At 38.2% G+C, this 72,089-nt stretch overlaps 1 pseudogene; it reads left to right on the forward strand.

Annotated features, from left to right (window-relative positions):
* Nucleotides 1-36,957: 36,957 nt before the first annotated feature.
* LOC137216405 (5-azacytidine-induced protein 2 pseudogene) lies at nt 36,958-38,342 on the forward strand (annotated as a pseudogene).
* The last annotated feature ends 33,747 nt before the right edge of the window (nt 38,343-72,089 follow it).

The following is a 72,089-nucleotide window of genomic DNA, read 5'->3' on the forward strand; positions in this document are numbered from 1 at the left end:
ACCATCAACCCTGGGTCATTTGGGGATAGTTTAATAAATACATTTCCAAAGGAGTAGACAGAGTATAGGAAAACCACAAAGGGTGTGGAATACCCCAGAGCTAGTAACTACCGAATGCTGGTACCACCCCTAAGCCTTAAGGTGTAAGGGAAGGGAACTGTTATTGGGACTTGGAGGCAGAGAAGGCAGTGTGGAGAGGAGAAAAGGGTGCTAGAAGCTGTAGCTTTTGATGGAGGAAAGCAGTCAAGATTAGGTGACCAGGCAGAGAGGGAGCCGGGGACTAAATCCTTTCACCTCCCTCCCCTCCTTCCTCTCTCCTGCCGGTACACCCTAGCGGCCAAACTGAACCCAAAACTTGAGGGAAGCGCAGCCCACTGACACAGTTCATCTGGGGCAGACTTGTGGGTCACAGCAGGGTGGAGAAAGCGGAAGAGTAGGTTCCGCTTATGACACATGGAAGATGCCCAGTGCCATAATCATGCTAATTCTTTTTTTTTTAACATCCTTATTGGAGTATAATTGCTTTACATTGTTGTGTTAGTTTCCGCTGTATAACAAAGTGAATCAGCTATACATATACATATATCCCCATATCCCTTCCCTCTTGCGTCTCCCTCCCACCATCCCTATCCCACCCCTCTAGGTGGTCACAAAGCACCCAGCTGGTCTCCCTGTGCTATGAGGCTGCTTCCCGCTAGCTATCTATTTTACATTTGGTAGTGTATACATGTCCATGCCACTCTGTCACTTCGTCCCAGCTGACCCTTCTCCCTCCCTGTGTCCTCAAGTCCATCCTCTACGTCTGTGTCTTTATTCCTGTCCTGCTCCTAGGTTCTTCAGAACCTATTTTTTTTTTTTTAGATTCCATATACATGTGTTAGCATACGGTATTTGTTTTTCTCTTTCGGACTTACTTCACTCTGTATGACAGACTCTAGGTCCATCCACGTCACTATAAATAACTCAATTTCGTTTCTTTTTATGGCTGAGTAATATTCCATTGTATATATGTGCCACATCTTGTTTATCCATTTGTCTGTCGATGGTCACTTAGGTTGCTTCCATGCCCTGGCTATTGTAAACAGTGCTGCAATGAACACTGTGGTACATGACTCTTTTTGAATTATGGTTTTCTCAGGGTATATGCCCAGTAGTGGGATTGCTGGGTCGTACGGTAGTTCTATTTGTAGTTTTTTAAGAAACCTCATACGGTTCTCCATAGTGGCTGTGTCCATTTACATTCCCACCAACAGTGCAAGAGGGTTCCCTTTTCTCCACACCCTCTCCAGCATTTATTGTTTGTAGACTTTTTGATGATGGCCACTCTGACAGGTGTGAGGTGATACCTCATCGTAGTTTTGATTTGCAAATCATGTTAATTCTTGAACTTAAAAATCTGGCAGTTTCATAAAGTTATATCTGATTTTTTAGCAATAAGCGTATTTACTTTTTTGGAAAGAAAATCTTTCATATGAGGCTAATATCTATTGAAATGGGTAATGTTTCTGTGAGCTCTGTATCTATAGACTTGTGTTAACTTTATGATTTCTACTGGGGTCAATAAGTCTCTTAAAGAGAGAAATTAGGTTTCTTGGGGAAAAAGACTACTTTAAACCACAGCCAGCCATCTCACATACCTGTCCTTGGCCACAAGAGGGATGAGGCTCAAGATGTGGTTGGTCTTACTCCAGTCCATCTCCAAAAATATAGAGACTCCATAAGTATATCTTATTGACAGGTGGATCAGTTACATCATCTATATGGATGAAGACCTATGAAACAGGCAAAATGGTAAATGTAAAATGTGATCTTTGAAAACTCTGATGTGCTTCTAACATCATATATACCAAAGGACTCCTATTCTTTACTCTGTTGCTTCTTGTTCACAAAGACACCCCTCATAGCTTCTCATACACATTCTTTTGAACTGAAAAGGCACGACTGTCATTTCAAAATGCAGCCTCCCCTTCTCCTTTAGCAGGTTTTGGCACCAACTCAGTTCCTATTAGGGACAGCCTTGATTGATTCCCTCCATCTCTTCTGCTAACAAAGATTATCTAGGGGGCTCCTAATCTGAGTTCACTGACAGCCTTCCTTCCTGTCATGGTCCCCTTCTTGCAACTGCACCAGTAAGGAGCAAGATGGTGTCACTGGTTTTTACTGCTGAACTTCCTTTGGATCCCTGGGGTTCAGCTTACAAATTCAATAAGAAAATTTGCTCTCACCCACTCACTCTAACTCTTACTAGTCTCCAGACCTACTCCACTGTTTTCTAAACTTTTTGGAACCAATTAAAAAGATTACTCAGTTTCCCTTTTTTCATATCTCTCATACAATAATGGAACAGGGAACCTATAAACTTCTATTAAGAGTGCATACATCCCTCCCCTGCTCCCACTGAAAACTATTTCCCATGTTTCTCTTTATCTGGTGGATTATTGTTGTCGTTTTACACCAGGCTGCTGGGTGTTTAATGTTAAGTGCTTCATTAATAATGCTTTGTACCTTAGAAAAATTTGAAACAGATAAATCTTGACAGTGAACAGAACTTATTTATTTTATTCTTTGTGCTTAACATCACAGAGAACAGTTTAAAAACACTTTTGTTTCTACTTCAAGATACAGAAAAGCAGTACTTTACAAACCACAGCCACAGAGACAGAATTAATTAGTGGAAGTATAAAAAGGGTTTTACAATTTAAAAATAAATGTTTGCTGCTAAAAGTAATAAAAGGATGAAAATCACTACACTGAGAGAAGAGAAAAAAAGAAAAAAAACCATACATTTTCCTGGAAGGATAGGGCAAACTCATGGGTGTGCTAACAACAGAATTTGTACAGAAAATAATTAAAATAGAAAATGTTTAGTTTTGCTTTATTTCAAACGAATTTGTGAGTCTCATTTTGGCAATATTTGCCAGTAATTCAGTTTCCATTAGAAAACAACCTTGACTGTTTTCTATTCAGTATGGTCCTCTGCAACATTATTATCCTAACTAATTGATATACAAGTGAAAATACTGAGTCTCTTCTAATATTTCCAACAGCCCTCCCTTTTCAAACCTTCCCTTTCCTCAATACATACAGAGCACCAGATGCAACCTTGAATCTGGTAGGGAACTTAAATGGCATTAGATCAACCTTATTCCAAATTAAAAAGAAAAATTATTTCGGCAACATTTCTGAAAGATGGCCAAACAGTGTCTGCCTGAATACTTTCAGTGAGGGAAGCTCATTCTTTACTAGGTGTTCCATTTCATTTGTGTCCAATTGTTAGGCCTTGTAGTGAACAAAACTCTACCTCCCTGTAACTTTCTAGCTACCGGTTCTAGGAAACAGCTGGAACGTCACAGGTTGTTTTCTAATTCCACATGACATAACTCTTCAGACTTTGAAGAGTAGTATCATGTTTCTCCAAGTTTCTTTGTTTTAGGATGCATACCTGTCCTTCTCTCAACTTTTCTTCATATAAAATGATTTCCAGAGCATTCACCATCTCGGCTGCTTTCCTTGAGATACATTCTAATATGTGAAAGTCCTTTAGACAGATCATCTAGAAATACATGAAAGGTTTGGGTTATGTTCTCACCAGTACTATTAGGCTTCATGATGATGATACTATATAACTATCCATGTAGGCTAAAAATTGCATTTTTATGTTTTTTACTGGACATATTATATTTTGAGCATCAGTTGAACTCAGGATTATTTAAAACCTAACATGCTTTTCAAATGACTTGCGGCCAAATGTGGTGTTTCATTCTAAACTTTAAAAGTAAATTTTTGGCATCGAAATGCGGGACTTACTAATTACTTTTTAAAAAATATTATGTTTGGACTTTCCTGGTGGTGCAGTGGTTAAGAATCCGCCTGCCAACGCAGGGGACATGGGTTCGAGCCCTGGTCCGGGAAGATCCCACATGCTGCGAAGCAACAAAGCCCGTGCGCCACAACTACTGAGCCTGCACTCTAGAGCCCATGAGACACAACTACTGAGCCCACGTGCCACAACTACTGAAGCCCGTGCACCTAGAGCCCATGCTCTGCAACAAGAGAAGCCATCACAATGAGAAGCCCGCGCACCGCAACGAAGAGTAGCCCCGCTCGCTGCAACTAGAGAAGGCCCGCATGCAACAATGAAAACCCAACACAGCCAAAAATAAATAAATAAAATAAATAAATAAATAAAAATATTATGTTTGTTCAAACCCAGTATTTTGGATTTTTATTACATCATCCAATGTATTAGTTCAAACATCGTGGCATCTGGAAATCTGAAAAGCATGCCTTTGATGGCCCCTTAATGTGGAAAGCACATCACTAGAGATCTTACTCTGGTAGAGATCAATATATTAGTCATGTGTCAAGAGTAATTTGGAAGATTTTAAATGTCTATAACTGATAACAAAAAATATAATAGACAAATCTCAGTGTTCAATTATTCAGCTGATATTCTGAGTGCCCGTGATGTGTCAGGAACAGTACCAGATATGGAAGATTATCGGAGTAACGGATCACAATTTGTTCACATTCTCTGTATCTGTACCTTTGTGTATTCTGAATCTGGGCGTGGCTATATGATTTCCTTCCACCAATGGTATAACAGAAAATGTGACATAAGCAGAAGCTTTAAAAACATCTATGGATTAGAGCTTGCTCTCCTTGCTGGTCCTAGAAACCGTGAACCTTCAGCATGTGAATAAACCCACACTAGGCTGCTGGAGATACATGGCACTTTAACCCTTGCCACTCCAGCTAGCAGTCCAGCACCAACTGCCAGGCATGTGGGTAAGGCCATGCTAGAGCAACTGGCCCCTAGCAAACCTGCCATCTGACTCTAACTGTGTGTGTGAGCCCAGAGGAGCCCAGCCCAGATTTTCAAATCATATAATCATAAGCTAATAAGTGATGGTTGCTCTAACCTACTAAATTTGGGAGAGGCTTTTTACACAGCAAAAACCGCAGTGCAAAGTATATCAGACACAGTCCCTGGCCTCATGAAGAAGAATTTCTAGTAAGATTCTTATGGGATGCGGTAAATTTTTCAACTTGTCATTACTACTCATATCCATTCCCTTGTCCATGTGACTTTTCAGTTATTCCCATTAGATGCGGAGCCTTCTTTCTGGGCTTGCCCATGTAATTCGCCTTGGCCTATGAAATGTGAGGGGAAGTGACAGTGCCTTAGAGGCATCTGTATTTCCACCCGCCCTCTAGTGCTTTTGTCCCATGAGAAGAAGGGGAAGGACACATGAAGTTCACCTGAACCCAATCTGCAGTGCGGCACCAAGGCCATCTGAGGCAAACCCTGATCGGCTAGCCCTCAGCCAAACTGCAGAGGTGTGTGCAAGGAGAAATCACTATTGTTTTATGCCACTTTGTTATGCTGAATTTTGGTGGCAATATCTAACTGATAGAGTGGAGCTATTTAAAGATATTGCTAAGTCAACCGTAGCATTTCAAGAAACGAAGTCACATAGTATAGTAAATTACCAGTTGAATTTTATCTGCTGATAAATTTTTATACTATGACAAATGAAAATAATAGATATTCAACTACTACTCAGACAGTTAGAAATCACAGGTCACAGCAACACCTGGAAACTGAGTAGCAGCAGCAGCAACAAGCTTTTAATTTTGCAGTTGCCTTATTTCTAGGACTAAAGGCCATTTGGTTTTACGCTTGGAAACCACTATCACTGTTACTCGAGATTGTTCCTAGGTACCCTCAGTACCAGTTGACTTGTCCTTTTTCCCCTTTATTATGCCAAGGTGGAGGGTGATGATTAAAGTATTAACAGTAGATGTAAACAAGATTTCCGTTAGAGATATTTGCCCTTCGTAGGGGGTTTCTCAAACATCAAAAGACTTCAGTACTCAAAGGAGTTATGCTACAAGAATGGTCTGGCATAGACTGTGTTTTATATTTAGGGATGGACCACTTTCTTTCTATTCAAGTCACAAAAACACAGATTGCTCCAATCCAGCCTGTACTTAATACTTGCCCTGCTGGTACACAAGAAAGAGAGTGTTTTTGTTTTGAATTTCGGATTTACCAAGTTCTGATATTTTTTTTGTAAATCATAATAAAAACAAATTCCTAGATGTTGCAGCAATGTAAAATTGCTGTAAAGGTTTTTCATTTGCTTACTCTTCAGTTTCTGTACTTAATCTTGTGAACAGGTCACAAACAATTCACAGCCTGGGACCACCTGGGAGCCACATTCTGAGTAGCGCTGCGAAGAGAGATTGTGGGCAAGAGGGGATGGTAGAGATGGTTTCTGTTGAATTATTTCCTTGGCAATACCATAGCCATCTTGCTGTCTCAGACAAGCAGAAAGTGGTAAGCATGAAGGTATCACTGCTTAGAGGATATCACTATTCTGTGTAATAATATTCAGTAATGAGAAATAATGAAATGATACAATTAAAATCATCTTCTGGCAACCAATATGATGATCATTTTTTTAGTATGCTAATACATAAGAAGAATGAATTAACTCATCAAATAGAAATTGAGTATCTACTATGTGCAAGACCCTGTCCTAAGAGCTAGGGATAAATCACTGTATAAAACAGATGAGCCTTGGCCCTTACAAAGCTTATGTTGTAACAGGAAGTCTCCAAAATGTAGAATCAGTTTTGAATGAACCCTGCATTTTTGTCCTACTGCTGTTAGCACACATTTTTGATAAACCTCATTGGCTTTATCACAACTAATTCTTGGTTTCTTCCTTTCGCAACAATTTTTAAACTGCTGGGATCATTTCTATTTATTTCCTGACCTGAGGGTATAATTTTGGAGTAGTGGTCATTTGCCCTTTTCCAAGCAAATTTTAAAAAAATTAAAGTTGCATTGTGAAGTTGTCTCTGATCAATTCTTTCATTTGTATTAACATGACCACGTCCCCGCGCCCCTGTGGAAAAACGAGGTACAGGAAGAGGAAAAGAACTACTGATTTGCAGAAGTACGTGCTTGAAAATGAAAATTACAAAACAGGAAGTTCAGCTTACCATTTTCAACATGCAAACATTTACCACAATAATTATTTTTAAGTATCAATCTACATCATGGATCCTGGAGAATAAATTGATGAAGTAAATTATCCTGAGAGCTACTAATGGATAAATAAATTGCAATGGAAATGTAAAGGACCTGCTTCAACCATCGGCAGCATGGCAAACACCTGCTAATCCCAGATTTGTCATTTGCAAACAAGTTGACATGCTGGGTATTAAGGCTGTGTGACTTGGAGCAAGTTACTTAAGGGCTCTGGTTCTAAGTTTCCTTATCTGTAAAATGGAAATAAAAAAGTACCTTTCACATGGGTTGCTATGAGGATTACATGATATTCTATGTAAAGTGCTTAGCACAGTGTCTGGTACATATTAAGTGCTCAGTAAGTATTAGTGATTATGGAGGTGATTGAGGACCCTCCATAGGACCCTATTTTGTGGACCTAAGTTTTTATATTTGATTTCTGAACATTTTTAGAAACAGCTGTAATAGATAAGTTCCTCTGCTGGTTGTCCAGGTACCCAGTGAACCAGTGTGACAATTTTTACATTCCTAAGGGAATGTCTATTTGGGTTTCTTAATATAATTATTTCAACATAATAGCATTAAAAAAATCCTGATTTCAGCATTCTACCAAATATCAGTAACAATCTTTTTAGAAGTTAACAAAATAAAGAGTGGGTTAAAAGCCTGTACACAGTGGAAGATCAGCTAAGTTCCAAGAAGCAGATTCTAAAGGTCATGAGTTATTGGTCAGAGAAAGTAGACTACTTTGCTTATTTCAAGAGCAGAATGTTCTCTGAAGACATTTCCTCCTAACCTGTTCAGCTATTTCCTGCCCCTTCACTGCCACAATCTGCTACTTCAAACACGGCTTAGCAGGGTCACCCATGTACCCAAACCTGTCATCTGAAAAGCTCACATCCTAGAAGAGACTGTTCCTTCTTGGCACTGACTAAAATAACTTGATGAGATTCTCCCTCTCTTCCAAAATGTCACACAGTCAATCTTTATTTCAGTACAGCTTAGAACTCTAAAAGCCCCACCTTCTGGAACACTGCTCTGAACACAGAGCTATGCTTACTTTAATAAAAATGTGCTAGCTACCACTAGCTATACATTTAGAAATAAGGCTGTTACATCATTCCCAGAAACAAATATATCCTGGAGGAAAACATAGTATGTAGAGTATCATAGTTATTTGATGTCAAGCATTATCAATTTTTAAAAAAATAAATGCACAAGCTCTTTTTTTCTAACAGTAGGAACTCTTACTGTTTCCTTTTTTCCCTTGAATTTTAATTCCATTTCTATGACACGATTTTGTTCTATATTCCTCCACTGCAAAAATATATATATAAATCAAAATTAATTTTTTAAAATTCCCATGATCATTAATCTTTGGGTTTAAAAAAATTCTTTATTGGATTATCTGTCAGTTATTATTAGAACACAGTTAACCAAAACACTAGCAATATACTATACAATTTGATAAATAATGATTAAACATTAAAAGTAATATTTACTACAAGTGCATCTCTTGATAAAATGGCTAGGGTTTTTTCCCTAATTCATTTATATTTCTGGATGAACGCTAATTAATTCCACAAAGAGACAGAATTCAACATCAAGTCTACTCCCATTGTTTGCTCTTCTAGGTCTAAGTACTGACAAACCTTCATATAAATAAATACATGGGAATAGAAAGAATTTTGTTAAAGGTATAGCACTCAATTCTTTCAACTCCTTCTGAGTTACAGGCCAAATATAAAGTAGTCATATATCATCAAAAATAAATTTTAATGATCTATCAGCTGACAACTCAGTTAGGTACTCCCATTTTGTTAAAAGCAAAAAAACTGGAAACCATCTGTCATGGTAAAGGATTTTACCTAGTGTTTAGACTCATTTATTTTCCCAAGAGCAATGCTAATAATTCTAATCTTTTTTTGCACCCCACGTATTTTAACACTCTGAGGGATAGGTATTATAGTAATATTTAGAATGTTGGAGAAATAAAGTGACAGAATTGCAATTCTGCAAAGGCAGACTGAAAAAAGGTCAGTATCATCAGATTTAGGTAAGGGTGCATATGGAAGTTAAGATCTGGAAATTGATTTTCTTAAAGTTCTTGGTGCCCATATACCCCTTGGAAAGGCTTCATGTATTCCCAGTATAACCCAAACCCAGTATGAAGACTGTTACGCAGACAAAATGGCCGTGACAAGGCCTCCCCCCCGCCCCCCGCTTTTTACTACACTTGTAATGTTTGAACTCATGCTCACTGTAAAAAATTCAGATGATATAGAAGTATGCAGAGTAAAAAGTAAAAATTCCCCTTCATGTTCCCTCATCCTTAATTCCCAGGGATAAACACTTTTCAGTAATTTTCTATGTAACCTTACAGACATTTTTGGTCATTTTCCTACATACACAGGCGAGTGTTGCATCTAACCGGGAGATCTTGCGCTGGTTCTCTTCAGTAGCCTCTAAGGATAAGTGAAAAGATTTCCCTTCCACTCCACTACACCCCTGTAGGAGTCCATCTTTGGTTGATTGGCCTAGAAACAGACCTTGAGATGAAGATTCATGTGCAAGTGATTTATTAAGGAACTGTTCCGGGGGAAACTGATAAGCTACTGAGGGCAACAGGGCAGAGAACGGTAAGAAACTAAGCATAAAACATAATCTTTTTTGTTTTTGTAAACTGTGCATCTTGGAGCTATTTCCATCCTACTACGTATGTATCTATCTCACTCTTTTAAATAATTATACACCTTTCCAGTATTCCATGATACAGATGTGCCATCACTTATTTAATCTTTACTGATGTTCCTAAATAGTGAGATTCCAAATTTTCACGTTTGAAAACAATTCACAAAACATATATATTTCTTTGGGCACACATATGATTATTCTGTAGGCAATATTATTAGGAATGGAATTTGCTGGGTCCCGTTTATTTAAAATCTTGTTAAGTGCTACCAAACTGCCCTTTTAAAAGGCTGTAACAACATCACTCCACCAACATGTAAGAAAATGCTCATTTTCTTCACTGCCTTTGCAAACTCTAAAGTTATTAGTATTTACAATATTTTAGGGAAAGTGATACTATAACAACAGTCAAAATTACTTGTAAGATTATGCTTTTTTTGGTATACTTATTGGCATTTATATTTCTTTAATAAGCCATTGTTTATGTCCTTTGCTGATTTTATAAATTACGTTTGTCGTTTTCTTACAGTTTTTAGGAGTTTTAAAATATTATGGACAATTCTTTGCCACTTCAAAAATATCTGAATATATTTCCCCTATCTTTTGCTTATCTTCCAATTTTGCTCATGCTCTCTTTTGTGATATGGAAGTTTATTATTATTACTTTTATTTTTTTGCGGTACGCGGGCTTCTCACTGTTGTGGCCTCTCCCGCTGCGGAGCACAGGCTCTGGATGCGCAGGCTCAGCGGCCACGGCTCACGGGTCCAGCCGCTCCACGGCATGTGGGATCTTCCCGGATCGGGGCACAAACCCGTGTCCCCTGCATCAGCAGGTGGACTCTCAACCACTGCGCCACCAGGGAAGCCCAAAAAGTTTTCCATTTTTATGTGGCAAATTTCATCAACCCTTTTTTTTGGTGGTTTCTGTGCTCATTGTATTATAGGTTTAGGAAAGTCTTGTATTTCTAGGTGGCTAATTTAAGTCTTTTCTAAAAACAAGAATGGTTGTTGAATTTTATCACATTTTTGATTCCTATTAAAGATGATCATATGCCTTTCCTCCTTCTTTCTTTTAATGTATTCCATTTCATTCTTACATTTCCTAATGTTGAATCATTTTTGTTCTTGGAGTAAATTTTGCAGATTCTAAATGTATTATTCTTTTAATACATTGATTTGATGTTTTATTTATGTGTTTGCATCAATACTGGTATGAGTTCTCTCTCTCTCCCTCTGTATGTGTGTGTGCATTATGGCATGGGTATCTTGTCTGAATTAGATACTGGCCTTATACTAAGCTCTTAGAATGAGTTGGGAAGCCTTCCATGCACTAAACATTAATATATTACTTTGTTGAAGACATTCTTAACCTTTTCCTGAAAGCCATGTTGGTTATTATTTAGCTCAGTTATACTAATCTAGTTTAGAGTGCTTCTCAGTCTACAGTCGATTAAAACTCCGAATTAGAGCATGAAGTATTGTGAATAAAGATTTCTGAGTGAGGGCAAGAGAAGAGATGAATAGATGTAGAAACATTGGTAACGATAAGAAATGACCCTCCAAAGTCATAATTTCTTGGGATTGCTAGAGGTATCCAAAAACAGACAAAATCATCAGTGAATCATAGCCTTGGGCCATCAGGTGTATGAGTTAGGTACACCACCCACTGCAATAATACCTAAGAGCAGTTTCTTCAATTGCATATTAATATTTTCATAATTATGGATCTGAATCACAAGAGAACATTTACATTATGTTCACTATGAAGAGAAGCACACTTGGGCTTCCCTGGTGGCGCAGTGGTTGAGAATCTGCCTGCCAATGCAGGGGACAGGGGTTCGAGCCCTGGTCTGGGAGGATCCCACATGCTGCGGAGCAACTAGGCCCGTGAGCCACAACTACTGAGCCTGCGCATCTGGAGCTTGTGCTCCGCAACAAGAGAGGCTGTGATAGTGAGAGGCCCGCGCACCAAGATGAAGAGTGGACCCCGCTTGCCACAACTAGAGAAAGCCCTCACACAGAAACGAAGACCCAACACAGCAAAAATAAATAAATTAATAAAACTCCTACCCCCAACATCTTCTTAAAAAAAAAAAAGCAGCACACTTAAAAATTTACTTCAAAGTGTTTAAAATTTAACAAAAGGTGTGGTGTTTGCAGAAGCATGTTCATCTACCCAGGTTTTAAATTTTAAATTTAAATGCTATCTACATCAGCAGCTCTCTCTCAAGCTTAGCTGCACATCAGAATTTACTTCAGCAAATAGCCTTGCCTAGGTCCTACCCTCTGACATTCTTATCCAATGGGTGGTGGACAAGAGCAGGGCATCAGTGTGTTTTAAAATCTTCCCAGGTGACTCTAATATGAAGACAAGACTGGAAAAACACTGTCATTTAAATAGATGAGTGGTTCTCAACCAGGGGTAATTTTGCTCCTCCAGGGGACAGTGGCAATGTTTGGAGACATTTTTGATTCTCACAGCTAGGGGGAGAGGGCTTCTGTTACTTAGTGGGTAGAGACCAGGGATGCCACTAAACATACTACAATGTACAGACAGTCCCCAACGATAAAGAAACATGTGGTCCAAAATGTCAATAGTGGCCAGGTGGAAATACTCTAGTATATTCCTAGCTCACTCTTACTTTCCATGTGCCACCAATCACCAATCTTGCTGATTCCACTGACTAATCACTGCTCCAATCAGACCATTGTTTTTCTACCCCCACTGCCACCATCTTATTTCAGGTCAGCATCCCCTCATACTCTGATACCATGCGGGTCTCATCTCCTCCAGTCTTGCTGTCCTACATTACATTCTCAACCTCACGGGCAAAGTGATCGTTTTAAGACAATCTTATCATAAGCCCTTACTGAAACACTCAGTGGCTTGGGGTTGCCCTCAACATGAAGCCCTAGTCCCTAACAGGGCACACAGAGCTGTACTGAGCTTGCTTCAGCTCACCTTTCTGAACCTCATCTCTCACCAGTTGTTTTTTTTTTTTTCAAATGCTAAACTCAAGACACAACTAAATGGATTTGAATCCTTCAAGGTCTTCTTCCACTCCTGAACAGACTCTTTCTGCTACTTGGAAAGTCACTATTTTCTTTAGCCTGGCTAGTCCTTTTCTCTCTTTTGGGTTTGGGTTTAGAGGCTATCTCCTGTGGGGAATCCTGACTGAACCCCCATTCTAGGTTGAGTGGCCTTCCTGAATCCTTCCACAGAAGGTGGTTTTAACTTCTGTCAGAAAAGCAGTTGAGCTCCCTTACTAGAATCAACATTCCATGAGGGCAGAAATGGTTGACATTTTGATCACGGCTGTATCTTTAGAGCCTTATACAATTCCTGGTTCACAGTAAGTTTTCAGTGTTTAAGTGTTAAATGTTTAATTGTTTGTGTAATGAAGGAGTGAATTATATATAATATTTGATTTCCTAACATTCTGAAAGAATGAAATATTACTCTACTCACATTATCTTTTTAAATTACAAGACTCTGCTTTCTTATAGGAGCATGACGCTACTCATTTGTATTAAAATAAAATACAATTTCTTCCTGAAAACAATTTCTAAATTTCCACTTAAGGTAAACATTTTTAAGGTAAAAGAAAAGCCGGGCTTCCCTGGTGGCGCAGTGGTTGAGAGTCCGCCTGCTGATGCAGGGGACATGGGTTTGTGCCCCAGTCTGGGAAGATCCCACATGCCGCGGAGCAGCTGGGCCCGTGAGCTATGGCCGCTGAGCTAGGAATTAACAAAAAAGTGTTAACTGTGAGCCTACTCTGAACAAGCTCTTCACTATGTTATATATTTCAAAAGAATATGTGAAATATATTTTTTGTCTGTAATAAAGTTATTTCACAACACTTGGCATGTAATAAGTGATCATTAAAGGTTTGCTAAAGACCGGTCAGAATGAGTAAACTATGACTTTGAAACAAATAAATTTTCATGTGCAAGTTTTGAATTTAAATACTTATTTTGATAAATGCTTCATATGTGAATTCTTCTGGTGTTGTCACATTTTGTAAACGAAGATAAACATGCTCTCAACAGCATTCTTCGTCTCAAGTTACTTATGAGATATTAGAATCCAGTGAAACATAAGTGGCAATACAGACTCAGATTTTAACTGACACAGTTAACTCTGAAACTTTGGGCTTCTTGAAGGGCAACCTTGACTACACAGTAATTTGGAAAGCTACTATAATATAGACTATAGTTTTCCCCTAAACTTATCTAGCTACAGAGTATACTTTTTTTTTTTTTTTTTTTTTTGTGGTACGCGGGCCTCTCACTGATGTGGCCTCTCCCATTGCGGAGCACAGGCTCTGGACGCGCAGGCACAGCGGCCATGGCTCACGGGCCCAGCCGCGCCGCGGCATGTGGGTTCCTCCCGGACCGGGGCACGAACCCGTGTCCCCTGCATCGGCAGGCGGACTCTCAACCACTGCGCCACCAGGGAAGCCCCCAGAGTATACATTTTAACATGACTTAAAGTATGTTTACACACATATAATTACATGCATAAGATCACAAAGTAAATTTTCTATTAGCTGTTGACATGCAAAGTTCTATTTGTATATATATATTTTGCGATTTTTCTAGAAGTGATTAATTAGTGCTCCAGCTATAAAGCTTCTATTTTCCTTGTCAGTGACAATCTCAAGGCCTCTGAGCTGCCTCTCACTTGACCTTGGTTGAAAAGCACAGAGAACAGCAACCTTGAAACTGGCATCAACAAGATTCATTCTACAGAAACCAGATGCAGCACAACAGAGAAAAACCACACATTTAATTTTAAGGTTTTACAGCAATTGCTCTGAATATTTCTTCTTCTTAAAGACTTTTAAGTGCAAATGTCTCCTTCATTTCACAAAGGGAAACAGTGTCATTCTGCCCCTTAACACTGGCCAAAGGCATCATTTGGAGACCCCTCTGCATTCTTCCCTTTGACGGACACATGGCAGCAGGGTCCACACAACCCTGGGAGAATAACACACCTGGATGTGACATTTAGCTGTGAAGCTTTCATTGAGCCGATCCTGACTATTAAAGCATGCTGAAAAGCATTTCATTAACATTTGAACAAGAAGGTTATGCAGCTGTAATAGAATCGTGCAGTTCAAATGCACATGCATATATTATTTTCTGCTTGAAGGGAGTTGTTTTCCATTGTCTTACACCAGTGTTCATTTGAGGGTGCAGTGCCATGGCTGTCCTTTGCCCACAGAATTAAATGCCTCATTGTTTCTCCCTTCTGCGGTGAGAATACCCATTTTAACCACGGAAGCTGCCTGGTGGACTGGGAGTGATGAAGACTGAGTTGGGAACTTGCTTCTGGTTGTTAACCTGTTTTATTTCCTACATCGTTATTACCTAACTAACCTCCTAAAATCAAATCACACTTTATTAAATTGTCATCTGATTATCATTTTAAGATATGCTATCAGAATCTTAAAAATGAAACTAAAAGGTCTTATCAAACACATGAATATATAAACCATCCACCCTCTCATATATTCTCATTGTTTCCCTACAGGTAAACAAAATTATTCATATTTAGATATCCACATCAGGAAAACTTATATTAAAAACATGGATAACCTATGTGCAAAGGGGTTTAAATTGCTGCATATTAGGTTCAAAAATGAAAGAAAGTACAGAGAATCCTTGTTTTTCCTTCGTGCAATGGTATACTGGTAAATGCTTACCAATTGGCTCCCTGGAAAAGAAAAAAAAAAGCCCCTATTTGTAGTGTTTGCAGAATTCTGTGGTATAGATACTCCCACCATGGCCTATCCCAAGCTGCTGGTGAGGTGCTTCTGAAGGCTGAGCAGCTGTGTGGGCTCTCCCAAGCAGGTGCTAGCAGCTCCAGCGCTCCACTGTCTGAATGTCTTGCATCTGTCTCTTCCCTTCCACTCCAACACACAGTTCACACCTTTATTACTGCTTGCTTACCACATTATAATATTACAATGTCATCACCTGGGGCTTCCCTGGTGGCGCAGTGGTTGAGAATCCACCTGCCAAGGCAGGGGACATGGGTTCGAGCCCTGGTCCCGGAAGATCCCACATGCCGCAGAGCAACTAAGCCCGTGCGCCACAACTACTGAGCCTGTGCTCTAGAGCCCATGAGCCACAACTACTGAAGCCTGTGTACCTAGAGCCCACGCTCTGCAACAGAAGCCACCGCAATGAGAAGCTTGCACGTTGCAATGAAGAGTAGCCCCCGCTCACCGCAGCTAGAGAAAGCCTGGGCGCAGCAATGAAGACCCAAAGCGGCCAAAAATAAATAAATAAAATAAATAAAAATTTATATATAAAAAAAAGAATGTCATCATCTGTCTGCCCCCTCCATTTCTCAGTGCTCACTCACTGCTTTTATCAACTGATTAATAAAAATCACTGAAGCTCTATGAGCAATTCCCAGGGATAAGCCCTTTGGATACACAGAAACGTAATTCATGGTCACTGCCCTCACACTGGTTACAAGCTAGCTAGAGAGACAAACACATGCATTCTGAAAATTCAAAGTTGCATGAGACAAGTATCTAAGGAGTGGTTTCAATACAAATTGCTCTAGGATTTCAGAGGAAGGAAGTATGAGGTTGGTATGTTAATAGTTAAAAAAAAAAAAAAAGATGTGGATTAGCTTTTCAAGGTAGAGGTCCAGTGAGTATTTCTGTTTGTCCGCCTCTGACCCACTTCCTGCTTTTGAAGACTCTTCTGCCTTACGAATGGGAATCAGGGCCTATCTCCCAACATAAACACTGAAAACGCTAAATACATGATTTCCCAGCATTCTCTGCAGCTAGGATACAGACAGGTGAGCTCTGCTCAACCAATTAGGTACACCCATCCTAAAGTTTAAATCTGGAACAGGTGCACAACAGCAAGCACTACTTAGACTATATTTTGCAGATGAGCAGTAGCTGAAGCAGCAGCAGCAGTGGCAGCCTTGTCGAACAGGCCATAGAGACAGTGATGCTGATGGTAAGACTCAGGGTCCTACGTCCCAGTTTGCTGCAGTGGTGATGGTGTGAGTTCTGAATCCAGTTTTTAACAGAACACATACTACTCTCCTGAGACTTATGGGATGTGATGTGACTGTGGCCATGGCTCCCACACAGCCTCCATTTTCCTGTCCAGCCTTGTTCACCTTCCCTGTTATTCTATTATGCTAAGAGCTAGTCTCTGTTGCTTGCAACTAAGGAATCCTGACTGACATTTAGAGGCAGGGAAGTTGTGCTGGCAAAATGAGCAAAGAAGTACTTAGGAGTCACATCACGTAATTGCTCCAAATACTTCAATAGCTAAACAGGTACTGAAGGATAAATTCTAACTTCTGTAGTCTACCCTTCTGGTCCCTTTTTAACTACTCAGTTGATCTTAAACACACTGTGAACTGTACTATGACTATCCCACCTCTCTACCTCTGCTCATTCATTTCCTCCCCACCACTGCCCCTGGAATGCTCCCTTCTCCTCACTGAGTCTAATTAAATCACCAATTTTGAAAGGCCTAGATGAGACGTCTTATTTGTCAAATCTTCCTAGACTACCCTGACCCATTAAAATCTTTCTCTTCTCTGTACATTCAGAGCACTTAGTGGCATTACCAAGGATTTAGAATATTCTGATACTTTGCATGACAATTTATCATTCAGCAAATACTCCCTCCCTCCCTCTCCCACTGTGGGTAGAGAATGCTTTTTCCCCTAAGGATGCTATTCTTTATTATTATTATTTTACATCTTTATTGGGGTATAATTGCTTTACAATGGTGTGTTAGTTTCTGCTTTATAACAAAGTGAATCAGTTATACATATACATATGTCCCCATATCTCTTCCCTCTTGTGTCTCCCTCCCTCCCACCCTCCCTATCCCATCCCTCTGGGTGGTCACAAAGCACCGAGCTGACCTCCCTGTGCTATGTGGCTGCTTCCCACTAGCTATCTATCTTACGTTTGGTAGTGTATATACGTCCATGCCTCACTCTCGCTTTGTCACAGCTTACCCTTCCCCCTCCCCATATCCTCAAGTCCGTTCTCTAGTAGGTCGGTGTCTTTAGTCCTGTCTTACCCCTAGGTTCTTCATCACATTTTTTTTCTTAAATTCCATAGATATGTGTTAGCATACGGTATTTGTCTTTCTCTTTCTGACTTACTTCACTCTGTATGACAAACTCTAGGTCTATCCACCTCATTACAAATAGCTCAATTTCGTTTCTTTTTATGGCTCAGTAATATTCCATTGTATATATGTGCCACATCTTCTTTATCCATTCATCCGATGGTGGACACTTAGGTTGTTTCCATCTCCGGCCTATTGTAAATAGAGCTGCAATGAACATTTTGGTGCATGACTCTTTTTGAATTATGGTTTTCTCAGGGTATATGCCCAGTAGTGGGATTGCTGGGTCATATGGTAGTTCTATTTGTAGTTTTTTAAGGAACCTCCATACTGTTCTCCACAGTGGCTGTATCAATTTACATTCCCGCCAACAGTGCAAGAGGGTTCCCTTTTCTCCACACCCTCTCCAGCATTTATTGTTTCTAGATTTTTTGATGATGGCCATGCTGACTGGTGTGAGATGATATCTCATTGTAGTTTTCATTTGCATTTCTCTAATGATTAATGATGTTGAGCATTCTTTCATGTGTTTGTTGGCAGTCTGTATATCTTCTTTGGAGAAATGTCTATTTAGGTCTTCTGCCCATTTTTGGATTGGGTTGTTTGTTATTGAGCTGCATGAGCTGCTTATAAATTGTGGAGATTAATCCTTTGTCAGTTGCTTCATTTGCAAATATTTTCTCCCATTCTGAGGGTTGTCTTTTGGTCTTGTTTATGGTTTCCTTTGCTGTGCAAAAGCTTTGAAGTTTCATCAGGTCCCATTTGTTTATTTTTGTTTTTATTTCCATTTCTCTAGGAGGTGGGTCAAAAAGGATCTTGCTGTGATTTATGTCATAGAGTGTTCTGCCTCTGTTTTCCTCTAAGAGTTTGATAGTTTCTGGCCTTACATTTAGGTCTTTAATCCATTTTGAGCTTATTTTTGTGTATGGTGTTAGGGAGTGATCTAATCTCATACTTTTACACGTACCTGTCCAGTTTTCCCAGCACCACTTATTGAAGAGGCTGTCCTTTCTCCACTGTACATTCCTGCCTCCTTTATCAAAGATAAGGTGACCATATGTGTGTGGGTTTTTCTCTGGGCTTTCTATCCTGTTCCACTGATCAATCTTTCTGTTTTTGTGCCAGTACCATACTGTCTTGATTACTGTAGCTTTGTAGTATAGCCTGAAGTCAGGGAGCTTGATTCCTCCAGCTCCCAATGGAATCTTGATAGAGACTGCATTGACTCTACAGATGGTTTGGGGTTTTATGGACATTTTAGCAATATTATTTTTTTCAATCCATGAATATGGGATACCTTTCCATTTATTTGCATCTTCTTAATTTCTTGCATCAATGTCTTGTAGTTTTCAGTGTAGAGATCTTTCATCCCTTTGGTTAAATTTATTCCTAAGTATTTTATTTTTTTCAATGCTGTTGTAAATGGGATTGTTTTCTTTACTTCTTTTTTAGACAAAACCATGTCTTCTGCAATCAGTGTGTGATTCAATCCACCAGGCACACAAATCTCACACCATGATGCACACAGAGATTCTTAGAGCCACTGTCATTGTATGGAATGAGGAAGCTTCAAATAGAGGTTACATCAGTTTTGATTAGGCCTGTATGGGAAATATGTCATTAAATAATAATGATTGCTAACACTATGGAGCTCTTACTAGGTGTTTGGCACTGTTCTCAGTACTATACATATGTTATTTCATTTAACTGCCACAGCAATGCTGTAAGATAGGAATCCTATAAAATAGGTACTATTATTATCCCCACTTAACAGGTGAAGAAACTGAGGCAAAGTAAGATTAAGGAACTTGCCCAAGGTCACACAGCTAGTAGTGGTTAAGCCAGATTCAAACCCAAACAGTCTGATGCCATCCTCTTTGTGCTTAATCTCTGTTCCTTACTACCTCCAGATTAATGGTAACATGAACCTGAAAAGAACTATTTAAGTCAACATAAGGAAGGGCCATACTCAAAACATGGCTAATATAAACATAAAAATATTTAAGTTCCTTAATATCCATTTGAAAGGGGAAAAAAAAGAAAGAAAGCTTTATCCTATACTGCCTCTCAGAAGCCTGAAGGAGTGCAATGTGGACCTGAAAATGACTGATTAAATTCCTATCATCCTGTAAGTGAAGAACCCATTCTATTATTAGTGAAATGGCTAACACCAAGGGTAGTGACTAAGAAGACATGAACGCTTACACGATACAGTGAAAAACTGCAATGAAGTATGCAGAAGGAATCAATTCCAGTGTTAGTTTAGTCAAGAAACTAAGATTAATCGGAAGCCACACATTTTGACAGAATCTCCAATGATCTCATTTCCAAGACATGAAATATTCTTCTAGGGATGATTAAACAGAGCTTGTACTTTCACCTTTAAGGTATGATTATGACCTTTTATTTTATTTGATTAGTATATATCAAGGACATGATGCTTTTCATGTTGCTAGGAAGCTGGGGTAGAAAACTTGCAGACATGTCTCCACATTCTCCAGTTCAATTCTTGACATTTTATTTTTCTGTTTCAGCAATGATCTTATGAGTAAACATTCTCCAATGTGAGTTCTTGGCTCACTTGCTATAACATCATGCTATTCTTCCCCCTCTCAGGGAAGTTTGGCATGCAAATGCAGGAGAGTGCTGTTATTATAGGAATAAACTTAAATCCCTTCTTGCGTTTCTAAGAAAATATATCGCTCATGGGCAATACTTTTTGTTGGTGCATACACTATGTCCCTTAAAGCTCTCTCATATATCCCAAGGGTAGAATCTTGGAAACTGTATTTCTCACACTCTTGTGAACAGGGTTTCAATTAGACTTCGTCAATGAGAAGCACCTGCATGATATTTGGACACTGGAAGAGAAGGGGAAGCAGTCCACTTCCATCTTGCTGTCCCAGATCATCCTAGCAGAAGATGAGAATACTGAGGGTCCCACATGAACTTTTCATCGTCTTAGCCAACAAATAACCATTTCTGCTCCCAGTCCATTGCCCAGCTCCAGCTGGTTGTGGCTCTGCCCAACGGAAATATAAGTGAGAACACAAATATTTGGTAAGAATTACACGTCTGTGCTACAGGGGTGGGACTTTATATATTTGACATACTTATATTCAGTGTTGTTTGGATCACTATTGGGCCCAAAAAGAAGTAGAAAGGTGTGGCCTGGAATGCACGTGAGCTCTTGAATCAAGCCAGTTAGGTAAGAACAGTCGGTGAAATGAAGTAAGACTTAGTGGGTAAGATCATTGTCTAAGTCTGAGAGTCTGCTTCTATTTTGTAAATAAGTTCATTTACATCATCTTTTTTTAGATTCCGCATATAAGCGACATCATATGGTATTTCTCTTTCTCTGTCTGACTTACTTCACTCAGTATGATCATCTCTAGAGAATGAACTTATGGTTACCAGGGGGGAAGGGTGCGGGGGGAGGGATAGTTAGGGAGTTCGGGATTGACATGTACACAGTGCTGTATTTAAAATGGATAACCAACAGGGACCTACTGTATAGCACAGGGAACTGTGCTCAATATTCTGTAACAACCTAACTGGGAAAAGAATTTGAAAAAGAATAGATACGTGCATATGTATAACTGAATCACTTTGTGGTACACCTGAAACTAACACAACATTGTTAATCAACTACACTGCAATACAGAATAAAAAGTTAAAAAAAAAAAGATTTAGTGGGTTAAGAAAGAACAGGAGGTAGGGTATGGCGGAACTGAGAGCACACGAGCCACGATGGTGTCACAGCACTTCAGGGAGATCCAAGAAGTCAATGAGAGTTGACTGGGAAGAAGCCAAAATGGAAGGAATGAATCTTGTGAATAAATCTTAGCTGATGATCTGGACCGAGGAGAATATCTGTCATTGTTCCTGATTTATGTGAGGTTGTTAAAGAAGATATGTTTTTAAATGGCCATGACAAACTGAAACAATGATCCTTAAAGAATATTTTTTCCCAAAAGGAGAGGCTTCTTTTTAACACTATAGAAGCTGCATGACCTTTTTATTAAACATTGAAGCAATATCTAAGCATATGAAATAGAAAGTGACAATCTCCCACATAATCCTAACCCCAAGTAGAGTTATTGATAATGGATGTTATCTACTGCACATATAAACAAATACATGGATATGTAGATACTTACCTAAATATAGACCACATATGCTGTTCTACAATGTATTTTAAAATATTACCTCATTACCTCTTTTCCGTGCCCTTACATAAGGCTCCATGTCATGCTTTTTAAAGATGACAGGATATTCTACTCTAAGGATTACCAAAATCATTTCAGCTAGTCCTCTGAAAACAGACATGTATCTTTTATTCTCTTGCTATTATAGAAATGCTGCAAAAACATTTTGAACATACATCTTTGTGTACATATGAAAGTTTATCTGTAGGATAAATTTCTAGAACTAGAATTTTAGAGTCAAAGAGTATGTGCATGTAAATTTTTATGTATATTGACTATTGCTTTTCATAAATACTGCACAAATTTGCATTTCTACCAGTAGTATATAAAAGTGAATTGCATTTTTTAGGAATATATTCTACAAGGTTCTCACACAAGAACTCATGCAATCAACAAAATCAAACCTTGTAGAAGTTTTGAACAATTAATAGAGAATAGAAGTGGGAATTCAGCAACATTTATGACATATCACAGTGACATTTTCCACAGCCCACATAAACAGGTGGGGTATGACTGGCATAGAAAATTCCAAGAGCCTGAGGGGATGGTAAGGGTAGTTTTGAATCTGTGTTTTGCTGCAGTTCTTTCCTCCTCAAATGAAGGAAGTTATCACCTTCGGAATTTCCATTTAAGTTACTGGAGGTAGGGACTGAGGGGTCCTGAGCTTTAGGAGCTCAGCAGTAGCTTTTATTTGCTAAATGAGTATGATATTATTACCACCTCCATCCTGTGAATAAGGACAACAGTTGTTGAATCAATTTTTAAAAATGACAACCTTTTGAGGTAGTATGCCTATTTTAGAGACAACACATTGCACATTTAGGCAGCTCAAGTTTCTTAAAGTGATTTCACAAGTTGGTAGTGTTAGAACAAAAATCCAACCTAAAGACGTCTGATGATACATTCCATGCTCTTTCTGGGCTGTCCAAATCTGATACTGAATTTATTCTAAATTTTGGTTAGACCCTAAACATATTCTGTTGAGTTCCTTTGTCTTAAGCATGAAATCTATGTATTTATAAACTTGGATTTTAAGAATTATACTTTATCTAAATGTTACATGAGATTTAAAAGTTAGACTCCTGTATTTTTCAGAGAGACCTCAATAGGGTTTTTTTTTCTCTCTCTGAAAATCAGGAATTTTAAACCAGAAGTATAAACAATTTGTAATATTACATTAAAATTTCCAAACTCATGATATTCAAATAGTAGAGTTCTAAACTGAGTACACATAATCTTCCTATACTCTCTCTTTGACATTTGTTTATCATCATGGGAATATTTTTCTCATATTACAGCTGGTGACAAGGGTGATTAACAGTATATTCTTGATATTTTCAAATATCACCTTTTAAAATATTTTTTCAAAATAACATGGGCTTCAGAGATAAACCCATGCACCTATAGTCAACTAATCTATGACAAAGGAGGCAAAGATATACAATGGAGAAAAGACAGTCTCTTCAATAAGTGGTGCTGGGAAAACTGGACAGCTACATGTAAAAGAATGAAATTAGAACACTCCCTAACACCATACACAAAAATAAACTCAAAATGGATTAGAGACCTAAATGTAAGGCTGGACACTACAAAACTCTTAGAGGTAAACATAGGAAGAACACTCTTTGATATAAATCACAGCAAGATCTTTTTTGATCCACCTCCTAGAGTAATGGAAATAAAAACAAAAATAAACAAATGGGACCTAATGAAACTTAAAAGCTTTAGCACAGCAAAGGAAACCATAAACGAGACCAAAAGACAATGCTCAGAATGGGAGAAAATGTTTGCAAACGAAGCAACTGACAAAGGATTAATCTCCAAAATATATAAACAGCTCATGCAGCTCAATATTAAAAAAAAAAACAACCCAATCCAAAAATGGGCAGAAGACCTAAATAGACATTTCTCCAAAGAAGACACACAGATGGCCAAGAAGCACATGAAAAGTTGCTCAACATCACTAATTATTAGAGAAATGCAAATCAAAACTACAATGAGTATCACCTCACACCAGTTAGAATGGGCATCATCAGAAAATCTACAAACAACAAATGCTGGAGAGGGTGCAGAGAAGAGGGAACCCTCTTGCACTGTTGGTGGGAATGTAAATTGATACAGCCACTATGGAGAACAGTATGGAGGTTCCTTAAAGAACTAAAAATAGAATTACCATATGACCCAGCAATCTCACTACTGGGCATATACCCAGAGAAAACCATAATTCAAAAAGACACATGCACCCCCAATGTTCACTGCAGCACTATTTACAATAGCCAGGTCATGGAAGCAACCTAAATGCCCATCAACAGACGAATGGACAAAGAAGATGTGGTCCATATATACAATGGAATATTACTCAGCCAGAAAAAGGAACGAAACTGGGTCATTTGTTGAGATGTGGATGGATGTAGAGACTGTCATACAGAGTGAAGTAAGTCAGAAAGAGAAAAACAAATATCGTATATTAACGCATGTATGTGGAACCTAGAAAAATGGTACAGATGAACCAGTTTGCAGGGCAGAAGTTGAGACACAGATGTAGAGAACAAACGTATGGACACCGGGGGGGAAAGACACGGGGGTGTAGGGTTGGTGGTGGGATGAATTGGGCGATTGGGATTGACAATGTATACACTGATGTGTATAAAATTGATGACTAATAAGAACCTGCTGTATAAACAAACAAACAAAAAAACAACTAATACTAAACTTTCTTTGGGTTATTTGTATAGAAATATGTTAATATAAATATTTCAGACATTACATGAAATTTCTAAAAATCTTACATTTTCTGATATAATGTTGTAAGTCATAATTCTAGTTATTACTTTAAAATGTATATCTCAGAAATAACTAAATTTCCTTGTCAATTGCATTATTATGAACTTTCATCAAATCTTTAACCATGGTCATTTTTAAGTCTTTTGTCATTTACAGACAGTTCTGGGTGTACTCTGATGCTTTTGCAAATATGTTCCCATAAAAGGGTTTCATCTTCAAGGAATTCATGGAAAAGACTCTGACAAGTACAGGTTTCTGGTAACTGACTATACTGCTGAACTGAATGAATAACCATTTTCAGAACTCTAATGGAAAACTGATGAATTCATAAAAGTGCTAACAAAAGATCAAGATGAAAAAAATTAATTACATGGACTGACTGAACTGATGAAGAGGATTATAATTTTTGTGACTTTCTGTTTGAATAAAAAAACAAGAAACTGGAAAGAACCAAAATGTCTAATAACAGATTAAATAAGTTATGATAAATTTCTTTGTTGACCTCTTGTACATAATGAAACTGTTCAGTAATGAAGATGAATGCTTCTGCTATAATGTAAAGTATATATGTATAAAATATATCTGCTATTATACCCACCCCAAAAAGATGATCAAATATAAAATTAATATTAAAACATTAAATAAAATATTCAAAAAACTGAATTAGGTAATTCTATATGTACTCACTTGGAAAGATATACACATTGAGTTAAATATGTTTCAGAGTAACATTAGCATATGCTCTAACTTTAACTTTTAAATGATGTCTGTATAGTTACTGTGCATATGTTACATAGGCATATGATATATGTATGTACATGCATTTCCACACACAGAAGAGTCTAATGGTGTATGCAAACTGAAATTAGAGAGAAAGGCCTCCCTTGTATACTTCAGCACCGACCGAATTTGCTACAACAGGCACAGACTTCTTTAAAAAATTTATTCAGGGCTTCCCTGGTGGCGCAGTGGTTGAGAGTTCGTGCCCTGGACCAGGAAGATCCCACATGCCGCGCAGTGGCTGGGCCCGTGAGCCATGGCCACTGAGCCTGTGCGTCCGGAGCCTGTGCTCCGCAATGGGAGAGGCCACAGCAGTGAGAGGACCGCGTACCGCAAAAAAAAAAAACAACAAAAAACAAACAAACAAAAAAAAAAAACAGGCAAAGAGACTATAGTTCATTCCCCGTCATTCTAAAGAAACAGAGGTCTGATAAATATTAAAAAAAATAATTTAAAAAAATAACATGGGCTTACTATTCTGTCTCATTTTCCTTTCTTATATTCCCTTTTTTTCTTTCTTTCTCTCACATTTTTCCTTTGCTATATTAAATTTCCCTAAGAACTAACCCTGGTATTATGATTTCATTTCTTTATGTAACACCACTGACCCATTTTAAATCATTAGTAACTTTGTAAAGGCAACTTGTTATTATACCTAGAGATAGTGTAATAAATAGGTTAGAGAGTATCTGACTGTAATCACACAGAGTAGATTGGCTAGTATTTCTTATTGGGGAAGCTACAAAGGCCCCTTAGAGAAAGAAAAATCTGTGCTGGGCTGAAGGCAACTTTAAGCAACAGACTGCATTTTGGTTACCACTGAATCCCCAGTCTAAAACAATGCCAGGAACTTAATAGGAAATCTATAAATATTTATTAAATGAATGTAGTTGTTAGGCAGGTTACTTAACCTCCATGGCCACGACTGCTGCACAGCTTCTCCAAGGCATTGTAGATAACAGATTACATATGCCCAGAGACACATGTGCATGACAATTCTGTCTGTTGTGATCTTAGTCATTATTTTATAATACTTTTAGTGTACTTACTAAAATCTTGTGTGCCTTCCTCTTTGTTCTACTGACCTAGAATTTCCATTCGTAGGTATTATTGAACAGAAACATGTACATATGTGCATGCATGAGAATGCTCATAACAACATCATTCTTATTACTCTCCAACTCGAAATTACCAAAATGTCATCAGCATGGTAGATTACAATGGAATAATGCACAGCAATGCAAATGAATAGCTATACACAGTACCATGGATACTTACTAATACTGAGAAAGACACCAATGCAAAAGATTAAGTACTGTAAGCGTGCATATACATATAAAGTTTAAAAGGTAAAACCAAGCTACTGTGTTAGAAAACAGGATACTTGTTACTCTGGGGAAAAAGCTTAGGTTAAGGACTTTGCTGCTAATGGTTTATTTCTAGATCTGGGTGGTGGTTACATGGCTGTGTTTTCTTTGTGGCTATTCACCAACTTGTGTAATTATGATTTATATATTTTTTCTGCATATGTGTCATCACTCCATAAAACTTATTTAAAAATTAACTACATTTGTATACAAGTACAAAGGCATAATAGCAAGTAACTGGAATGACAGACATCTTGGGAGCCTTTAGTTTGGATTGAAAAGGAAGAAATAAATGTGCCATTCACAAATGCTATCATTGTATACATATGGAAAATCCAAAATTACCAACAAACAAATTAGTAGAATTTAACAAGATTACTGGATATGAAATAAACATTAAAAATCAACTGTTGGGCTTCCCTGGTGGCGCAGTGGTTGAGAGTCCGCCTGCCGATGCAGGGGACACGGCTTCGTGCCCTGGTCCGGGAGGATCCCACATGCCGCGGAGCGGCTGGGCCCGTGAGCCATGGCCGCTGAGCCTGCGCGTCCGAAGCCTGTGCTCCGCAACGGGAGAGGCCACAACAGTGAGAGGACTGTGTACCACACACACACACACACACAAAAATCAACTGTAAATGGCCATCATCAAAAAGTATACAAATAATAAATGCTGGAGACAGTGTGGAAAAAAGGTAACTGTCCTATACCGTTGTTGGGAATGTAAATTGGTACAGTCACTATGGAAAACAGTATGGAGGTTCCCTAAAAAACTAAAACTAGAGTTACCATATGATCCAGCCATCCTATTCCTGGGCATATATCTGGAAAAGACAAAAACTCTAATTCGAAAAGATACATACACCCCAGTGTTCACAGCAGCACTACTCACAATAGCCAAGCCATGAAAACAACTTAAATGTCCACTGACAGATGAACAGTTAAAGAATGTTGTATACATATACACAATAGAATATTACTCAGCCATAAAAATGATTGAAATAACGCCATTTGCAGCAACATGGATGGACCTAAAGATTATCATACTAAGTGAAGTAAGTCAGAGAAAGACAAATATCATATCACTTAAATGTGGAAACTAAAAAATGATACAGAAGAACTTATTTACAAAGCAGAAACAGATTCACAGACATAAAACAAACTTATGGTTACCAAAGGGGAAGGGGGGGATAAATTAGGAGTCTGGGATTAACAGATACACATTACTGTATATAAAATAGATAATCAACAGGGACCTACTGTATAGCACAGGGAACTATACTCAATATCTTGTAATAACCTATAATAGAAAATAATCTGAAAAAGAATATATATATGTATATATGTGTGTGTGTGTGTGTATATGTGTGTGTGTGTGTACAAATGACTGAATCACTTTGCTGTACACCAGAAACGAACACAACATTGTAAGTCAACTACATACTTCAATTTAAAAAAATGTGGCTTCCCTGGTGGCGCAGTGGTTGAGGGTCTGCCTGCCGATGCAGGGGACATGGGTTCGTGCCCCGGTCCGGGAGGATCCCACATGCAGTGGAGCAGCTGGGCCCGTGAGGAATGGCCACTAAGCCTCTGCGTCCAGAGCCTGTACTCTGCGACAGGAGAGGCCACAACAGTGAGAGGCCCGCGTACCACAAAAAAAAAAAAAAAAAATGAACTTATTGATTATATAACCAGATGATTCTTTGTAGTAGCAACTAAAAGAAATATAATTTATAATTAAAGATTATGTAGCACCTAGGAATAAATCTAAAACTCCATTCCCTAGTTTTAAGGAAAAAAATTAAAGATGACCCAAATTAATGAAGTGATACACATATCATTCATGGATTGGGTGGCTCGATATTGTGTGTATATACATGTGTGTATATAAATATATATAGAGAGAAAGGTTTTTAAAAAATATAAATATATAAAAATTACCCCAAATTGATCAATAGTCAATAAAATGCCAGTCAAATATTCAACAAATTTTCTTGTGCAATGCTACAAGTTGATTCTCAAATTTATATGGGAACACAAAGGGCCAAAAATAGAGAAAATTATCTTGAAGTTTATTAACAAGATGGGAGGGCTTGCACTACTGGATATCAAAACTTATTCTAGAGCTACAGTAATTATTGTATTGGTACTCAGATAAATAAGTAGAAAAATGACACAGATTAGAAAACTCGGATATAGATCCAACATTAATGGACACTTGATTCATGACAAACAGGGCATGGCAGTGGAGAAGTAAGCCTTTTCAATAAGTAAATGGGACAACTGGGTAATCACGTGGGAAAAAAGGAAATGGCAGTCTCTTACTTCAAACCATACATAAAAATAATTTCCAGATATATCATAGGTCAAACGTAAAAAGCAAAATAATAAAACTTTAGAAGTTAATACAGAAAAATAACTTCATGACCTTAGAGGAGAGAAAGACTTATACGATAAAACAGAACACTAAAAGCACTAACCATAAAGGAAGATGGATGAATTAAAATTAAGAATTTTATCAAAAGTTACTGCAAACATGGAAGAAGAAGAACACAGCATGGGAGAGGAGATTTGCAACACATAAAACCAATGAAGGATTAATATTGAGAATATATAAAGAACTCCTACAAATAAATAAGAAAAATGAAAATAACCCAATCGTAAAATAGTCAAAAGTCGTGAATAGGCACTGCACAAAGAAATCAAATAATATAAGAGTATGAAAAATTGCTTAATTCCACTTACAATCAGGGAAATGCAAATTTAGATTACAGTAAGACACCAGAATACAGCCATGAGATTGGGAGAAAAAGAAAAAGCAATGTAAGTCCTTACAATACCAAGTGTTAGTGAGGATGTGGAGCTGCTGGTGAGAGTATATGACATCATTATTCTTCTAAGTAAAGCCAAGTGTGGCCTGTTGTGGTGGTGCAATTTTTTTTTTTTTTTTGCGGTACGTGGGCCTCTCACTGTTGTGGCCTCTCCCCTTGCGGAGCACAGGCTCCGGACGCGCAGGCTCAGCGGCCATGGCTCACGGGCCCAGCCGCTCCGCGGCATGTGGGATCTTCCCGGACCGGGGCATGAACCCGTGTCCCCTGCATCGGCAGGTGGACTCTCAACCACTGCGCCACCAGGGAAGCCGTGGTGGTGTAATTTTGATTGCTTAGCCAAATCCCCAAACCACTAAGAGCAGGCATGATAAAAACTGATAGTCAAGTTTTGAGCACAGGGCGGGTAGTTTGATAGAAGAAACCAGGGTTCCTGATGAGTACTGAGTGGCCATACCAGCACTGGACTGGTTGATGAGAAGTCATTATACCATACTTTGGGACTTTACCTGAGAGTGATACAACCTTCTTTTCAAATTTAAGCTACTGTTAGTTTGGGTTTTCAGTCTCTTGAAGCTTTAACTAATTCTAATAAAATGCCTTTTCTTGGGTAATATTTCTGAGTGCTTACTATGTTCCATGAACCATATTAAAAGGTTCACATAAGTTATCTCATTCAATTAACTCAACAACTGTACTAGGGTTCTACAGAGAAACAGAACCAACAGGAGATAGACAGATACAGATATAGATATATAGATAAAAAGATATCCACTATAACAATGGCTCATGTGATTTTGGAAGCTGAGAATTTCCAGACTCAGGAGAGCCCAAGATACAGTTCCAGTCCAAGTCCAGTAGCATGAGAAGCAAGAGAGCCAAGGGTGTAAGTTCTAGTCCAGGTCTGAGTTCGAAGGCAGGAGAAGACTGATGTCCCAGTTTAGAGACCACCTGCCAGAAAGAGCAAATTCTCCCTTACTCAGCCTTCTTGTTCTATTCAGGCCTTCCATGGATTGGATAGGGCCCAGCTATATTGGAGAAGGCAATCTGCTTTACTCAGTCTACTGATTCAAATGTTAATCTCATCCAGAAACACCCTCACAGAGACACTCAGAACAATGTTTACATCTGGGTACCCTGTGGCCCAGTCAGTTTGACACAAAATTAACCATCACAACAACAGTAATGAAGTAAGTACTGAGACACAGACAGGTTATCAAATGTGTGATTAAGTCACACAGGAAGTTTAACACCAGAACACACAATTTGCATTATACTTTATACTACTGCCTGTCCACCTATATATGAGCCTTACTTATCTTTGTGTTGCTCATAATATCTAAGAGTACTCTCTGCACATAGCTCTTCACTCGTATACCATTATATACCCTAAAATACTGACTTGGATTTATCAGACCAAATAAAGCATTCAGAGGCTTCTGATCTAAGGACACAATTTTTTTTTGCATTCATTCAAGATGAGTCCTGAATAAGCTTTCAATTCTCTTGGTTTTAGCAAAGTGAATTTTCAGTACAGAATGAGATGTAAGTTTATGGAAACTACTGAAAACATATCTTGACAGTAAGTTTTTGCATTTCAGTAGTTGATCTTTATGATGGAAACAAATAAACAAATATACAACAAAGCTTATACAGAAAACCATTGCAAAGGAACTCAATCATTCCCATATGTAGTATTTTCTAAAGTTTTTTTTTCCCTTTCTCAATGAATGTGAATTTAGAGCAAAAACCAAAAGTACATCTGTTAACGGAATCAAAATTGCTAAATGTCAACTTCTTTTCCAAATGAGGTCCTTGAAAACCTTCTCATTTCTAATCATTTGTTTCCTCATTATCATAGGTGGGAAAAAATGATGGCATAACTCCTAATAACCAGAGGTGGATGTGTATCATATTAGTAAGGTGGTACAAAAATAAATTTGAAGTACAGGTTTTCCCTTAGTTAAATACAAAAATATTCCTTCACCGTTTTGACAAATAGTTACTGAGTACTTACATATGCCAGGTACCACTCTAGGATCTGGAATTTATGACCACAAGTACACGTTTGTTGGAAGAGACAGACAATAAACAGATAAAGGAAAAGTACATTACAGAATGTCAGGTAGAGATAAGCATTATGGAGAAACATGAAGCAGAGTAAAAGAGAGTGAAGAGTGGGTGAAGATGTGGCATTTGGGCAGAGAACTGAATGAAGTGAGGGGACAGTCAGGCCTACATATAGAGGAAGTATGTTCTAGATAGATGGGAACAGGCCCTGGGGCAGGCTGCCAGTATGGCTGGCACGCCTTGAGTGAGGAGATCCCTAGGCAATGAGGTGAGTAAGTTGGCCAGGATTCAGTGCTCTAGAATGAGAACTATGCATGGAATACAGTGCACATGTATATGCATCAAATTAGAGAAAAAAAGCAGAGTAGAACATTCGGTGCTAAACTTTTTTGGTGCTAAACTTTTGGTGATAATACTAATCTAAGATGGTGAACGGAATAATTGTTGCACTAGCTATCTCATTTCTGCTGAGTTTTCCAAATATGGCTTTGGGAATTCTGGTAGGTAGCTTACATGGCTCCCAATGGCTCCCTGCCTCCTGGTATTCACACTTTTGTGTAATCTTCTCCTCTTGAGTGCAGACTGACCTTAGGGCCATGATTCTAACAAGCAAAATATGGCAAAAGTGATGAAATGTTTCCGCAGTTAGGTTCCGAGACTGTGACTTGTGTCTTGCTAGCACGCCTCCTCTTGCTGGCACTCTCTTCTCCTTTCACTTGCTTGCTCTGATGAAACCAGCTGCCATATTGTGAAATGCACTTATAGAGAGGCCCATGTGGCAAGGAACCAAGGGAGACCTCTAGCCTACAGCTTACGAGAAACTGAGACCTAAGTTCAGGAGTCCATCAGGAACTGAATCCTGCTACCAACCACGTGAGTGAAATAGGAAGCAGCTCCTTTCCAATCGGTGCCTTGAGGTGACTTTAGCCTCATGGGAAACCCAGAGCTAGAGGACCCAGTAAAACATGCCTGGATTCCTGTCCCATAAAAACTATGAGATAATAAATGTTTTTTAAGCCACTAATTTTTGAGACACTTTATTATGCAGTAATATATAATATAGGGCTGCAGTTAGGTTTCTATATTGAGCACTCGGGGGAGGAAGTTTTTCCTGCAGGTTTAGCATTCCTGTGTGTGTTACAGAGATGGGAGAGGGTATTAAAGATCCTTTAGTGAGAAAAGTATTTGCTACTTAGAGTTCAAGCTTATTCAGTTTTCCCAATAGGGAGAGATATGAAAGTAATGATACTTGCTTTGTCCTCTGTCCCCACCCGCTTACACATGTTTCTATTAAAACATTTCATGCCCAATGCCCTGGGACTTACAAATTATAAGAGGGGGCTTAAGAACATCCCTCCAAATATATGTACATTTATTTTTGTTTTTCTTTTTTTTTTTTTTTGCGGTACGCGGGCCTCTCACTGTTATGGCCTCTCCCGTTGTGGAGCACAGGCTCCGGACGCGCAGGCTCAGTGGCCATGGCTCACGGGCCCAGCCGCTCCGTGGCATGTGGGATCTTCCCGGACCGGGGCACGAACCCGTGTACCCTGCATCGGCAGGCGGACTCTCAACCACTGCGCCACCAGGGAAGCCCATGTACATTTATTATAAATTACAAATATAAGTTTATATTATAAATTATAAATTGCATATATAGCTATGCTAATATGTTATATATAACGCAGTCACAAATTTAGATGTTACAAGCGGATGAGGTGTAAAATAAATATTACCTTGAAGAACACTGGCTTAGCTGACCCCTAATTCAATCCTTCAGTTCTCAGCTCAATAATTACTTCTCTGGAAGTTCTCCTTCTCCCAACCAGGTCGGATCCTCTTTCACAGACCTCTGATTGGTGCATGGGTGGTTCAGTGGTAGAATTCTCGCCTGCCATAGACCTCTGATTCCTTTTTGCCCTGAGCACTTATCTCAGCTTGTGATCATGATTATACATTAATTGCCATAGTTATTTCACTAATCTCTGTCTCCCCCACAAGATTAAAAATCTCATGGTTGCACGGAGCACCTGCACTTTTTCTCTCAAGTATATTCTTTTTTAAAAAATTAATTTATTTTGTTTATTTATATTAGGCTGCGCTGGGTCTTCATTGCTGCGTGCAGGCTTTCTCTAGTTGTGGTGAGCAGGGGCTACTCCTCGTTGCGGTGCGCGGGCTTCTCACTGGGGTGGCTTCTCTTGTTGCGGAGCACGGGCTCTAGGCACGCGGGCTTCAGTAGCTGTGGCGCACGGGCTTAGCTGCTCCGCGGCATGTGGGATCTCCCAGACCAGGGCTTGAACCCGTGTCCCCTGCATTGGCAGGCAGATTCTTAACCACTGCACCACCAAGGAAGCCCTCTCAAGTATATTCTCAGAAAGGGACATAGTGCCTGGCATAGAACTAGAACTCAGTTTGTGGAATGAATGGAGAAACAAGTCTCATGACTCTCCTTTTTCCTTTCCCAGATCTGAGTCTCCAGCTGTCAAGTTGGGAGACCAAATCTTCCTATGAGAATTCTGATGACCCATTCAGCACATTTGGGCTCTTCTTCTGATCTCTTCTATCATTTCATGTTGACGGTTCAGACTATGAGCTTCCTCATGTTATCTCCACTGGAATCCTGGGTGTTGATGCTCTGTCTGAACTGGACTGTGAACCCCAATGTAAATGGGTCAGAATGGATGTCATTCCCACTTCCTAAGCCAACTTCTCTTAGCCCCAGTCTTGTTAGGTCTACCTTTTCATCCATTCTGACTCCATTTAGAAGTTTTCAGCATGCTATGTACAAAGTCACAGTGTTACACTACTTCACAGGGATCCCAGGAGAATTAAATGATAAAATGTACATGAAAACACCTTAGAAACTGTAAAACATTATTCAAATATTTGTTCTTTTCTTTGTAGTGTACAGAGGTTTTCTTCCTTCAGAAGAAAATACAATAAAATGATTAGGAAATAAATTGTTGGAAGTTTAGCAATTCACTGCCATTAAAAATAACCGATCAAGAAATAAGGCAGGGACTTCCCTGATGGCGCAGTGGTTAAGACTCCGCCTGCCAATGCAGGGGACACAGGTTTGAGCCCTGGTCCAGGAAGATCCCACATGCCGTGGAGCAACTAAGCCCGTGAGGCACAACTAATGAGGCTGCGCTCTAAAGCCCGCAAGCCACAACTACTGAGCGCGCGTGCCTAGAGCCCGTGCTCCGCAACAAGAGAAGCCACTGCAGTGAGAAGCCCGCGCACCGCAATGAAGAGCAGCCCCTGCTCGCCGAAACCAGAGAAAGCTTGCGAGCAACAATGAAGACCCAACGCATCCAAAAAAAAAAAAAGAACATTCCATTGTATGGATGTGCCACATTAAAAAAAATAAAAAGAGAAAAGAAATAAGGCAAATAGGTAGGCTTACTTATACAAGCTATTCAGGGAAGAACTGATTTTTCTTCTGAGCCAGATGAAAGTAAACCAAAGTTTATTGATTCAGCTGTTGCTACTAGACATCATCTGTTTGGCACGAATTAAGCATTGGCTGCTAACTACAGCACATGTAGCTCCAACTTCTTCAATGAAAGATACTAAGGTGAAGCCCAGATCTTCTGTTTCAAAACTGATTAGAAATTAAATCTAGAAACAAGTTTTGAATATAGTATACTAAGATGGAAGACTGCAATGCATAGGGTCTGAAGCAATAATTTTGAGAGTTTAGTGTGAATACGTTTCACTCAGAGATCTTGTTAAAACTCAGATTGTCGGGCCCTACCCCCAGAGGGTCTGATTCACTGGGCCTGTGAATCCTCATTTATAACAAGCTGTTATGTGACGTCAATGCTTGTCATCTGTGACCCACACAGTGAGTAGCATAGATCTAATGAATAACTGTTTTATGGCTCAGTATGACAGATTCAGAATGGGCATCTTTATAACCCAATCTCAGTTCTGTGAATATATTCTTTCAAAAGATATATGTCCAAAAAGATATGTGAAATACTTCTACTTTATGATTATTTTCTATGTGGAACTAGCAGCACATGATCTACCTAAGGGAAAAATGAAATTAGTAACAATAGGTAATCTTTGGTTTTCTCCAGAAATTAGATATAATCTGGAGATAAAAATCATATCCTACTTCTTTGCCAGACAAAATCTTGAATGTGAGTGAAATGTAGGATTAAGTGAAGAATGTCACACCACTTCAAATTCTCAGGGTTGGAGTTTAGAATTAGATAACATGTAATCCAATTCCCTTCATTTCTAGACAGTGACGGGAATTGTGCCCACTGAAGGTGAATGACACAAGGTCATAAAGATAATGAAAGGCAAGGCCAAGATTGTAACCCAAGTCTTCTGGTTGGGAGCACAGTATGCTTTTCCATCCAATAATTTCCTTTCCTGCCGGAAAAGAGCAGGTTACGCATCTGGTTGGAACCTTTTCTTGGCCTCATCAATGGCAAAGATTACAGTAATTTATGAAAATCTTCTCTACCACTTTAGAAAACATTTTGGAAGTTCATCAAATGATCAAACACAGAGTTACCATGTGATCCAACAATTTTACTCCTATGTTTATATATATCCAAGAGAAACGAAAACCTATGTCCACACAAAAAGTTGTACATGAATGTTCATAGCAACATTATTCATAATGGCCAAAGGTGGAAACCCAAATGTCCATCAATAGTTGAATGGATAAACAATATGAAGTATATCCATACAATGAAATATTGTTAAGCAAAAGAAAGGAATGAACTGGCTCCCCCTGCGTGGCGCACGGCCCAGGGGGCCGCTGACAGAGCTGGGTAACTGACCTTCTCCGGCGGCGGCTCGGCCCTCGGCCTTGGCTCGGCCCTCCTTCCAGGGCCTCCAGGGCCGCAGCCGACTGGCTGGCCTTCCGGCCTTGATGCCGCCGAGGCGGGAGAAATGGCAGTCCCTCCGCAGCGTTCCCGGAGCGGCTGCCTTCGCCGGGGAAGCGGCGCTGTCTTCGAGGAAACCGGAAGCCCCCGGTGACCCGGTTTGTTTTTGGTCGGTTTCCAAACACTGGGGAATTGAAACTCGGCGGCTCTGGGGGCGGCCCTAGGAGCCTGTGTGCGGGCTGTCATGGATGCACTGGTAGATGATGATATCTGCATTCTGAATCATGAAAAAGCCCATAGGAGAGATACAGTGACTCCAGTCTCAATGTATTCAGGAGATGAATCTGTTGCTTCACATTTTGCCCCTGTCACTGCATATGAAGACATCAAAAAACGACTTAAGGATTCAGAGAAAGAGAACTCTTTCTTTAAAAAAAAGAATAAGATTTTAGGAAGAAAAGCTTATAGGAGCTCGAAGGGATGAAGAAACAAATTCTGTGGGAGGAGAACAAATAAATAAGGCCTACCAGGCATATCGAGAGGTTTGCATTGATAGAGTTAATCTGAAGAGCAAATTGGATAAAATGAATAAAGACAACTCTGAATCTCTGAAAGTACAGAATGAACAGCTACAATCTAAAGAAGTAGAACTCCTCCAGCAGAGGACAGAGATGGAAACTCGGCAGGTGATAAGAAATTTAAATCCACCTTCATCAAACCAGGAGGTGGAAAAGTTGAGCTGTGACCTGAAGATCCATGGTTTGGAACAAGAACTGGAACTGATGAGGAAAGAATGTAGAGATCTCAAAATAGAGCTAAAAAAATCCAAACAAACGGATCCATCTCAGGAAGACAGTCTGAAGAGCAGAGATCTCCAAAGACTAAGCATTTCAAGTGATAATATGCAAAGTGCACACTGGGAACTGAAGAGAGAAATCTCTAATTTACATCTGGTGACTCAAGTACAAGCTGAACTTAAGAAAGCTGAAAACCCCAGCTGCAATCAAGGAAGCCTGCACCCCAGCAGGATGCATGGAAGACCTTGGGAAAGACAGCACAAAACTGCACTTGACAAATTTTACCGCAAGGGACAAAAGACACGCCCCTCTCTCGCCAAATGGCAAAACTCTTTGTCATGCCATGTCTTCCCGTTTACCAGAAGATGTAAAGGTTTTATCAGAGAAAGCAGTTCTCCAGTCATGGACAGATCATGAGCGATCCATTCCTCACGACGGCACAAACTTTCAGGAACACAAATCTTATGGCAGAAATTCTCTGGAAGATAACTCTTGAGTATTCCCAAGCTCTCCTAAACCAAGTGAGACAACATTTGGGGAAACTAAAAATAAACCTTTCCCTTTATCCAACCTGCCACCACTGCATTACCTGGATCAACATAATCAGAACTGCCATTATAAAAATTAATTCTGAAGAGATTCATGAGCTTCTCATGAGGTTGCTGTGTCTCTCTCAGTGGTTTTCTTGGGAAATCATTAACTGAAAGTAGATTTTGATTAAACTTTTACAGAGTTCTTCAGTATTTACATTTGCACATAATGTACCATATTACATAGTTGATTTTTCAGTATGAAACAACACCCTCCAGCTCAGAATCAGAATCAGGTATGTGTTACTAATTAATAAATTAACAAACCTAAGGTGTTTCAGAAAAAAAAAGGAAATGAAATAGTGATACATGCTACAACATGAACAAGCTTTGAAAACACTATGTCAATGAAAGAAGTAAGTTGCAAAAGTTACCAGATACTATATGATTTCATTCATATGAAAGCCCAGAATAGGGAAATCTATAAAGACAGAAAGTAGATTAGTGGTTTTTTAGGGCTGGGTTGGTGAGGGACAGAGGAATAGGGGAATTATAGCTAAAAAATATGGGGTTTCTGGAGAAGGTTCAAGATGGTGGCATAGGAAGATCTTAAACACACCTCCTCCCATGGACACAACAAATCTACAACTACATATACAATAGTTCCCTTGGAAAAAGACCTAAAATTTGGATGAACAAATCCTCCACAAAAGAGGGTAAAAGGACAGCATTGAGATGGGTAGGAGAGGGAGAAATATGGGCTCCCAGGGAATAACCCACATCCCAGCTGTGGTGATCCACAATCAAAAGGGATCACAAGGTACAGATCTTTCCCCTGAGGAGCAAGGGATTCCAACTTCACATCAAGCACTCCAACCCCTAGATCCTGCACAGGAGAGACAAGTCACCTAAACATTAGGCTTTAAAAAACAACAGGCAAAATGCTCAGGAAAACGATAGAACTTCATGGAACAGAAGACCAACTCTTAAAGGGCTTGCATGCAGACTCACTTGGCCTGAAAACCATTGCAAAAACACCAGATTGAAAAGTTCATGGACCATAGGTGATAGGGACCCACTTACTAATATTGAAGCAACTGCTAGAGAGGCAAGAACCAGTTGAGATGCTCCCTGGGGACTGAGTCATTGGTGGGAGTCATCTATGCAACCTCAGCGTACCTTGCTAATACTGGCACTGGTGGGCACCATTTTGGAATTCTCTATCTAACCTGTTCGTGACAGTGGGCACACCCTGCTGAAAGCCCTGCCCATCCCTGCACCCCAGCTGGGCCTCATAGCTGACAAAGCTATAACCCTGCCCACAAGTGCCCCAGGGTAGCCACCACCAGGCCCTGCAGCCGGTCTGGGTGACAGCCCTGCCCTTTAGCACCCTGCAGCAGCTGTAGCCCTGCCACAAAAGGTCAAATACAGCCTACAGAGGGGACACGGCTTGAAAACCCGGCTCTGGTGGCCAGGTGGGATTGCACTTCTGAGCCCCACAGGACATCTCCTAAATAAGAACACTCCTTCAAGACTGGTAGACATAGCTGATCTACCTAATACAGAGAAAAAAAACACAGAGAATTAGACAAAATGAGGAGACAGAGGAATATGTTCTAATCAAAGGAACAAGACAAAATCTGAGAAAAAAATTAATCAAAACAGAGATAAACAATACATCTGATAAAGAATTCAAAGTAATGGTCATAAAGATGCTCACCAAACTCAGGAGGAGAATGGATGAACAGAGTGAACTTCAATGAAGAGATAGAAAATATAAGAAAGTAGTAAACAGAAGTTACAAACGAACTGAAGAATACACTAGAGGGGTTCAACAGCAGACTGGATGAGGTAGAAGAACAAATCAGCCAGCTGGAAGACAAAACAATGAAACTCACTCAGACAGGGCAGCCAAACAAACAAAGAGAATTTTAAAAAGTGAAGATACCTTAAGGGACCTTTGGGACAACATAAAGCAGAATAACATTCACATTATAGGGGTCCCAGAAGAAGAAGAGAGAAAAAGGGTCAAAAATATTTGAAGAAATAGTGACTGAAAACCTCCCTAATCTGGGGAAGGAAACAGAAATTCAGGTCGAGGAAGCCCCAAGTATTCCAAATAATATGAACACAAAGGGACATACAGCAAGACACATTATAAATAAAATGGTATATGTTTAGGATAAAGAGAAAATCCTAAAAGCAGCAAGAGAAAACAACTTGTTATATACAGGGAAAACCCCATAAGGCTATCAGCAGATTTTTGAGCATGAATTTTATAGGCCAGAAGGGAATGGCATGACATATTCAAAGTGCTTAAAAAAAAACAAACAAAAAAAACTTCTAACGTAGAATTCTCTACCCAGCAAGGTTGTCATTCAGAATTGAAGGAGATATAAAAAATTTCCCAGAAAAGTAAAAGCTAAAGGAGTTCATCATCACTAAACCAACTCTACAAGAAATATCAAAGGGACTTCTATAAGCTAAAAAGAAATGGTGCTAATTAATAATAAGAAAACATATGAAAGTAAAAATCTCACTGGAAGAGGTAAATATATAATAAAAGTAGTGGATAAATCACTTATAAAGCAAGCCTGACAGTTAAAAGAGAAAAGTAGTAAAAATAACTAAAAGTACAATAATTAGTTAAGGGATGCATAAAATAGAAAGATGCAAAATTTGTCAGCAAAAGTATAAAACATGGGGGGGGGTAAAAAGATAAAGATTTGGAATGTGTTCAAATTTAAGTTGCTACCAACCTAATAGGATGTCATATGTGAATCTCACAGTAACCACAAGGACAAAATTTAAATACACAAATTAAAATGAGAAGGGAATCTAAACATAACACTGAAGAAAACCAGCAAAACACAAAGGAAAAGAGAAAGAGAAATGAACAGAGAGGAACAATAACAGCCAGAAAACAATGAACAAAATGGCAATAAGTCCATACCTATTAATAATTACTTTAGATGTAAATGGACTAAATGCTCCAGTCAAAAGACATAGAGTGGCATAATGGATTAAAAAAAACAAGACCCTTCTATATGCTGACTACAAGGGACTCACTTCAGAGGAAAGGACACACACAGACTGAAAGTGAAGGGATGGAAAAAAGATACTCCATTCAAATGGAAATGAAAAGAAAGGTGGAGTAGCTTTACTCATATCAGACAAAATAGACTTCTAAAGAAAGCCTGTAATAGAAGACAAAGAAGGGCATTACACTGTGATACAGGAATCAATCCAGCAAGAAGATGTAACATTTATAAATGTATATGCATGTAACAGAGGAGCATCAAGCTATATAAAGCAAATATTAATAGACTTAAAGGGAGAAATTGAAAGCAATACAACAATAATAGGGGACTTTAATACCCTAATTACATCAATGAAAAGAGCATCCAGAAAGAAAATAAATAAGGAAACAACAGACTTAAAATACACATTATATCAGATGAACTTAATAGATATATATGGAATATCCTATCCAAAAGCAGCAAAAACACATTGTTCTCAAGTGCACATAGAACATTCTCCACGATAGATCACATGTTAGGTGACAAAGCAAGTCTCAATAAATTCAAGAAGACTGAAATTATATCAAGCATCTTCTCTTACCACAGTGATATGAAACTAGAAATCAATCACAGGAAAACGTACAAAAACATGGAGGTTAAGCAACTGAACAACCAATGAGTCATTGAAGAAATCAAGGGAGAAATAAAAAAAAATACCTAGAGCCAAATGAAAACAGAAATACAACTCATCAAGATCTGTGGAATGCAACAAAAACAAATCTAAGAGGGAAGTTCGTAGCAATACAGGCCTTCCTCTAGAAACAAGAAAAATCCGCCCCCCCCAGACAACTAACTTTACATCTAAAGGAACTAGAAAAAGAAGAACAAACAAAGCCCAAAATTAGTAGAAGGAAGGAAATAATAAAAATTAGGGCAGAAATAAATGAAGTAGAGACTGAAAAAAACAATAGAAAAGATTAATGAAACCAAGAGTTGGTTCTTTGAAAAGATAAACAAGATCAATAAACTTTCAGCTAGACTAACCAAGGAAAAAAGAGGATTCAAATAAATAAAATCAGAGATGAAAGAAGAAAAGTTACAGCTGATACCACAGAAATACAAAGGTTCATAAGAGACTACTATGAACAATTACATACCAACAAACTGGACAACCTAGAAGAAATGGATAAATTCCTAAAAACATACAATCATCCAAGACGAATAATGAAGAAATAAAAAATCCAAATAGATTAATTACTAGTAAGGAAATTTAAACAGTAATCAAGAATCTACCAACAAAAGCCCAGGGGCAGATGGTTTCACTGGTAAATTCTACAAAACATTCAAAGAAGATATAATACCTATACTTCTCAAACTCTTTCAAAAAACTGAAGAGGAGGAAAAACCTTTTAAACACATTTATGAAGCCAGCATTACCCTGATACCAAAATCAGATGAGGACAACACAAAAAAGAAAATTATAGGCCAATATTCTTGATGAACACAGATGCAAAAATCCTCAACAAATATTAGAAAATCAAATCCAACAAATACGTTAAAAGGATCATACACCACCATCAAGTGGGACTTATTCCAGGAATGCAAGAATGGTTCAACATCCACAAATAAATCAACAAGATACATCACATTAACAAAAGGAAGGATAGAAATCATATGATCATCTCAATGCATGCAGAAAAAGCATTTGACAAAACTGAACATCCATTTATGATAAAAAACTCTCAAGAAAGTAGGTATAGAGGGAACATACCTGAACATAGTAAAGGCCATATATAACAGAACACCACACTCAACAGTAAACAGCTCAAAGATTTTCCTGTAAGATCAGGAACAAAACACTATTGCCACTTTTATTCAACATAGTACTGAAAGTCCTAGCCATGGCAATTAGGCAAGAAAAAAAAAGGTACCCAAATTGGAAAAGAATAAGTAAAACTGTCACTATTTGTAGATGACATGATACCATATACAGAAAACCCTTAACACTACACCAAAAAAAAGTTACAATAAATGAATTCAATAAAGTTGCAGGATAAAAAATTAATAATATATAGAGATCTGTGGCATTTCTACACACTGAAGCACATTATCAGAAAGAAAAATTGAGAAAACAATCTCATTTACAATTGCATCAAATATATACAATGGTATATTACTCAGCCATAAAAAGAAACGAAATTGAGTTATTTGTAGTGAGGTGGATGGACCCAGAGTCTGTCGTACAGAGTGAAGTAAGTCAGAAAGAGAAAAACAAATGCCATATGCTAACACATATATATGGAATCTAAAAAAAAAAAAAAAAAGGTTCTGATGAACCTAGGGGCAGGACAGGAATAAAGATGCAGATGTAGAGAACAGACTTGAGAACATGGGGAGGGGGAAGGGTTAAGCTGGGATGAAGTGAGAGAGTAGCATTGATATATATACACTAACAAATGTAAAATAGCTAGTGGGAAGCAGCTGCATAGCACAGAGAGATCAGCTCGGTGCTTTGTGACCACCTAGAGGGGTAGGATAGGGAGGGTGGGAGGGAGGCACAAGGGGGAGGGGATATGGGGATATATGTATACATAGAGCTGATTCACTCTGTTGTACAGCAGAAAATAACACACCATTGTAAAGCAATTATACTCCAATAAAGATGTTAAAAAAGAAAAGAATAAATTACCTAGGAATAAATTTAACCAAGGAGGTGAAAGACCTGTACTCTGAAAACTATAAGACACTGATGAAAGAAAACAAAGAAAACACAAATAAATGGAAAGATAGTCCATGTTCATGGACTGGAAGAATTAATATTTGTTAAAATGTCCATAGTACCCAAAGCAATCTACAGATTCAATGGAATCCCTATTAAAATCCCAATGGCATTTTTTATAGAAATAGAAAAACAATCCTAAAATTCATATGGAACCACAAAAGATCCCAAATAGCCAAAGCAATTTTGAACAAGAACAAAGCTGGAGGCATCACACGTCCAGATTTCAAAATATATTACAAAGCTGCAGTAATCAAAACAATATGGTACTTGCATAAAAACAGACATGTAGAACAGAACAGAGAACCCAGAAATAAACCTACACATGAACAGTCAACTGATCTTTGACAAAAGTGCCAAGAGTACACAATGGGTAAAAAGATAAGTCTTTTCAATAAATGGTGCTGGGAAAAGGATATCCACATGCAAAAAAATGAAATTGTACTATTATACTACACACATAAATTAGCTTAAAATGGATTAAAGACTTAAACATAAGACCTGAAACCATAAAAGTCCAATAAGAAAACAGGGGAAAAGTTTTTGACATTAGTCCTGGCAATGATTTCTTGGATATGACACCGAAAGCACAGACAATAAAAGCAAAAAATAGACAGACTAAAAAGCTTCTGCACAGCAACAATAACAATCAACAAAATGAAAAGGCAACATAGAGAATGGGAGGAAATATTTGCAAACCATATATCTGAAAAATAGTTAATATCCAAAATATATAAGGAAGTCCTACAACTCAATAGTAAATAACCAAATAATCCATTTAAATAATGGGCAAAAATTAACTATTGCTTTTCATCTACATGGAATTCCCAGTCACAGTGGTGAACCCCATGAAGGTTTCGATGTTATGTGAGAATAGCAATATACAACTGGGAATACAGTGCACAGATAAGCAGTTTAAACTGCTTTTGTAGTACTCCCAGTCTTTTCTTTAATCTGGCTTCTTTCTATTCACCTCCCTTAGCTCTCCCAACTCATGTTAATTTCTCCATTGCCCTCACACTTTCCAAATCTTTGCTTCTATTTCATTATACTGTCTGTCATCCTACCCCAGCAATAAGCAATATAAATGTTTGCAAATAACTGATGATCTCCTTGGGTATCTCCTATAATAATTAAACACATTGATTTACTTGAAATAGAAACATCAAAATTTGATGGCTTTAAGTTGATAAAACTGAATACATTACCTACCTCTGTAAGCTCACAATTCTGTTTTGAAAAAACACCTGTATATCCACTACTTATTGTTTTTTGTATCTCTTCTAAGAGATATTTATACCACATTCTGTTGGTAATATACTTTAGGAATACTTAACAGCTTATTACTATTTAAAATAAAATATTTGACTAGAAATCTTTAATCTTAAGAAACCAATGCAATAAGCCACACAAATGATTCTAACATTTTACAATTCTGACCTACAGGAAAACTCCTATGTCATGGTAGCCAGAAAGCTATGGGCTCTACATCAATAGATTCTAGTTTGACATAATAATGAACAAACATTTGGGTAGAGAGCAAGAGCAATAAGCCCATTTTTATTTTTAGCAAGCTTAAATATCAATACTTTCCTAGCAATGTCAGAAGCTTGGTGACAGACACTAGGGAATAATAGCCATTTCTTTTGAACCGGTATTTGTGTCACATAAACATTAACAGCCCAAGTAAACAGGGATCAATACATATATATATATTTATTATTACATATATAACATTATATACACATAACACGTTACATATGTATAATTATTCATGGCATTACTTTTAATATTTTTCATAGAAATAAAGCAACTGAGTTCATTTTTGCTTTGATATGACTGATAAAATGAAAGTAGATACTAAAAGCCAACTGTCAAATAAGATTTTATTTTTCCATCATCTTTCTTATCCTTAGCAGTTATTGATAGGATTAAAAATAGTGAGTTAACAAATACCTAAACTTAAACCCAAACCTGAAATGGTATAATAATGTGAATTAAAAAAAATGCCTTTCAGTGCAATTTGTTTAAATATTTTGCCATTTCCTTTTTCCATGTAAGTGTCCAAGTATTCTGTCTTCTAGCTAGTTTTATAGATTTTATTAATGCACTACTGTAACCTAGTAATTTTCAAAATGGTTCATGAGATCAGCTAAAATTAAACAAGGCAATGGGCAGAATTTTTTTAGCCCTCAAATCTTATAATTAATTATCAGATTGTTACACATAACATGAAATAAAAGAGAATAAAACAACCACATTCATATTAAATTATATATTAATGTATAATAATGCACAGTTGTGTGTGACATTTTAATTTTCTGATTGTATGTAATTATCTGAAATCAGAGGACAAATCAACAGAAATTATCAGATGTCAATCAGTTGATTATCTTTCAAATCAAAGAGAACCAAAGATATACTATTTTAAGACATCTTTGATTTTCACTTTCCAAATGTAGACTAAACAGCAATGTTTCCCAAAATTTGACATACATTAAAATCACTTGGGACATTTTAAAGTTGTTGATGCCCAGGTTGCACATCATAACAACTAAGTCAGAATGTCTGGAGGTAGATGCATTTTTTAAAAAAGATTCCTGGCGATTCCAATGTACAGCAAAGTTTGGAAAAAATGTATCAAATATATAAAATCTTAGCACTTGAATTTTAGTAGTATTAATTTTCTTAGATGATAATAAAGGCTATTGATATTATTTTCCTTTCAAATATACTTTGTTAAGGTGATAATTTGGGGAAGTTCCACATGGAAATCCTTTAAGTATCGACAAGAAATCTTTGTACTATGAGCCAGTAAATATGAGTTGGCACATAAATGCATATTTGAAAATTTATATAAGCTGCTTTTCAGATAATTTAGGTAAATTGACAGATTTTCACTTTTGACAGAAGACTTCAGAGAAAGACTATTATGCAACTGATAACTTGGCAGTGTGCAGCCAACTCATCTTTGTCAACATTTAGTGCAGGGGTGAGGATGACAAGCCATGAGAAACATTTTCATGTAAGAGGGAGAATGGTGTGGAGGAGAAAAAATGTGTTCTGAGTCCAAATTCTTGGAGTAGTGCTCTGTTTTTTTCCACTTGCTAGACATAGTGCTGGGCAATTTATAATCTTGAAATTCAGGTTTTTTTCATCTATAAAATGAGACACTAATATCACCTCTGCTCTCTGGGTTCAGCATTGGGAGGATCATACACGATTATAAGTGGGCTGGAACTATACAAAACAAAACATACAGGCTAGTTGTTTTCATCATTGAACTAGCCTGATGATTCATGCAGATAACAGATTTAGGGTACACGTTACCTGGTCAATACTATTATTCTACTCCTCACATTAGTTTTAAAAAAAACTTTCTCTTAGGACTTCCCTGGGGGCACAGTGGTTAAGAATCCACCCGTCAATGCAGGGGACACAGGTTCAAGCCCTGGTCCGGGAAGATCCCATATGCTGCGGAGCAACTAAGCCCATGAGCCACAACTACTGAGCCCGTGAGCCACAACGACTGAGCCCGTGTGCCACAACTACTGAAGCCCGTGCACCTAGAGCCTGTGCTCTGCAACAAGAGAAGCTACCACAATGAGAAGCCCATGCACCGCAGCGAAGAGTAGCCCCCGCTCACCGCAACTAGAGAAAGACCACACACAGCACTGAAGATCCAGCACAGCCAAAAATAAATAAATTAAATAAATAAATTTTAAAAAAACTTTCTCTTGATTATGCGTCTCAGATGAGTATGGATAAAGTATCAAACATCAATACTCTGGTCTAAGAGATGAAAAGTGACAGTAGAAAATAAAGGGAAAGTTAATTACACTGCTGTGTGCAGTGTAATTGCACTGTAATTACACAGCAGTGTAATTAATTACACTGCTGTGTGCTGCTAAGCAATGTCCAAACTTTAAACCAATTTCTGAGGTGAAAATGTAGGCCTGGGAAATATTTCTGGGAGGAAAATCTTGGACTGCAAAGCCCGGGCTTCAATCATGAGAGCTATAAATATTAATTATATCGAACACTCATTGATAAGTAAAAGCAAAGTAACACATTTCAATCTGGTACTTCAATATATCTATGGCATCTCTGGAGAGACTATCAACGAAAAGGCAATTACCTAAACAGTAACCTAGTTATTCTCATCCTTCAAATACCAAGGAGTGTGTGTCACCTATTCAGAAGAGAACTTTGCGATGGGAAAAATATGAAGCTAATCAAGTTAAATGAACTAAAAGGCAATAACTTCTCTTAAATAATAGAACCTTAACTTGACAGAGGACCTGACCTCTGACTTCTACACCCAGTCTGGGAACATCTTGTGTGTTGGAATACTTTTTGACTTCCAGTGACTGGAACGTACTGCTTTGGGGAAAGCCTATTTGACTGTAAGATAATTCTAATTATTTAATGGTTCTGTCCTACACTGAGTTGAAGTCTGCCTCCCTGAATCTTCCCCTCATTAGTCCTAATTCTGCCCTTATTTATTTTTTTACAGGTAACAATTATATGTATCTCTTATTTTTTAATTATTTATTTATCTATTTATTATTTGTTATTATACTTTTTAAATTTTTTATTTTAAAGGCTACACTCCATTTACAGTTATTTCAAAATATTGGCTATATTCCTCGTGTTGTGCAATACATCCTTGTAGCCCATCTTACACCCAAGAGTTTGTACCTCCCACTCCCCCACTTGTATATTGTCCCCCCGACCAGTAACCAGTAGTTTGTTCTCTATATCTGTTTTCCCTGGAGTTAATAATTACATTTTCCTTGTTCTTAGTGTAAGATGTACTACTTAACCAAATTTATCCCTAAACTCATAACGAACTTTTTATATCCTATCAATACTTTTCAAACACGTCAAGCAATTTATCAGTAACATTTTTTAGAGTGTGAGGTGTCCTCTGTCTTCCTACTCCAATTTGGCCTGGTTTTTCTCTAGGCTTGTACAATGTTATCCTGAAACTTTCTGTCACCATCTTCCTGGGAATTCACCTTATATCTCTCCTGTGTTAGATTCCCTGTTTTCTTCATCCAGTGTCGTCTTTTGTTTTATTAATATTTCCTTGCATTAGTGAAGCATCCTCCAGTAGCTTCCTGAGAATGTGCATTTAAGGTAAATTTTTAGACCCTGCATATGTGAAAATGTCTTTATTCTTTTTCATCCAATTAGTGGATTGGCCAGGTACAGAATTCTAGTTTGCAAATCATTTTCCCTTAGAATTCTCCTTGTAATTTCCATTGTCTCCCAGATTTTAGTTTTGCTTTTATAAAGTCAGACGCCATTCTCATTCTCAACCCATGGTATGTTACCTGTGTTTTGTTTTGTTTTTAACTCTGAGGGTTCCTAGGATCTTCTCTTTATCTACAGCATTCTGAAATCTCACAGTCATGTGTCATAGTATGGGTATTTTTACATTCATGGTATTTGAGCAGTCATCTGGAAACTCATGTCCTTCAGTTATACAAATTTATTCTTGTATTTTTATTTTTGTCATTTCATCACCTCTGTTTTATTGGTTCCTTCTTTCCATACCTCCTGTTTGTAAGATGTTGGATAGCCTAAGGTAATTTTCTAATTTTATTTTCTCTTCTATTTTCCATCTCTTGTTTTTGTTCAGTGTATGGAGAATGACCTCAACTTCATCTTCCAACATTTCCACTTTATTTATGTGTTTATTTATTTAGGCCACACTGTGTGGCTTGCAGGATCTTAGCTCCCCAGCCAGGGATCGAACCTGTCACCCCTCCAGTGGAAGCTCGGAGTCCTAACCACTGGACCGCCAGGGAATTCCCTACCGTATATATATATATATTTTACTTCAGTTATGTATATTTTATTTCCAGGGCGTTTTGATTTATAATTCTTTGAATTATAAAAAGGTTATTCTGTCCTTGGTCTATGGAAGCCAATCTTCTCACATGTTCTTGAGGATGCTAATTGTAGCTTTTTAAAAAAGGCTTCTTGGGCTTCCAAGCAGTGAGAGGCCCACGTAACGCAAAAAAATAATAATAATAAAAATAAATAAATAAAAAAGGCTTCTTAAGTTCCCTGCCTTATAACCATTGGTTTTGGTCTGTGCCTTTCATGTTTGAGGCTTTCCTCAAATGTTCAGTAATTCTTTGCTGATGTTTATATATACATGATACAGGCACTAAAGTGTTGGCTGATGGCTCTGTATGTGTGGGTAGGGCTTGCTGAATGGTGGTCTCTCTATGCCCACTGGGCATAGATGTTGTGTGTCATTTTTCCTTTGTTTTCAGTATTTCTCCCTGGTTTTCAACCATGGCTGCATACTATGATCATCTGGGTAGCTTAAAAAAATAATAATTCATAGGGTATCATCTTCAGATACATTGATTTAATTGGTCTGGAGGGCAGCCTGGGTATTGGGATCTTTTTAAGCTCCCAAGATGATTCTAATGTGAAGTCAAGGTTGAGAGTCACAGCAGTAGAAAGTCCTTCTGGTTCAACATTGCCAGAGAGTACAAATCCTGTCTTCTAGGGGTCCTGGCTGCATGGAGTATGGAGGGGATCTAGGTGTCTATAGAGCCTTTACATGTCTTTTTGTTTTCAGTCCTGCCTGTATCTATGCCTTAATTAGTACCCCCAAGCCTATCATTTCTGAATCTTTATGGACAGGATTTTTGTATGGTTCTTGATTCCTTTTTTTAAAAAAACCCTAAACTTAAAAAAAATATTTTGGAATAGACAATGCAAAGATACAGAATAGTATAAAATGGAAAGCTTTTCTGTCCCTCAACCACTCAGGTCCCCTCCCTAGAGTCAACAAGTAAGATCAACTTCTTCTAGAAACACTTAAACTGACAAATATTTATACTTATTAAACACAAGTGATAGCATACTATACACACTCTGTTGGGCTTTCCTTTTTTTTTTTTTTTTTTTTTGCGGTACGCGGGCCTCTCACTGTTGTGGCCTCTCCCGTTGCGGAGCACAGGCTCCGGACGCGCAGGCTCAGCGGCCATGGCTCACGGGCCCAGCCGCTCCGCGGCATGTGGGATCTTCCCGGACCGGGGCACGAACCCGTGTACCCTGCATCGGCAGGTGGACTCTCAACCGCTGCGCCACCAGGGAAGCCCTCCCCTGCATTCTTAATCACTGTGCCACCAGGGAAGTCACATGTCTAATATATCTTACTAAAGGAACGATGACATTCTTTTAAAAAAAAATCACTATGGTTACAACATGGTGAACAGATGGTAGAAGGTCAGAGTATAAACAGAGAAATGAGCTAGGAGGTTACTGTGCTAGTCCAGATGAGAGAATGATGGTAACATATTCTACAGTGATGACAGAGGGGTTAAGCTGGACATTTTGTTTGAGACAGGTTAATTTGCCAAGGCCGTTGGAAACATAAAACTAGAGCTAATGGGTGAAACCTGTGTTGGAAGTGAATATTTGGAAGTCATTGGCAAATAGATGGAAACTGACCCTGGGCAGTGGGTGAGATCACTAACTGGGAGAGCATGAGGTGAGATAGGAAGAGGCCCTAAGACTGGGCTCAGAGAAAGGGCAACATCTGTATAATAATATGGGTAACAGAGAATAAGTTATCTAAGGAGCATAGAAAAGTATGTTTAGAAAATTAGGAGTAAAATCATTAACTACTATCATGAACTCCAATGGAAGAGTTTCAAAAAGGAGGAAATAACCAACCAACTTTTTTTTTTAATTTCCCCAAAACTGCTAAGAGAAAGACCTCTACTGTATTTAATCAAGGTTTTCACAGCCCACTTAAATTTTTTCTTTCATATCACATTTTTGGGGGGGGTTTGTAACTCTAATTTAAAGGTGTGATTATTTAAGTAATCCTATTTCCCCACTAGAATATAAGTTCCATGAAGGCAATAACAATGAGTGTTTTATTCACCAGTACCTAGCTGATGATGAATGTTTGTCTGATGAGCATTTCTCACCAGCACCTGGCATAGAGCTTGGCAAAAAGTACAGGTGTTAAAATATTAATGGAACAAATGTTAGTTCAAGAAGAGGATAGAAACAATGTCAGTGGATGTAATAATGGAAGTCATTGGAGGGATTCTGGTAGAGAGATTGGGATGACAGCCAGGGAGGTGAACTAGGTGAAGGAGAAAGTGAGAGATGAGAACATGGGAAACAAGTGTAGACAACTCCACTGAGAAGTTTGGCTGAGAAGATAGAGATGGGGTAGTAGCTAGAAAGTAAAGTAGAGCTGAAGGAGGCAGAATAGTATTTTCACCACCAAAAAAATTGATATATCAATTCATACAGCTTCCTGCTCTGTCCTGGAAATGATCTTTTTCACTTCCAAGGTAGGAAGAACCTGATTGCTTATGTTAGTTTCAGAAATTCTGCCACTCTGAGCATCTCCTTCATGTCCTTTATAACAATTAATTAAAAATGGAACAAGACACCAAAGACAGTAAACTTTCATTCCTTCCCGGTAGAGACATTGCAGTAAGCTGTAGTTAAACATTAGAGGTTCTGGAATAGCGCTTGTGTAGTTCTCTCTGGAGGAGTATATTAAATACCCTGGGGCTAGGTCATTTACTTTCACTTTTCTAGAATTTAACCATCCAAAAGCCCTAAATGCTTTTTCGTTTTACTTGTAGTAGATAGGCTGTAAACCAATATATTTGAGATTGTTTTACATTCTCTAATAGTTTTACATTAAAAGACTCAATAAATTGGAAGGTAATTGATTACAATTATGTGAATAATTTCCACGAGTCTCAAGCAGAAATCATCACTATAACTACAGTAAGGAGGAAAGGAGACTGTCTCAGAGTTATTTTCTTTTTCTGTTGGAATGTCTCACTAATTTTGAAGCTAAAATCTATTTTGTGATTTCCTTGGTTGTTAAGCATTCAGTATGAAACACTCTTAAGGGTGCAAGAAATTAACTCTGGAGCTATAGGAACACGTGAACGTAACTAATACCTCATCAGGTATGAAGTCTGTGTCTGCACTAGTTATAAATCAAGCAGGTAGGACCTAGATGCAATAGTATCTGACCTGTTTGGCATGAATCAAATTCTTTGAGGATCATAAGAATTTTATATTCCAATAATCTGAATCATCTTTAGCTCTCTTTGGAGTTTCTTCACCTTTGCCACTTTTTCAAAGGATATATTCTTCAAACATTTTCCTCCGTAATTAATCATGACTAGCAAACTTTAAGATGAATACCATAATAGCTGTATGCTCAGGCTGGTTTTAACCTCACTTAAATTATTTTCTGAATTGCTTATGTGTCTTGTCAGCCATGACTGTTCTCCTTCAGATACCATTACTATTAGACTTTCTGCTTTCAGGGGATGGAGACATTAAAGCTATAGATACTATTATAACAACAATTTTAGCAAACATATTTAACCTTCATTTCGAGATCTGTCAACGATGAATCTGAATTTTATCATTTTTTTCTTCTACTTTCTCTGATGCTGTACGGTTCAAAGACAGAGATTATACTACTCACTACATGTATGTCCTTGAATGAGTTATTCTAATGAATCTCATTCTAAAAATTAAGAGAGATAATATCAACTTCATGGAATTTCTAAATGAAATAATGTATACAAAATAATTAGAACTTGGCTCCTAAAAAGTATCAGGAATTTCATAAACACTTAAGATGGATTATTTCTTGGGAAATAACAAACATGTGCTCAACAGTTTTACTGATCCTAAAATAGTATACACTCAATGGAGAAAACTAGATATATAAAAAAGCATAAATTAGGACCATCTGTAGAACCACCAGACAAAATCATTAATATATGGGTGTGTTAGGTTAAAAAAATACGTAAAGTCCTAAGATCCAGAATCTAGCACTTAAGTGTTCAAAATATTAGAAAATAAAATAAATAATAATAAATAAAAATTTAATAAATTTTTTTATTTATAACAAATAAAATAAAATAAAAAAGAGTGGATATATGTATCTGTATAACTGATTCACTTAGCTGTTCACCTGAAACTAACACAATATTGTAAATCAACTGTACTCCAATGAAAATTAATTTAAAAAAACAAAAAACCAAAATATACATATCTATCCATCTCTCTCTCTCTCTCTCTCTCTCTCTCTCTCTCTCTCGATAACACATATATATACACACACAGTAGAATATGGTGATAAAATCAGCCCTTTAAAATATCTACACATTATATGTACATCTCTATAACTATAAATACATCTATATCTCTACCTACATCTTGAGGGATAATATGGTTTAAACTGCCAGGCAAGCCTTTTTGTGGAGACTGAAGGTTTGCTACTATCAGGAGTACTGATTTATTCAAGCTACCGTCGGCAGGTACTACTCATAGCAACATGCAAGGCAACTAGTGGGCCAACATCTGAGTAACAGACATATTCCTCTCTCCTGTGTTCTTGACAATTTAGAGAAATGAAAGGGCTATCTTATGGTAGTGTTTTTATCTAAAAGTGTTTTTGTAGAGCCTGTAATACTGGAGGTAGGCAGGATAGTGTGAGGAATATATCTGCTGGGGGATCTCAAGTTTGCAGTGGTGTAAAGAAAGCATCAACAGGAAGTAGATCTCAGCACTGTAGGCAGCACTGTATTTCCCACATCCTGTGGGCTTGCTTTGACCAGTAGTAATTGCACAGGCTCCTGCCTTGAGTCTCAATAATCTGTTCGGGGGCACCAGACTCATAACATCAATCATTTGGGTTTATAGATATACCTCCCACTCATTTTGCTGTATGATCTCAGGCAGGTCATGTCACCTCTCTGGGCTGCAGTTTCTTTAAATTAAGACTCTTGCTTGCAAGCAATGGCAATTTAATATAAAAATGTGTTTAAAAAAAGGAAATGTATTGCCTCTAGGATAATATGAGGATAACTAACATCTGTTGAGACCCTTCTGTTTGCTGAAGCCTATTTCAAGTATATTTGCTTATTTAATATGTCCACAGTTTAAGGAATACTCCCAAACTCATTCTATGAGAATATCATCACCCTGATACCAAAACCAGACAAAGATTCCACAGAAAATTACAGGCCAGTATCACTGATGAACATAAACGGAAAAATCCTCAACAAAACAGTAGCAAACCGAATCCAGCAATACATTAAAAGGATCATACACCATGATCAAGTGGCATTCATCCCAGGGATGCAAGGATTTTTGAATCTCCGCAAATCAATCAGTGTAATACACCACATCAACAAACTGAAGAATAAAAACCATATGATCATCTCAATAGATGCAGAAAAAGCTTTTGACAAAATTCAACACCCATTCATGATAAAAACTCTCCAGAAAGTGGGCATAGAGGGAACATACCTCAACACAATAAAGGCCACGTATGAGAAACCTACAGCTAACATCATACTCAACGGTGAAAAGCTAATATGTCCACAGTTTTACATAGCAGGTACTATTATTATTTCCATATGCAGTTAGTAAGTATGAAGCTGGGACTCAAATTGATAACAGATGCTCAACAAATAGTAGCTGTTGAATAAATACATGAAGAGCCAGAAAGTGACGAGTGTAAGTAGATCAGCTGGCTGGAAGTAATAAAACATTTATGAAGCCCAAAGCATGATTCTATTTCCATGAGATTCACTTAGTTTATTTCTCTTTCATGGTAATAGTGGCATCCTTATCCTCACCTATCTCTGGCTTCTGGTCACCTGACAAGCCAATGCGTGAAGAGTTCTGTATCATTACTGGGATTAACACCTTTAGCAGGCTCTACACATGGGGGATGGACAGCCTAATCTCATACATGAGATGATCAGCACAGGAATTATCCAATCACTATGTAATTGCTTTCCAAAATGTATTCTAGTCCAAAGCCTTTCAATAATGACAAAAATATGTACTGAGTTCAAAATAGCCAGGAGGATCTGCCTCTACCCATAAAACGATCTTTGTATTTCACTCAACATATTCTTACCTATTTCTGCTTTGCTTTCTTTCAAAAGGAATTTGAAGTGATTGAGACATCTTTTTAAAGTTCCAAGTCTTCCCTAAGAAGTCCACCTTGTAGATACCCCATCTAGAATACAAAATAGCAGCTAGTTACTATAAAATCAAGCTAAAAAGTGTACATACTAAAAGTACAAAAGAGAAACAATAAAAAGCAACCACGGTAAAAAACATAAAATGGCAAAAAAAACGAGATTAAACTACCCCAAGGGGAGAGAGAAACTTCTTACCTATATTATAATAATTAACAAGAGTATAGAATTCCCTGAGGTTCAGTACTGCTATAATTTATTGAATGACTCTCATATACTAGGTACTTTTCGTTTACTCATTCAACTAATGTTTGTTTGGTTTTTTAAGTGTCTTTTATGTGCCAGGCCCAGTTCTAGGTGCTAGGGACACAACAGTGAACTAAAAAGGTAAAATATCTCATCCTCATAGAACTTACGTTTTAGTGGGGATGCAGAAAATAAACAAGTTAAGGAGGTGAGATAAATAGTATGTTAGATAGCAGTAATCATCACAACACTCATAAGAAGAGGTTTTTTTAAAATTTTTATTGGAGTATAGTTGATAACAATGTTGTGTTAGTTTCAGGTGTACAGCAAAGTGATTCAGTTAAGCATATACATCTATTCTTTTTCAAATTATTTTTCCATTTAGGTTATTACAGAATACCGAGCAAAGTCCCCTGCCGCTATACAGTATGTCCTTGTTGGTTATCCATTTTAAATATAGCAGTGTGTACCTGTCAGTCCAAAACTCCCAATCTATCCCTCCCCTCCACCTTTACCCTCTGGTAACCATAAGTTTGTTCTCTAAGTCTGTGAGTCTGTTTCTGTTTTGTAAATAAGTTCACTTGTATCCTTTTTTTTAGATTCCACATATAAGTGATATCATATGATATCTTTGTCTGACTTAAGAAGTGAGAATTATTACGTCACATTTTGGAAGAGGAACATATGAACAAGGTTAGCTATAATTTTTGTCATCTCTTCCCTTCCCCAAAGGCTCTGCTCACCACTTTGTCAATGCAGTGAGTATATAACACGTCCCATCGGGAGGATTAGGGCTGCCACATGGCTGTGGTGGGCCATGACGTTGTGGCACCTTCTACCAACCCGTGGAAGAACAACTTATGGCCCAGCGAGTAGACCCGACGTCCAAATGTTGTGAAATAGCAAGTCTGAAACTGAGTCCTCCTTCAAAGGGCTGGGCAGAAGATGGGAAGAGAAGCTTTAAATGAGGGAATGGTAAGAGTATCATAGGGACTGAAAAAATTTCTGCTGGATTTGGCAAGTCAGAGAAGGTATTTTTTGAAGGTCAGCCTCAGTGGTGTGGAAGAGGCAGAAACCAGAACGCAGTAGCTTGAGCACTGACAGAAAAGCATGTAAAGCTAGGTAACATATAACGGAAGAGTAAATACATAGAGTTACGGAGTGAAAAAAAAAAAAGGAAATTTAATTATGACTGAAGGAACCACGGAATCCTCCGTGAAAGAGTAGGCACTGAAAAACTGTGAGGATTCAAATGATTAGAGGAGGAAAAGAGGGGAAAAAAATGAGGCAATAGGAACAGTCTGCAAAGATGAAGAAGTAGGAAGTGAAAAGAGTCAGTATTTTAATTTGACTGTAGGGTAGAGAATACATTTGGGATCAGAGGCCAGTAAGAACGGGAAAGTAGGCTAGGGACAGGTTCTGAAGCTCCTAAAATACCACAGAAATTTTCCCAAAATAATTACATTTAGTCCTGAAGAATTATACTGTAGCAAATTTTATATATTTTGAAAATATTATTACTTAAAAATGTTAATATGTTTTAACAAAACATTTTAGCTTTGTGGTAATAAGTATTTGGTTAGTCATCCCCCAAATAATAATCACATTTCAATGGAAAAATTGATGAATTTTAAAGCACGTTTACAGGGCACATGAAGTATCTGGTGGGGTTATAAGAACCAATTATACTGTCTATCATAAGATATCGCTCTATATGTTTCTGTGACTCTGGCTTTCAATTTTATTTTAAATTACAGTATTTTAACACATACATATTATTCCTTCAACATTTCGTTGGAACTTAAATGAAAGGTGGCCCTATTTATATTGGAAATGTCACCTATACAGCATTCAATAGGATTTTTTTTTCCAAAGGGCACTGAGAGCTAAGTAACTAATCAAGCATAGTTCATTAAGTAGTAAACCAGCAGTACCTCGTATCTTATGCAGGATCTCACCTTGATCTAACAACAGTATTGACCCTCAATACCTAGAAAGTGCAGCTCTCAAATGGAACAACTGCTAGATTTCTTGTAAGTTCTAAAAAGTTAAATAACTTTTTTATATTCTTTCAAACATCCTGTGGCTTTATTCAATTTTATTTATGGAAAAGATCACTGTAAACATAGGTCATAACATTTAACTTGAATGGTACTTAAGGCCTGAAAATATTTCCTAACACCATTCTTGATGTTTTACTATAGCAAATACTACTGCTTGCCTACCCAATACCCACTCCCTTCCCCAGTGTTCCTTGATGGCAAAGCACGCCTCATGTAACAGAGGCTGAGAGAGGCCATTAAAGCAATTTATTGACCTGAGTCTCAGGCCCTGCTTCTTGCCATTTTGCCTATATTCTAGCCATGATGAACCTTTTGAACTTCTTGAGATATGTCATCTTCTCTCATGTCTCTTTGTGCTTTCAGATGCTATTCCCTCTACATGGAACACGTTTCTTCCACATCTTAACTTGGCTAAATCTTAACTGTCTTCAACACGCAGCTCAGGCTTTCAGTACTTCAGGTTGGGATGGGTGGTCTTAGTATGTGCTCCTACAGCCCCCAGGGCATAACTCTCTTCTGGCATGTAAATTATTTAATAACATGCATTTAATGATTATGTACCAGGCACTGCTCTAAGTGCTTCACAATTATTAACTCTCTTAATTTTCCTAGCAACCCTTGACATATATGCTACCCCATTATTATCACACTGTTTTATAACCACTGGACTTTTGTTGATCTTCTCCATTCTACTACAGGGCTTGGATCATGTTATAGTCATCTATGAGCCTAGCACAGTGCCTGACCCATAGTAAGTACTCAATAGAGGCTTATGGAATGAATTATCAGCTATGGAAAAAGTTGTTCAGAGTTAAGGTAAGTTAAGATGGGACTGGAGCAGGGGATCAAGAGAAGGCTAGCATATCTGGTTCTGAGGGGAATAGGAAGAGTAGGATCCATGCCAGAAGACCCTTTGTAAACAGGGGGCCTCATGCAGGCACTGGCTCCCCAAAGGGCAACAAACAGGATGAGGAAGCAGCAAATAAGAACAACAAAAGAAACACAAGCATTACCTACTTTATAGTTTTGTCCAGCTTCATCTCTGAGGACAAGGCTGAGGAATTCAAGGCCTGGGAGTTATATTTCCTAGGTTGCCAGGGAATCCAAAGACCTTCAGTCTGTAACAAGCAAAGAATTATTAGGCTGAGGGAACTAGATGCCACTTTCACCCTTTGGTAAGATGGTAGCTTACTTGCTGAAAAGCTGCAAGTCTTTCCCATCATTAAAGACTGCTGCAAAGGACAGTATACCACCTCCCTTAATAGACCGCTTCAGAGTTTTTTCTTACTAGTAGCTAACTTACGTTTCTGATAAACTTTTGAGCTAATGTCTTTAAATAACTTTTGTAGAGATGGAAAACAGCTGATCAATATGTTCAATAAATCCTTCATATTTGCAGAGGATGTTTTCTCGAGCTCTTACAATAGGTAAAGCCTCTGCTCTTCACCTGTAAATTAGTAGTAGCTAACATTTATTTTCAGTTAGGCACTGAATTTTACATGGAAAAAGATTTCATTTAATCCTTACATGATGGTGTGAGTTAACTACTATTACTAAGCTCATTTTTGTAGATGAGAAAACTTATCCACAGAGAAGATAAACAACTTGTACAACTTGTCAAATGAATACACAATTAATTTCTCCCTAATTGTTGCCACCTCTACCCTTAGTAAAAACTAAATCACTGATTAGGGTTAAAGCTGGAACTGGCTCTGGAAAGTTAATTATTTAAAATGATGATTTCTGAATCCTAAACCAAGATATTCTCTTCTGTAACAAAAGGTCTTCCTATAAAGACTGATAATTAGTCAGCTATTTTAAAAAATGTTAGCAGCCTCTTCAGACATGGTCTATCCAGGAATTAATTGAACTTAAATATTCACTTTTTACATGGGAGTGAGTTAGAGATATTTTAAGAATGCTTATTCTTGGAAATGCAAATCAAAACCACACTGACATACCACTTCAAACCCACTAGCATGGCTATAATTAAAAGACAGATAATACCAAGTGTTGGTGAGAACGTGGAGAAATGGGAACCCTCATATATTGCTGCTGGGGATGTAAAATTGTGCAGCCACTTTGGAAAACAGCTTGGTGGCTGCTCAGTTAAGCATAGAGTTACCATATGACCAAGCAGTTTCACTACTAGGTATATACTGAAGAGAATTGAAAACACATGTGTACACAAAAATGAGTACATGATCATCACAGGATTATTCAAAATAGCCAAAGGGTGGAAACAACTAAAATGTCTATCAACTAATGAATGGACAAACAAAATTTGGAATATCTATACAATGGAATATTATTCAGCTACAAAAAGGAATAAAGTACTGATGCATGCTACCATACATGGATAAACATTGAAAATATTATGCTAAATGCAAGAAGCCTGCCACAAAAGACCACATATTGTACGAATCCATTTATATGAAATGTCCAGAATAGGCAAATCTACATAGACAGAAAGTAGATTAGTGCTTGCCTAGGGATGGAAGGATGGGAGAAATGGTAGGAGACTACTAATGGGTATGGGGTTTCTTTTTGAGGTGATGAAAATATTCAAAAATTGATTGTGATTATGGAGGCACAACTCTGTGAGTATACTAAAAACCAAAGAATTGAACAATTTAGTGAATTTGTGGTATGTCAATAAAACTGTTATTTTAAAAAAGAGTGTTCGTTTACAGACAGTTCTGGGTGTCCTCTGATGCTTTCACAAAAATGTTCCTATAAAAGGGTTTCAAAAAAATAAATAAGTAAAATAAAATAAAAAAGAGTGTTTATCTACCTTGACTCCCAACAAAACTTATTAACATTAGGTCATCTGATAAGTTACTATGGCAATGATATGAGAGTTTAGTTGTATTCTGTTTTCAGTACCACTCACCTCAGTTGTTGGACATGAAGCAAAACAATAAAAATAATTCTCCATGGGGAGCAGAGGGCCTGATGTCCTGCTTGGATTGTATAAGTATCAACTCTTCCCCCAGTAATGCAGAGTGCTGCCCTGTCTATAACTAGATTGTTATTAAGAATTCACACAAAGAGGAAGAAGTTGGGAAATGTTCTTTCTTCCATCTTCCTGCTCACGAGACAGCCCCATGCCTTAGACTCTAAAGCTTAGAAGTTTAAATTGTTTTTCCTCGACCCAATGGCAGCAAAGTAATAAGTAATGCCAGGAACTGATTTTAAGAAGGAAACTTCACCTGCAGGGAATTAGATCACAGAACTGGCCGGACAACTCCCTTACCCCTCAACATACATCCCAGACATTTCCCAAAGAATGGGAAACTATCCTCACAACTTTATCTTATCAGCCTAGAGACATCCCCTTGAATACCAAGTTCTCTTCTTGTTCTTAAGAATACAAGCCATTCTGAATGTCAAAAAGATATGGGAAATATGTTTATACTCACACTTGTATGTAACCCAACTTCAATCAGTGGAGTCTCAAAGGAGAATATGCATCAGCCCAGGGCCAATTCTCAATTACATTTTACATCACAGCTGGATGATCGAGTGGCCTTTCTCCAGGTCAACAGCTGACACAGTGGGAGGCACACGTTGAAATGAACAGTGAGAATAGTTATCCAGCTCCAGGTGGGCAAAATGGAAAGCATGAGAAAAGAAATATTCATTGCATTTTGAATGTGTGTAGAATATTCCAAATTTTCCAGAGAGAGGAGTCAGAAGCCAGGGAGGTAGGCAATTGCTTGACAAGCAATGGGTGGTAGTAGGATACCCTAGGTGGTGCCCCTTTGAGCATTACTGCCTCTTGAGGTCAAAACAATAGCACTTTATTAACAGTATGTACCCAGAACTGTCATTTTTTTCTTCCAGAATGTGGCTTAAGCGTCTCATTAAATGAACACAGTGAATGTTGAATTTTTTGCCATGACTTTCTATGTTTATTGACCATTCCTTCCTTGTCCTAGGATTGCTGGATGCTAATTTGAGAAATACTTAATTGGAGGAATATCTGGAATGTAAATTCATCAGAATTGTTGACTGTTTAGGTGTAGAGTGAGAGAGAAGGTGACGAGTCACAAAGATTCCTCTATTTTCAGCCGAGAGACTGCCCTGTGCAAAGAAGCTTAAGTTGATTAATTGTACAAGAAGATCAGCTCATCAGAAGATGGTCTGATGCCAGTGCATGGCGCTTATGTGGGAAAGAAAAGGGATTTATCACTTGTGGAATGTTGTTTCTGTGCTGGTCTCCAAGTTGACACTTTACATGCCAATTTGCACTTCATATAACAAAAATCTTTCTGTAAAACACTATTGTTTGAAAATAAGATGCGTCATTTGGGGAGGAAGAAAATATCTAAGCAATGAAGGGGTTCAAGGAAAGTCTTACTATTAGACTGCCCTTGGGGATGATGTAGACAATGCTTCTCAAACTTTTAAGGTGCTGGGAATCACCTGGGGATCTTGTTAAAAATGCATATGTTGATTCGGTAGTTCTGGGCTGGGGTCTGAGACTACATTTCTAAAAAACTCCTAAGTAATGCTGCTGCTGTTGGTCTATGGGCCATACTTTGTATAGCAAGGATGTAGAGCAAGTCTCAATCTATTTGTGGTCATGAAATCAATTTAATGGGTTGTTATGAAGATTAAAAACGGATATAAAGTAGAAAAAGGGGGAAACATCTGAGTTCACTGCACATACTGTTTTATGGGAATTCTGTTTCAGTTATGTGCAGTTATGATCCAGTTTGTATGTGCTATATCATAATGTATTCTATGTATTTCTTTTCTTATCCTGAGTCACAAGCAAAAACACTAGAAAGCTATGACTGTGGAGGAAACTTGTATTAACAGATTGAATTAGATAACTTCTGAGGTTCCTCCTTACTTTGAAATTCTAAGATTCTGTGCAGTCTTATGTCTCTTATTCAAATCTCTCACTCTAGCATTCATGGAATATTAAAAGAGGCTTGAGCATCATTGAAGCCATTAACTTCATCCTCACACTGGGAACCCAAGATGTTGAACATAGCAAAGCATCATGTAAAGGTGTGTCATTTCCGTGTGGTTAGTGCTTTGATTAAAAAAAAAAAACCAAAAAAACCAAAAAAAACCTTGAGATAGTTCCTTCTTGCAGAGTAGATTTTTGGTTCTTATTTCTGTTATTGTTTTGATGCTTTGACACTGGGGTCATTTGTCTAATTACAAGGGACTGTTAAACATCAATTTGTGAATTACAGGTAAAGCTCTTTGGAAGTAAAGTAAGAACCTAAAAGAGGTAATGTCATTTCCAAAGCTACCTTATTTACAAGGTCATAATTCAAATTCTAAATAAATCTGGTTCATTATTTTTTAACTGAAGATTGCATTTGAAATTCGATCAAGATACAGTGTCACTTTTCTTATTGCTGTAATTTATAATGTGTACCCAAAATATCTTACTTTGAAAGATTATAGACTTCCCAAGGGTACCAGTATGAACACACAGACACACATACACACTGTTTGTAAATTTAGTTTTAGAGCAGAGCAAGTGAAAACAGCCGCAAATATTTTAATGAGATATTTTAGTTTGGAGTTTTACTACCCCAATAGTCAGAAAGGTAAGTTTGATCCTACCACGGCAGTTCTTGTGAGTTCTCTAACAAACGCCTGGTGCTATGTTACTTACCTTAATTATATCGATAAAAGTAGTGGATACTACATTTTTAAAAGATATAAAATATCCACTGTTTTTGTATTTTATATTTGTTTTCCTGAATTACCAGATAATTTTTCATTTAAAAACATGAGCTGTTGTTTCAAATAACCCACTGGATAAAATCAACACAGTATTTCCTTCTTAGTTAAAAAATAACTAAGACCAAGTCCAATCCAAGTAATGACTACCAATGCCAGAAACACCTAATTTGATCTTAAGGCATTTCAGCAATATTTTAATGTTATGATGTAGAAATGGAGTTTGGGAATTCTAGTCACTGAAGCTCAAAATGAAGCAACTTTGGGGAGAAATACAAATAATTGAAGGCCCTCAACAATATCTGAATGGGACACAGAAAATAACTTATCTTGATTCCTTCTCAATCATTCAACTACATTCTTATCTCCACCTACTAAGTCCATACTCAGCTGGGTGCTTGGTGTGTTAGGAATACAGGATAAACACAAACTGAGCCCTGTCTAGAAATCCCTTTCAGCTGGTTTTTCTAAATTGCTAGAATTTCAGAGATGGAAGGTCAAATGGATATATATTCAATTCAATTGAACAAATCTGCATTTAGCTAGTGATAGATCTTGACATTCTCTTCTTACTGAGTAACATTACCATTTGGCATATCCTTAATGTGACTAAAAATAAAATTTAGTTCATGTTCTAAGGGACCAACAATTAACAAGCTAATAAACTGTTTTTCTATCTACATTTCAACTGCTCAAGCTAAGTGTTTACACGGCAAGCTATGCCTTGATTACAGGTCAGTAAGAACACATTACAAAAAAATGGGACTGCCTTTGTATGCCTGAATTTCACAAGTTTCACATTTCATATCAGTGAGATAAACTGAGTCAATATTTTCATACTGAAACGTCAGACAACACACTGTCTCATTTGAACATACAACTAATTAGAACTATTTAGAGTTGGACTTTGGTTGGAAGGATACTTCATGTACATTTTTTTTGTTTGTTTTTTGCGGTATGCGGGCCTCTCACTGTTGTGGCCGCTCCCGTTGCGGAGCACAGGCTCCGGACACGCAGGCTCAGCGGCCATGGCTCACGGGCCCAGCCGCTCCGCGGCATGTGGGATCCTCCCGGACCGGGGCACGAACCCGCGTCCCTTGCATCGGCAGGCGGACTCTCAACCACTACGCCACCAGGGAAGCCCCTTCATGTACATCTTAATTGCCCTACCCTACTTCAGGCAATGGCTCGTCCCTGAATGCGGTATGTGTACCTGTTCCACAGTTGTAGTATTTACCTTTGGATGATATAGTATTTTGAATTTCACTTGTTATTTTTAATTACAAAAAGAAATGGAAGCCGCAAGTAAGTTTAGATATTTATCACTAATAGCGCTTCTTCCTTCAATGTACTACTAAAGATGATTTGGTGATTATGGGTGGACCAGGCCTAATCTCAGGAAGCATGCTGGTCAATGAAACCAAGCCTTCACTTCAACTGGGTGTACAAAAATAAGATTAGAATCAACTGGGTCTTAATTACCATGTCTAAAGTCTAAGACTCCAAGAAGATCAATACCAAAGAAATGCCACACATTTTTAGCGAATTCACACTAGAGTTGTTGATGAATAATAATGACGTAATAAACCCAAATACCATTTACAGTATGACCTAGCACAAAGGTGTAAAAGTGCTAAAAATTTTAGTTACTAGAAGATATCAGTGGTGAAGAGATTTGGGGCAGTGAATCCTCTTAAATAATATATTTATAGATGTCTAAGTAATTAATTGCCTGGAACTGTATGTAAAGGAATATTTGTTAATTGAAAACATTCAAAGCTAGGAAGGAGAAATCCATATTTAACATTTCACTGCCGAGATCCAATCACTTTACGTAATTGTTAAATTAAACCCTGCACTATGTTACGTGTTTATGTAGATGATTGCTAAATATATAGAAAATACATTTCTTTTTATTCTGCTTTTTCTTTTTCTTTTCTCATTGTCATCTCGGAGAATGAGAACTACACATGCACCATATATGTAAAAATAATGACTTTTTTCCTCTTCTCCAAAATTGATTTCTAAGATTTTTTTCAGTTTCAAGTCATATACAAGATGGAAAGGAAGCAATTCAGAACTTATTATTTTCAATTTTTCCAAGTCATAATTAATTGGAGAAGTACCACTTTATCATCTTTCACAAATAAAAGACAATAAGAAAAATGATTTATGTTTATCACTGCAATTTTCCAGTTGCTATAAAAGAAGCATCTTTTTTCCCAGATAAAGGGTACACACATACTTACATACACACAAACTGAATTGTAACCTTGGCTTCCATTCAGCACAATAGTTCAGCATGGCTGGACAAAATGTTCACAGTAAAATCCCCTAAGCAGAGCCAGAATACTAAGCCAGCATAGACTTAGCTATGGTTCATTAATCTTTCAGGGAAGCACAAGAGCAAAAGATAAATCAGGAACCATGCCAAACCGTAAAGTTTCACCAGTTTTTAACTTTAAAATGACACAAAAAATAAAAATGACATGTTCAAAAGCATCCAAATACCCACCTGTTGAGTTGATTTATTATTTTGTCATTTGCTACAGATAAAGAAACTGAGGCACCAAGAATATTAACCAGGTCACAGGGCCTGAGCAGTGCCAAGTCCTGACTTCAAGGTTAGTGCTATTTCCTCCAGGATCATGGAAATGGCAAGAACTTAGGAACTGAAGGTGGGAGGAGAGTGAATAAAATTCTGTGCAAGACACTGCATTTTAGATAGTACTGGAGCATATGTCAATGTCTTTTGCAGAAATAGTAAGATAATGGTGGGATTAAAATTATATTTTTAAAGGTTGAAATGTTCCCTGGAGGATGAGGTGGATATGAGGGAGGTAATAAAAGGCCAAAATCAGACCTGGCAAAATCTCTGTGTGTTGAAATAGTATCCTGTAATGTGAAGTAAATAAAACAGAAAATAGAAAGACCTTGATCATCCTTGGCCTGTTATCTGAAATGAGTTCATTACTAGTTATCATTTACACAGATTAATTCACATCCCTAACTTTTCCTGGATAATGAAGGTTATTCCACACTTACTACACTTTTGCAGAGATCTGGCAACACAAAGAAAGTAGTTTTATGCTATTTTCCATTAAGAAGATACCTATGAACTTTGTATGTCCCTCTCCATTTGTATTCTTTTAAAAGCTAACCTTAGCCTTGTACGTGTTGTTTTGTTTAGTGTCCTTGTGCCTGATTTTAATCTTTAATAAAGGGACAAGAAATGCTACCTTTTTTTTCCCAAAGGGGGAGAAATCTGAAAAGCCACTTCAACGAACCCAAATATTGCAATAGTTTTATTCCACTTCACTAACCTCTCCTACTTGTTAGGAGCTTCGATTTGAGCTAACAAGGTTATCAGATTGTATGTCTATTGTCCTGTTATGACTTCCTTGGCTGGGTTCCTGCAGTAAACATTGCTGATGTGATGTTTTGTTCAGGCGGCAGCACAAGAGGGAGTGGGACGAGGAGGGTCTATGGGGGAAGACGGGGTCACAGAGCTGTCAAGGCCTTCCCAGTGGTGAAGCTGCAGCAACTGCTACCTACGGTCAATTCTAATCAGTGTCTCAATGTGCTGAGCTTAGGGCCAGGTCCCCTGTGACGGCCCAGATATGGGGACTGAAACTCTGTATGCTTTGTTCTTTTGAAACGAATGCAGACAACAGCCAAGAGAAGAAACAGAATGAAAGAGGGTGAGGAAGGAGCCAGAGAAACATCAAATCTGGTCAAAGTAAAAGGAGCTCAGGCCTCAATTCAGCACTGACCTATTTTTCTATTAATTCTCAATTCACATAATCACTCACACATTGCTCTAGATAAATCCTCCAGGGGATGAAGGTGATTGTACTTAGCAAAGGAGTTTAAATAAAACTATGTATGAAACCTTACCTAATCAGCTAATGAAAAGTAAAAAGCACATCTGTTCTTATCTCCCCAAGGTTCTTTGTGTCCTACTGTGTCCCTGCTATCTTTCTCAAAAGTGAAGTCTTTGCAGTACGAATAAAAGAGGTGGTTGAGTAGAAGCTGGTTTTACTAACAATCCTAAATGACAATTGTCACATACATGATGTATCAGTTTCCTGTTGCTGCTATAACAAATCACCACAAACTTAGTGGCTTAAATCAACACAACTTTATTCTCTTACAATTCTGGAGGTCAGAAGTCCAAAATGGGTGTCACTGGACTAAAATCAAGGTGTAGGTGTTGGCAGGGCTGTGTTCCTTCCGGAGGCCACAGGGGAGAATCTGATTTCATGCCTTTTCAAGATTCTAGAGGCTGCCTATATTTCTTAGTTGGTGCTACCCTTCCATCTTTAAAGCCAGGAATGACTAATGGAGTTTTTTTTTCATGTTGCCATCTCTTTGGTTTACGACTGAAAGTGCTCAGGGGTTAACCCCCTTGGGAGCATCCCTCAGCCAATATTGGATGGGAGTACTCTATCTTCCCCCCTCTTGGGTAGGATAGTTATCCCTGGTGGTGCAGTGGTTAAGAATCAGCCTGCCAATGCAGGGTACACGGGTTCGAGCCCTGATCTGGGAAGATCCCACATGCCGTGGAGCAACTAAGCCCATGCGCCACAACTACTGAGTCTGCGCTCTAGAGCCCACAAGCCACAACTACTGAGTCCATGCGCCACAACTACTGAGCCCGCATGCCTAGAGACCGTGCTCTGCAACGAGAAGCCACTGCAATGAGAAGCCACTGCAACAAAGCATAGCCCCCGCTCACCGCGACCACAGAAAGCCTGTGCGCAGCAACAAAGACCCAACGCAGCCAAAAATAAAATAATATGGCCATTAAAAAAAATGTAACATCAATACTTCCCAAAATCTTGCAAAAATTTGAAGAGAAAGGGAATACTTCCGAACTCATGAAGCCAGCAACCAAACGCCGCCAAAAATAAATAAATAAATTGAAAAATAAAGGTGACACTATTAATCTTTCTAGTCTATCTAAAGTTTTCCCTATAATTTATAGAACACAGACTTGCTGCCAAGGTATAAGTAGAAGTAATTTCCAAATTCTTCTATCTAAACTCACCTCTTTCATTAAATGGTACATTTAACTGGAGAAAATCCCTGGAACATATTTTGGTCTTGGATTTTCCCCATGGCGATTAACATGAATCTTATAATGAGCCTGCCTTTACATGGTCACCAGGCTTTTGGCTAAATTAGATGATAATTTAAGTGCTTGCTTGAAGGTTGGGACTGAGTGGAAAGTGAAGAAGCTGGATATAACTGGTGACAACTGATAAAAGCCATAAGTTACTCTTTGCTTCATTAAAATTCTCTCTTCTTGGCTAAACATACACTCCCACACTTGTTGAGGCCAACTGATATAATTTCTATCTCATGGCCACAGAGAACAGACAGTTTTTCCAGTAACTGAGATACTGGAGAGAGCACTTATTCACTTCCATCAGTATGTACCAACCCATGATAGCAAGACTGTGGGACAAAATTAGATCCAGGATCTTTTCTTCTCCACCTTCTAAGGCAATTAGTGGAAAGAATAACTATAAAGAAAGCGTGTGTAAATTCTTGTTTTGCAAAGGCACATCGGATGTAAAAGAATCTAAAAGAGATCTATAACCAGCACTGCAATCCAAATAATAGTTTTTAATTACATAAAAACTAGGAGGGGGCTTCCCTGGTGGCGCAGTGGTTGAGGGTCCGCCTGCCGATGCAGGGGACGCGGGTTCGTGCCCTGGTCCGGGAGGATCCTGCGTGCCGCAGAGCGGCTGGGCCCGTGAGCCGTGGCTGCTGTGCCTGCGCGTCCGGAGCCTGTGCTCCACAGCGGGAGAGTCCGCAACAGTGAGAGGCCCGCATACCGCAAAAAAAAAAAAAAAAAAAAAAAAAAAAAAAAAATAGGAGGGCTTCCCTGGTGGCGCAGTGGTTGAGAGTCCGCCTGCCGATGCAGGGGACACGGGTTCGTGCCCCAGTCTGGGAAGATCCCACATGCCGCGGAGCGGCTGGGCCCATGAGCCACGGCCGCTGAGCCTGCGCGTCCAGAGCCTGTGTTCCGCAACGGGAGAGGCCACAACAGTGAGAGGCCTGCGCACCGCAAAAATAAATAAATAAATAAAGGTTGTAAGAAATCTCTTCAATTATTAAAAAGCGTAAGTCATTTTTTTCATTCAAGCATATCTTGTTTTCGCTGCAACCGTATGAGGAATTTTAGAGTCTTGCAGCATACTCATGAGTCATGGGAAGATTTCACCTAAATCCAAAATAAAAACTTTTATTTAGTGGAAACATCGAACTCTGCTGGACAGCTGAATGTTACTAAGCCTTTTTTTTAGCCCTTGGCAGTGAAATAGGAGACCTTTAGTGTAAGGCCAACTGGCCCGAGGCAGGGGAACACAATCAGATTCACAGGTTGCATCAGACCGAAACTCTCCGGACCACCCAGTTCCAGAAACTGACCTGGAGACTTTCCGGACCACCCAGTTCCAGGAACTGACCCAGGGACTTTGAACCCAGCCCAGCCTTCCCGCCTTTCAACGGGCGAGACTAACGGTCCCCCAGGATACCCGAAAAGACCACCAAACAAGGAATACCCTGCGCCCTCCCAGATTCACCACACCCCTTTCCCTTCTTCCTCTATAAAATCTTGCCCAACCCCCGCCAGGGTGCGACTTCTCTGGCCCCTTTATCTCGGACCAGTGAACCTCGCCCGGGAGCGCTCCCTAATAAAGCTCACTTGAAGCTTTCCTGTTTCGCGGTGCCGTTTGTTAAGATCCGACCTTACATTTAGAAGGACTGAAATTGTCATTATGGACCTAAGAGATGTCTCTTTTACACAAGCCTGGGGGTCAACTTCAGTCATCTTGGGACAATTTCAAGACTTTTTCCCTCTTTGCAGAATGGACTACGGGGAGCAGGTTGAGGCAAGAAATTTTGAATACCGAGAACTTACCTCATGTAAGACAATTAGAGCCGTTTAAACATAAAGGTCAATAGGCAAAATTCCAGTCACTTCAATGAAAATCAACCATAATAAAATACAGCGAAGTCTAGTTTTTCAGTTAGTCTATCAACTAGAAATTCCTATTCATGGGTTCTTCTATACAGATCATTGAAAACTGATATTCTCATTAGTGACCCTGAGGCCCTGAAACATCCTGGAAGCTTTCCCAAATTATCAAAGAAAGATGGAATGACTTCAGCATTATTTGGATGTTAGACATATTTTGTAGTATTTAAATGCTTTTAAAATTGAGGATTCAAGAATGGCACAGAAGTAGAGAAACTTCAATTCGACAGATTATTTGACTAATGGGAAATATAGTTTTAAGTCATACACAGATTTAATGTAGAAGTTCCTCTTGGCATTTAATATAAATTTACTGAGCATCTACAATATGCAAGAAAGTGTACTAGGCTATGTAAAAGCTAAAAAAAGAAGAGGACAAAGCCCTTCAGGCCTTTAAAATCTGATGAGACAGAAAGAAATGTACACAGGTAACTGCAATAAAATATATTTTTAAATAAATGTATTAAGATACGTGTAAACCACTGCTGCAGAAGCTCAGAAATGAATAAAGAGGAACATTTTGAAATATCACTGGTCAATATAGGCAATGGTTGTGATATTGCAATATATCATGTGAAGAACAATATCTCATCCACCCCAGTGGTTCAGTTTTGCCCTGACATGTAGACTAATAAAACCCTGAGATTTATAATTTAACATTTGATATTTGATAAGTCTTAACTCCCTGAAAGGAGGGACCAGATGTCTTAATATGGGGATATCTGTAGGTTAATCATATCCAACTTATTTCCAGAGCTGATTTTTCTGATTGGTTGTCTATGTAGGTATTCTCTTTCTCTGTGAACCACTGAACACTCCCAAAGCTGTAAAGTGTTTAAAAGAGGCCAGTATTCCCATTTGGAGGAAGGACCATCTTCAGTCATTGGCACACAGGTACTGCGTGCCCCTTTTAGAATGTTACTATTATAAGCACTCAAGGAGCATGTCTTAGTTAATACTATATACTGAGCATCTGACATATCATACTTAGTTGTATTTCTTATTAGTTCTTGATTTTGCTGTACCTTAGATGAATAATTGGAAATGTATAGTGGTTTGAGTAGGTATGGAACATTTTAATATCTGAGCTACATCTACTTTCTAATTTTAGCTTTTAATTAAAATGT

Source organism: Pseudorca crassidens, chromosome X (assembly GCF_039906515.1).
Source record: "Pseudorca crassidens isolate mPseCra1 chromosome X, mPseCra1.hap1, whole genome shotgun sequence".
Lineage (NCBI taxonomy): Eukaryota > Metazoa > Chordata > Mammalia > Artiodactyla > Delphinidae > Pseudorca > Pseudorca crassidens.